The sequence below is a fragment of the Abrus precatorius genome, unplaced genomic scaffold, assembly GCF_003935025.1.
Source record: "Abrus precatorius isolate BTA unplaced genomic scaffold, Abrus_2018 Scaffold2, whole genome shotgun sequence".
Classification (NCBI taxonomy): Eukaryota; Viridiplantae; Streptophyta; class Magnoliopsida; order Fabales; family Fabaceae; genus Abrus; species Abrus precatorius.
In genome coordinates this window covers 14,994,430-15,066,518 of record NW_020874362.1, presented here as the reverse complement: position 1 = coordinate 15,066,518, position 72,089 = coordinate 14,994,430, and the positions used below count along the sequence as shown (strand labels likewise).

Here is a 72,089-nt window from a genome sequence, read left to right as displayed (position 1 = left end):
AAAGTTTCCACTCTCAAGACCAATAGTGGCAACTCCCGAGAATTGACAAATTTACGAGAATTGCGCGTGGACATTTTCAAGGCCCAAAGTGGACACTTTCAAAGGAAAAAGTGGACACTTTGCTGACATGTCATCCACTATAAATAGAATTTAGGAATTAGGCTATGGGACTTTTGACACTTTACACATTTTTCCTTTGCCAAATTGAGACATTTTCCCAAAACATTGGAGTCTTGGGTGATAGCCAAGAGTTCTCTATAGGTTTTAATTTCCAATTTCCCTTTGGATTTTTGTTGAATTTACATTAATGTTGCTTACGTTCTTGCATTCCTTTCTTTCATTTGTGAAGCCCATCCACATGGAGGGCTAAACTTCCTTGTAATTCCTAGTCAATGCACATGAATCTTGAATTCTTGGGATTAATTGCAATACAAATCTTTCTTTCCTTGAAATTGACCCCAATCTTTGAATGAAATGGAATTTGCATGAAGGGAACATTGCTTAATGAACCCTAAATTACCCAACGAAATTCTAATTCAAAATTGCTTAATTTTGATTAATCTTTGAGGTTGCTTAATCTTAGGGATAGAGATTGGAGCCCATTAAGATGCTTAATTTTAATTGGGATGTTAAAGTTAATTTTCGCTTGTTAGATTAACTTAATTCAAGGGAAAGAAAGGGGATTATTGAATCATTTGAAAGAATAATGATGGAACTCATTGATTGACTAGGAATTACTCGTTTTAATTGATTGAATTTCACTAGTTTACACTTTGCTCTTGATTAAAATCTGGAAATTGACAAACCTCCCCCCAATTTACTTGCTTTAAAATATATGTTCACACTTGTTCGATGTATGTTCCCAACCAAAAATTCCTTGGAGACGACCTAGGACAACACCTTAGTACTGCATTAATTTCTTTGCGTATTTGATGAGGATCAACGACAATCTTCTGCATGACAAGTAGCTAAATTCATTTCATCAAATTGGCGCCGTTGCCGGGGAGACTTTTTGGTGCTGAACTTATGTTGAACATGCTTGGTACTCTGTTTTTGTGTCTTGCATGTTAGTGTGTTTGTTTCATTTTGAGTTTTTGTGTTGTGTTGAAAGTCATACGAATTTAGTAGTCTGTTTCTGCATTGTTATTGCAAGATTTTCTGCATCATTTCCTTCATTCAAGTGCTGAAATTTTTCAATCACTCACTTTCAATTTTCTGCACTCATTTTGCTGCATATTTCTCTGTTTTTCTACACTTTTGCTGCATAATTCTGCAGAGAGATTTTAAACTGTTCTTGTTATTTCATTTACTCAATTTGCTTTCAATTTAGTTAGTTGATATCTAGTGCATGACCCGATCAAACCCTAGAGATTTGTATCCATTAGACCAGGAGATTGATAGGACTTTTTATAGGAACATTAGGACACATAGGGATCACTCTGAACACTCTGAATCAGCATCATCACCTATTGCATCTTTGCAACCTGTGACACCAAATTCTGTTTACTCTTCTCCATTTTTACTTAACTCTAGTTTTGGAGCAATGGCAGGTGACGAGAGGACTCTTAAGGAGCTAGCTGCACCGGATGTCACATACCAAACATTGTGCATCCAATATCCAGATGTGGACGCCCCTTTTGTTTTGAAAACTGGACTAATTCACCTTCTACCTAAATTCCATGGTTTTTCAGGTGAAGACCCTCACAAACACTTGAAGGAGTTTCACATTGTATGTTCCACCATGAGACCTCAAGGTGTTCCAGAGGAGCATGTCAAATTGAAGGCTTTTCCTTTCTCGTTAATGGACACCGCGAAGGATTGGTTCTACTACCTTCCTCCCGGATCTATTACAAGTTAGGACAACCTCAAAAGACTCTTTTTAGAGAAGTTCTTTCCAGCCTCCCGAGCTGCATCGATAAGAAAGGAAATTTGTGGAATTAGACAGCTAGAAAGAGAAACTCTCTATGAATACTGGGAGAGGTTTAAAAGACTATGTGCCAGCTGCCTCCACCACCAAATTAGCGATCAATTGCTGATCCAGTACTTCTATGAGGGATTACACCCAATGGATAGGAGTATGATCGATGCAGCGAGTGGAGAAGCCTTGGTAGATAAGACCCTTGTGGCAGCCAGGAACTTGATAGAAAACATGGCTGCCAACTCCCAGCAATTTGCAACTAGACAGAATTCTTGTGTTACTAGAGGTGTGCATGAAGTTCAAGCTACAGAACCAAACAAATTGGAGCACAAGATTGATGAGCTAGCCTCCATGGTAAAGCAATTAGCTGCAATGCAAAAGAATGCTGTCTCTGCAACACCTCCACCACCAGTTCCAGCTACACATTGTGGAATATGCTCAGCGGCAGATCATTATACAGACAGCTGCCCCATATTGCAGGAGTCAGATACTCCTGAAGGTAACCCCCAAGCCTATGCTGCAAATATTTACACTAACAAATTTCCTTTTCAGCAGCCGCAGCAACAACCAAACTATGACCTTTCTTCAAACCGGTAAAACCCAGGCTGGAGAAATCATCCAAACTTGAGGTGGGGAGGAAATTCCAACCAGCAAAATCAGCAAAGCAACAATTACCAAGCTGGTCAAGGTAGGCCACACCAGCCACGCCAATGGAATGATCAACAACATGGGCAACAACCTCACCAACAGCAGCAAGCGTCCTCATCCCAAGCCTCTTCTTGTCAGAAGAATAAGCCATCATTGGAGGAACTTGTGAAGCAGATGGCCATGAGCAACATTAATTTTCAACAGCGAACAGAGGCCAGTATCAGAACAATTGTGAACCAGATGGGACAGTTGGCTTCCTCTATAAATCAAATTCAGTCCCAAGGTTTAGGCAATCTCCCAGCATAAACAGTCACAAACCCAAAGAATGTCAGTGCAATTACTCTGCGGTCTGGGAAGGTAATGCAAGAGCCTGAAATGCCTAGGGAGAAGGAGATCCCTCGCCCCCTGGTTGATGAGAGAGAGGAAGAAAATGCACCCACCACTCAAGAAGTGGTAGAAGAAGTTGAAAGGGCAATTCCACCACCTTTTCCTCAAAGGGTTATGATCGCCAAACCAAGTAAGAAAGCTGAGGAGAGTGACAAAGAAATCTTGGACACCTTCAGAAAGGTTGAGGTAAACATACCTTTGTTAGAGGCAATTAAACAAATACCCAAGTACGCCAAGTTCTTGAAAGATTTGTGTACACATAGAAGGTGTCTGAAGGGTAATGAGAGAGTCAACATGGGTAGGAATGTTTCTGCACTTTTTGAGAAACAGAAAACCATAATGCCTGAGAAGTGTAAAGACCCAGGAACATTTACTATTCCATGCATCATTGGTAATAATAGGATAGACAATGCCATGTTAGATCTAGGAGCATCCATTAATGTTATGCCATTGTCTATTTTTTCTTCTCTATCTCTTGGTCCCTTGCAGCCCACAGGTGTAGTAATTCAGTTGGCCAATAGAAGCACAACACATCCAGCCGGACTTGTCGAAGATGTGTTAGTGAAGGTAAATGACCTCATATTCCCAGTTGACTTCTACATCCTCGACATGCAAGAAGAAGAGTCACTCAAAAATTCTGCACCGATCATTTTGGGAAGACCGTTCTTGAAGACTGCAAGAACAAAGATTGATGTACATGCCGGTTCACTCACCATGGAATTTGGGGATAACATTGTGCGCTTCAACATATTGGATGCCATGAAACATCCGATTGAAGAACATTCTGTCTTCCATATTGAGGTATTTGATGCATTAGTGGATGAGAGCTGAACCGAAATTTTGAGAAACTCTTTTCTTAATTTTTCCCATTGTGTAGATGCTTTTGTTTGTGAATCATATGAAAACTCTTTGTGTGATACTTGTGCTGAAAATTCTGATTATTTGAATGAAAGTTCTGAAAATTTTGGTGTTGATGAAGTTGATAATTCCATAGGGGTGGAATGTGAAGTATTGGATTTAGCAAATACAGTTGAATCTAATCCCTTTGATTTGAATGTTGCAGAAATTTTGTCAAATGAAAATGCTAAATCACTTCCCTCTATAGAGCAACCTCCCACATTGGAGTTAAAGCCTCTACTGGAGCATTTGAAATATGTCTATTTGGAACCAAATGAAAAGCTCCCAGTTATCATCTCCACCAAGCTTGATAGTGATCAAAAGGAGAAGTTGCTAGAAGTGATCAAGAAGCACAAAAAAGCCATTGGGTGAACACTTGCTGATATACCAGGAATTAGCCCCTCCATGTGCATGCATACAATTTTGTTGGAAGAGGATGCTAAACCGGTGAGACAACCTTAAAGAAGGGTGAATCCCATCATCCTAGATGTGGTGAAGAAGGAGGTCACCAAGTTGCTTCAAGCCGGGATCATATACCCAATCTCTGATAGCACCTGGGTTAGCCCTGTGCAAGTGGTGCCAAAGAAATCTGGACTTACAGTGGTCAGGAATGAGAAGAATGAAATGATACCTACCAGAGTCCAGAATAGCTGGAGAGTCTGCATAGACTACAGGCAGCTGAACCAGGAAACAAGGAAGGACCACTTTCCACTACCCTTTATTAATCAAATGCTTGAAAGATTGGCAGGTAAGTCCCACTATTGCTTTCTACATGGCTACTCTGGTTATTTCCAAATATGTATTGCCCCTCAAGATCAAGAGAAAACCACATTTACATGTCCCTTTGGCACCTTCGCTTATCGAAGAATGCCTTTTGGCCTATGTAATGCTCCTAGCACATTCCAGAGATGCATGTTGAGTATTTTTTTTTCTAATTTAGTGGAGCATTGCATAGAGGTCTTCATGGATGATTTCACAGTTTATGGCACATCCTTTCATGCATGTTTAGTCAATTTAGAAAAAGTCTTGAAGAGGTGTATTGAAACTAACCTTTTACTTAACTTTGAGAAATGTCATTTCATGGTAGAGCAGGGTGTAGTTCTAGGACACATAATCTCTGAAAAAGGAATTGAGGTTGATTCTACAAAATTGGATGTTATTTCACAACTTCCTTACCCCTCATGGGTGAGGGAGGTTCGTTCTTTTTTGGGCCATGCAGGATTTTACAGGAGGTTCATTCAGAATTTCTCCAAGATTGCAATTCCTCTTTCGAAGCTGCTGCAAAAAGATGTTGAATTTGACTTTGATGAGGACTGCAAGGAGGCTTTCAACTTCCTTAAAAAAGCCTTAACCACCACACCAATTATCCAACCTCCAGATTGGTCAATACCCTTTGAGCTGATGTGTGATGCCTCAAATTATGCAGTGGGAGCTGTCCTTGCACAGCGGGTTGGTAAGGTCCCTCATGTCATTTATTATGCTTCTAGGACCTTAGACACTGCACAATCCAATTACACCACAACTGAAAAGGAATTGTTGGCCATAGTGTTTGCATTAGATAAATTCAGATCATATCTGTTAGGATCAAAAGATGTGGTGTTCACTGATCATTCTGCTTTGAAGTTTTTGCTAAAAAAGACAGATTCTAAACCTAGGCTAATAAGGTGGATGCTCTTACTTCAAGAATTTGACTTGGAGATTAAAGATAAAAGTGGAGCACAAAACTTGGTAGCAGACCATTTAAGCAGAATAGAGGGAGTCCCTGAACTCATTCCCCTCAAGGATGATTTCCCTGATGAACAACTCTTAGAGTTGTGCACATCACATGTACCTTGGTATGCTGATTTGGTTAATTTTTTGGTTTTAGGAATTTTCCCTATAAATGCATCAAAAATTCAAAGGGACAAAATCAAGAGCGATGCCAAACATTATGTGTGGGACGACCCTTACTTATGGAAGTTCTGTAATGATCAAGTGATCAGAAGATGCGTCCCTGATGAAGAGATCCCATCCATATTGCAGTTTTGCCACAATTCGATTGTGGGAGGACACCTTGGACCTCAAAGAATAGCAAGAAAGGTGTTGGACTCAGGATTGTACTGGCTCTCCATTTTCAAAGACTCTTGGCGAACATATTCTATCTGTGAGAGCTGCCAGAAGTCAGGAGGAATGATCACCAAGAGACAAGAAATGTCTCAGCAACCTATCCTATATTGTGACATCTTTGATGTCTGGGGTATTGACTTCATGGGCCCTTTTCCCTCTTCTTTTGGTTTCTTGTACATTTTACTTGCTGTTGACTATGTTTCAAAATGGGTAGAAGCTAAATCTACCAAGACTAATGATGCTAGAGTTGTTGCAGAATTTGTTCGCTCCAACCTATTTTGCAGGTTTGGCATCCCACGTGCCATCATTAGTGACCAAGGAAGTCATTTTTGCAACAAGACAATGGAAGTCCTACTGAGAAAATATGGAGTTCTGCACAAAGTTTCCACAGCCTACCACCCGCAAACGAATGGCCAAGCAAAACTTTCTAACAGAGAAATAAAGAAAATACTTGAAAGAGTTGTACAGCCCCACAGAAAAGATTGGAGCCGCAGGCTAGATGATGCCTTGTGGGCACACAGGACTGCATTCAAAGCACCTTTGGGCATGTCTCCTTACAGAATAATCTTTGGCAAAGCTTGCCATTTACCAGTGGAGATAGAGCACAAGGCATATTAGGCAGTAAAAGCTTGTAATATGCACTATGACTCAGCAGGAGAGCAAAGAAAGCTTCAATTGCAAGAGTTGGAAGAGTTAAGTCTAGAGGCATATGAAAATTCCAGAATTTATAAGGAGAAAACCAAGAGGTACCATGACAAGTTAATTGCCAGGAAAGAATTTTGTGTTGGTCAAAAGGTGCTCTTGTTCAACTCCCGCCTCAAATTCATGCCTGGAAAGCTTCCCTCAAGGTGGATTGGTTCATTTATAGTCACACAAGTGTTTCCTAATGGTGCAGTGGAAATCAAGAGTGAATCCACTACCAAATATTTCACAGTGAATGGACATCGCCTGAAGCATTTTTTAGAGAACTCAGTTCCTGTGGAGGAGATTGAAGAGGTGGATGTGTATTCCCCCATCATTTCTTCCAACCAAGACCCTTGCCATGAGTAAATCACTTCGCACGTCAAGCTAATGACGTCAAGCTAATCACTTCAATTAATGTTATGCCTGCATCTGTTTTTAGATCATTGGAGATTGGAGATTTGATTCCTACAGGAATTGTAGTCCAGCTAGCCAACAAAAGCACTGTGCAGCCACTTGGTGTCATGGAAGATGTTCTTGTCAAGGTTGAGGACCTTCTTTTTCCTGCTGATTTTTACATTCTATAGATGGAGGACGACCTACCCAGCAATGCTACATTAATCCTTGGGAGACCATTTTTGAGGACCGCGCGAACAAAGATAGACATGCATGCAGGGACCCTTTCTATGGAGTTTGGTGACAATTTGGTGCATTTCAACATTTTTGAAGCAATGAGACACCCAGCAAAGAACCATTTTGTTTTCAGTTTAGATGTTATTGATTTAACTGTTGATGATTGCAAAAATTTAGATGATTTATTTGCTGATTTTACAGATTTCATTAACCCATCTTGTACTTGTGATGATTCATCTATGTGTGCTGTTTGTAGTGTTGATGTTACAGGTGCAGCAGATATAGTTACACCAGTAGATGTTTCAACACTAGCAGTTGACTTATCTCCACCTCCATCAGTAGAGCTTAAGCCTTTGCCTTCACATTTGAAGTATGCTTACTTAGAGGACAACCAACGACTTCCTGTCATTATTGCTCGTGATCTCAACTCTGATCAAGAGGAGAGATTATTGCAGGTTTTGAGAGAGCATAAGAAGGCCATTGGTTGGACTCTTACTGACCTTCCTAGAATTAGTCCTGCTATTTGTATGCACCGAATTTTATTAGAGGATGAGTTTCGACCTGTGAGACAGCCACAGAGACGACTCAATCATACTATTCTAAATGTGTTGAAGAAGGAGGTCACAAAGCTACTGGCAACAGGTATTATTTATCCCATTTCTGACAGTAAGTGGGTTAGTCATGTGCAGGTGGTCCCAAAGAAGACTGGGATGACTGTGGTGAAGAATCAGAAAGATGAGTTGGTTCCAACCAGAGTTCAAAACAGTTGGTGAGTTTGTGTAGATTACAGAAGACTTAACCAGGCTACTCGCAAGGATCATTTCCCTCTTCCATTTATCGATCAGGTTTTGGAGACGCTGGCAGGTAAATCTCATTACTGCTTTTTAGATGGATTTTCTGGATACATGCAGGTTTATATTGCACCAGAGGACTAACACAAGACCACATTCACCTACCTATTTGGCACATTTGCTTACACCAGGATGCCATTTGGTTTGTGCAACGCTCCGGGCACCTTTTAGAGGTGTATGGTGAGTATATTTTCTAACCTTTTGGAGAGTTGCATGGAGGTGTTTATGGATGATTTTACTGTCTATGGTTCTTCATTTGATGCATGCCTAGAGAATTTATCTAAGGTGTTACATAGGTGCATCCAAACTAACCTTGTGTTAAATTTTGAGAAGTGTCATTTTTTGGTCACAGAAGGTATAGTCTTGGGTCACTTAGTCTCCAGTTAGGGTATTCAGGTTGATAAGGCTAAAATTGATATCATTGCTTCTCTACCTTACCCCACTTCTGTGCAAGAAGTGCATTCCTTCCTTGGACATGCAGGTTTTTACAGGAGATTTATACAGGACTTCAGCAAGATTGCACTGCCATTGTCCAAGCTTCTGCAGAAAGAGGTAGAGTTTGTTTTCGATCAGCCTTGTCAGCTAGCTTTTCAGGAACTGAAGCGGCGGCTTACCACCACACCTATTGCTCAGCCACCTGATTAGGAGCTTTCTTTCGAGCTTATGTGCGACGCATCCAACTATGCACTTGGAGCTATTCTAGCTCAGCAGGTTGGGAGGCTTCCTCATGTAATAGCTTATGCTTCTCGCACATTGGATGCAGCTCAAGTTAATTACACCACTACTGAAAAAGAGCTTCTAGCTATTGTATTTGCTTTAGATAAATTTTGTTCATATTTGCTAGGCTTTAGGACTATTGTATATTCTGACCATGCAGCTTTGAAATTCCTGTTAAAGAAGCCTGATGCTAAACCCAGATTGATCAGATGGATGCTTCTCCTTCAGGAGTTTGATATTGAGATCAGAGATAGGAGTGGTGCAGAGAATTTGGTAGCAAATCACTTAAGTAAGATTGAAGGAGGGAATGTTGATCCCTTTCCGATTAAAGATGATTTTCCTGAGGAGCAGTTGATGCAGTTACATGATATTACTCCTTGGTTTGCTGATATTGTGAATTACCTGGTTGCAGGTGTCTTTCCTACAAATGCGTCTAAAGCACAGATAGCCAAACTAAAAAGTGAGGCTAAATATTATGTTTGGGATGACCCTTATCTTTGGAGATTTTGCAGTGACCAAATGATTCGAAGGTGCATTCCATATCAGGAGATCCATTCTGTGCTTCAATTTTGTCATGGTTCACCTGTTGGAGGACATTATGGATCATATAGGACAGCTAGGAAGGTGTTGGAGAGTGGGTTTTACTGGCCTACCATTTTTAGAGATGCACATCAATTCTCCAGCACCTGTGAGCAGTGTGAGAGAGCAAGGATGGCCATTACACAAAGACATGAGATGCCCCAGCAGCCGATCATTTTCTGTGAGATTTTTTATGTTTGGGGTATTGATTTTATGGGTCCATTTCCTGTATCTTTTGGCTACACATTTATTTTACTAGCTATAGATTATGTTTCCAAATGGGTGGAGGCTAGGGCCACCAAAACTAATGATTCTAAAGTTGTTGTGGATTTTGTTAGATCTAATATTTTTTGCAGGTTTGGTGTGCCTAAAGTCATTATCAGTGATAGGGGAAGCCATTTCTGCAATAGAAGCATGCAGGCTTTGCTTCATAAGTATGGGGTTGTGCATCGAGTGTCTACAGCTTATCATCCCCAAACTAATGGGCAGGCCGAGGTTTTTAACAGGGAAATCAAGCAGATTTTGCAGAAGATAGTACACCCCAATAGAAAAGATTGGAGCAAATTTTTGGAGGATGCTCTTTGGGCTCATAGGATAGCTTACCAGACACCGATTGGGATGTCTCCTTACAGGATTGTGTTTGGTAAAGCATGTCATCTGCCTGTTGAGATTAAGCATAGAGCATATTGGGCGGTAAGACATTGTAACTTGGAGTTTGAACAAGCAGGTATGGAAAGGAAGCTTCAATTACAACAGCTTGAGGAGCTTCATTTGGAAGCCTATGAGAACTCAAAAATATACAAGGAAAAAGTCAAAGACTTTCATGATAGACATATTTTGAGAAAGGAGTTCAAAGTGGGCCAACAAGTGCTTTTGTTCAATTTCCGCCTAAAACTTATAGCCGGTAAACTTAGATCTAGATGGGATGGTCCTTTTGTTGTTACTAATGTGTTTTTCCATGGTGCAGTTGAAATTAAGAATGAAGTCACTGGTAGCATTTTCAAGGTCAATGGACATCAACTCAAGGAATTTCATCAAAGTCCAAAGTTGGAGGAGGAAATTGAAGAAAGCATGTCCTTGGAAGCACCAACTCTTGAACCTTTAGGGAGTTCTTTCCCCACTCTATATTCTTTCAAATTGTCTTTGTTGTTTGGCTGCATTGAGGACAATGTAACTTTTAAGTGTGGGGGGAGTTGCATGAAAACTTGTGTTGCAGTTTTTGTTTTCTACTTTTTTTGTTTTCTGCAGTTTTCATTTTCTGTTTTTCATTTTCTGCAGTTTTCATTTTCTGTTTTTCATTTTCTGCAATTTTCTGTTTTCCTTTTTTTTCATTTTCTGCTATTTTTCAAATTCTGCAATTTGTGCTTCTATTTTTTTTGTTTTGATGATGTTTTGTTGGAGTTTTCATCCTTTCTTTTTAATTTCTAGATGCAGGAATTGTGAAAGTTGTTACACCATTTTTAGTTGATAAGTTGCAATACTTGATATGAGTCATTTTTACATTTTTAGTTGAGCAAGTTGCTTGAAAATTTTGAGTTTGATTCATTAATGATAGAATATAAACCTTGTGAGAATTTTGAGCATATTTTACTTGTTTCTTGTGTGATTTCACTCATGTTGTTAGATTATCTTTGGTTTTGCCTTGTATCTTTTTGAAGCTTCTTGTCACATGCATTATTGATATGATTTAGGCCTTTCTTCAAATTGTAGCTACTTTGCCAAATTGACTTACCTTACATTGATTCCTCTTGTTTACCCCCTTTGAGCCTTTATAACCCTTCCTTGATTTTAGCTCATTATAAGCCATATAGTGAAAAACCATGATGTTCCATAACCTTAGGGATTATAGAAGCTTTGGAATTGTTTTAGAAATGAGTCTTTAATATGTGTGGGGGTTCCTCTAGGAAATACTTCTATATTATGGATATTGAGTTGTTTGGTATTTAAAAAAAAAAAGAAGAAGAAAGAAAGAAAGAAAAGCAAGCAAATGAAAAAAAAAAAGTATATATATAAAAAAAAATATGTGGAAAACCATTGGGGTTAGGAGATTTTTCTAGGGGTAATCTTTTTGCTTATTTAAACTTATTCCCCATTGCTCCTCTTTTATCTTTGGTTGTTTTAGCCTAAATGTCTTTTCCATCTAACCTTTACCTTGGCCACATTACAAGCTAAATAAAAGTCCTTTTGATCTTTAATAGCATGTGTTTCAAGTTGTAGAAATTAGAAGCTTGTCAAAGCTTGATTGTGCTAGTTTTCATGTTGTGTTGAGCGTAAATACTAGCCGAAAATATTTGAGAGTTGAGAGCTATACACTATCTGTGAGGTTCTATCATTTTTTAATCTTTCTTTATTTTAACTTGCCTTCATGCTTACTTTTAATGTCATTTGTGTCTCATTGATTGTTTGTTTCCTTGATTCTAGAAATGTTTGTTCTCTTTCTTTATTCTTTGCATTGGAAATTCATTAGAAAGTTTTGCCCCGGAGTGCAAAGGATTAAGTGTGGGGGTATTTGATAGTCATATTTTAATACATCTTTCTCTCCATGTTTTTGGTTTTACTGTGCTTCATTAGTGCATTATTTTGATGTGTTAGTGAGTAATTTAGGATTTAAATATAAATCTTTCTTAATTCCTGCCATAATTTCTTATTTTGATACAGTTTCTTGCAAAGACCATATCTGTAGGTACACTATTCATAATTCGACAAAATTGGTGTCTCTGGAAAGATAAGACAGAGATCTACAACTTCTCTGTTGGGAGAAAAGCCCAGTTCGAGCATCTTCAAGTCTAAAATTGCGTCACCATGTTGCGGCCCTGCACTAAAATTTTCAGAATTTGATTGTATTGTTGATTTTACTTAGTTAGGGAGTTGGGTCTTAATTAAGCCCAATTATTATGTCTTTTACTTAGTTAGGTGTTTAGGAAACTCATTAGGGAGTTGGGCCTTAATTAAGCCCAATTATTTTATCTTTAAATAGAGGTTATGACTCTATGTACGGATCCTTGTTTTTCTTTTCCCGCAATTTTTTTAGAATTACAAGTCTTTATTTTAAATTCTTTCCTTTATTTTTGTCTCTCTACCTTCCATCTTTTCATATTTTTTGGTTTCGGCTGAAGCAAACATGATCATGAAGCAAGGCTAATCCATCAATCAGTTCAAGGTTTCAAGAACAACATTATGTTTGAGTTTCGGGTTAGGTTCTATAGAATTCGCGCTTTTCCTCCTCTTTTTTGATTAGGATAATTACGTTTTTCATGATATTGATTTTTTGTTTGCATTCTAAACAGAGAATGAAAATTTCAGATTTGAAATAAATGAATTCACCTAATTCAATAAATCAATTGTTTTGAATTTTGTTAGAGCATTGGATTTGCGATTGCAGTTCTTGTTTTGATGAAATTCATAATCTAGATTTAGATTTTGGGTTATTAATGTCGTATTGAATTAGTGTTGATTGGAAATTCGTTGGAATTATATTCGTGTAACAATGAGAATTGCGTTGTAGTGATTGAGATCTTGATTTGGTTGAATTTCATATTTCGTTTTGCTATAATTATTCCTTGTTCTTTTCTTTTCTGTTGTTCACAATTTAATTCAAAACAATCCTTCTCTAAGCTAATCTGAAATCACATGATGGAACCAAAAACATAATGTATCTTATGTCCTTGTGAGATGACCTAGGTTTACTCCTTGTATTGCAAAATTTTTAAGAAAATCTAGTTTGTTTGATACCATTGTGACGTGGTTATCAGCGTGCTTGTATAAGCACGGTCGTGCTTCAGTTTCAGCAAGGGCGTGCTTATCAGTAAGCACGGGCATGCGTGTAGAATCAGCATGGGCGTGCTTCTCAACAAGCATGGGTGTGCATGTGCCTCTGTTCTGCAATTCTTGTAGTTTCTTCCCACTTCTAAGGGTGATGGCATTGCATTGCTCCCTTGGATTAGGTTCAGGCTGAGATTTCAATGTTCCCATCACTCTCTCACTTAGAAGGTTGGTAATGTGCTCCAATTGTGCACTCATCTTAGAAGAGCTGGCTTGTATTTCAGATTTAACCTCTGCAAACCTCTTTTCAGTTCTCTCAATATGTTGGTCCAACTTGGATTCAAGCTCTGTCATTCTCTTATTAGAGTAATGCACATATTGCATCATCTGATCTTGAAAGTTGGACTGAGATCTGGGGGCTTCTTTCCCTTCTGGTCTTGTTCCCTGACTTTGCATATAAGGAGGGCGATAAACACTTGAATTTTGACTTCCAAAGCCATTCCCCCAAGAGTTAGGATGATTACTCCTCCACCCTGAACTGTGAATGCCCATGAAATTTGCCTCCTCTTGCTTAGATTCTGAGCTTGCAGGAGCTTTTACAGGTTGGTTTTGAGCCTTTATTAAAGATTCTAATTGCTTTGTAAGGGCTGCCATTTGGTTCATTAGTGGGCTGTTGCTCTCTGCTTGGTAAACTGGGACAGTCTCATTCCTCTTGATGTCATAAGAGTCAACAGTGTGCCACTCAAAGCTAGAAGATGTCATATCATCTATCTGCTTGTATGCATCATCTGGATCTTTTCTTATGAGGGATTGTCCTGTTGCGGCATCAATTGTAGCCCTAGTAGTGATTGATAGGCCACTGTAAAAAATTTGTACCTGTCTCCACATCAGAAAATCATGATGAGGACATCTCCACAAAAGCTCTCCAAATCGCTCCCATGCTTCGAATAAGGATTCTGCTTCATATTATTGGAAGCAACATATCTCTATCATAAGCTTAGAGGACCTTGATGGGGGAAAGTACTTTCCCAAGAATTGTTGAGTGAGATCCTCCTAAGTTCTAATGGAGTTGGCTGGGAGTGAGGAAAACCATGCATTCACCTTTTCAGATACCGAGAATGGGAAAAGATGGAGTCGAATAGCATCGTTGGAGACTCCATTGTATTTTATGGTATTTGTCAATCGGAGGAAATTTGTCAGATGAAGATTGGGGTCTTCGTTAGGCATGCCTCCAAATTGTATCGAGTTCTGGACCATGGTTATAAGTGCTGGTTTCAATTCAAAATTGTTGGCCTCCACATTTGGTGCCGCAATGCTTCCAGGAGTGCCTCTAGTGGTGGGTGTCATGTAATCTTGAATTGATCTCCTTCCCTCTGCCATTCTTTGCTCTCTCACTTCTTTTCTTTGTCTACGCGCTATTCTTTCAATCTCTGAATCAAATAAACAAGCTGTAGAGCACTTACAACGAGTGAGCATACATTAAAAGTAATTGTGAAATTAAAAAAAAATGAAATAAAATAAATACAAAAATTATATATATAAAAAATTAACAATAAACAAAACAAAATAAAATAAAATACAAATTGCTTCAATCAATTAAATTTGAGATTTTCTTAATATTGAAAAAGCAATCCCCGGCAACGGTGCCAAAAACTTGCTCGGAGGGCAAGTGTACCCACCAAGAAGTAATAAAGGGTTCTTAAATTAAGTTCCCGAAATATCGTCCCACAAGGATTAATTCTCAATTATTAAGAGTTTCTTAATTCAATTGTTTAAGCTTCAAGGATACGAAATTAATTAAAACCAAGAATTTGTAAAATCAATTATAAAACTAAGAGCAATGAATACAATGCACGTCTTGGTTAAACTTATCGAAGAGGAACCTAGGGCGTATGGGTGTTCTCATTCAATCATTTATGTTATTTTTCTATTTAGATCTAAATCTGATTTCCTTGTGATTACCAATCATTCATACAAATACTATTAATACCAATGGTCATGCAATATTAATATTCTTTTCTCTAAATTAACATCCCCAATGGTCATACAAGATATCAATTTAAGCAAGCTTAAGGAGCCTATGAACTTGTTAATTTAATAATGATTAGAAGAGAAAGATAGGTTTGGTCCACCTAATCCTTTGTCTCGTTTTACCCTATAGATCTATTAATTAATCGAGGTACAGTTGCCTAACGATATAATTAATTTAGGATTAAGAGAGAAGCGTAGTAGGCTAAAATCTAATCACAGAACGGAAATCAAATTCTGATTCAAACATTAAAATCCCATAAATTCATAAACAATAGTTCCCATAACCCTAGCTATGGACTTAGTTACTCATGCTAAAGAAAAGAACTAAAATAATCATAAACAAAGCCATAATCAAAAGAAATATCAAACTAGAGTATGAGATGTGTTCCAGGTCTTCAAGTACGATCGCTTGAAGCTCCAAGTCTCGCCAAGCATGTGCCAAGGATCCCGTGCAAGAGAGAGATGAGATGAAATGTATCCCAGAGCAAAAGCCAATATGTAAAAATGGTCCCCTTACGATGCCTGAGATCCTCCCTTTTATAGGATTTGGAAACCCTACAAACTTTTCATAATTGGGCTTCCCGCAGATGAGCAGCCTTAAGCACGACCGTGCATGGGCTCGAAGTACCCCCGTGCTTATTGATGGGTCTGGATGTGCTGACTGCTATCAATTTGGGCCCAAAATGCACCCAAAATCTACTTGCAGCCTCTTTATACCAAACTGTACAATTAATATATAAATTAGTGTAAAACCCAAATAAAATAAAGGTTAAATATGAATATATGGGCTGTAAAAGAGGGCCTAATTATAGACTTATCAATCGGCCTTCTGAAAGAGCTAGTACCAGAACCACTCCCACTGCTACTCTTTTCTTGGGATGAACTTCCACTAGAGTGAGACTTGCTTGAGCCTGAATATGGTCCCTTCGAAAATCTAGGGGGTCTTCTATCATGCCTCATTGGACCACTCCCTCTAGTGTCCATTGTCTTGCCTTTTGAGCTGGCCTCAAAAATTCTACTTTTACTCACCAGGGTCGGTAAGTCCGTCAGCTAAAATACACTGACTGCAGCTCTAATGTCTGGCCTCAGCCCGTGCTCAAATAGAGAACACAGGTCTTCCTCTCCATCTCCATGCTAGTAGTAGGGCCAGTACTTCATCAACTCTTGAAATTTTGTAGCATACTCCCCTACAGTCATACTCCCTTATCTCAGTTTGAGGAACTCCCTGGCTTTCTGCTTCTTCAAGTCTCAAGGAAAGTAGTTCCCCAAAAAGATGGTCTTGAAAGCTTCCCACTGTATATAGCCCTTTCCTTGTGGTAAGGTCTGACCAGCAAACCTCCACCAATCTTCAGTCTCCCCACACAGCAAGTAGGTGGCATAGGGGACTGTGTGCTCCTCACGACACCCCATAGCATTGAAAACCTTCTCTACATTAGCTACCCACCTCTGGGCTCCTTCAGGGTTAAACCCTCCCTCAAATTTTGGAGGATCATGTCTAGTGAAGGCAGATAACCCTCTGTACTCCGCTGGTTCTCCACCTTGGTTATGCACCAAGGCCTCCAGCATTTGAGCTATGCACTCCATAGGATCCTCAGTGTTCCTAGCTCCTCTACCTCTACCTCTACTAGCCATGCTTTATCTAAGCTAATCATAGTCAGCAAACAGTATTCCAGCATATCAGATCAATTATAACATTTATAAATCAAGTAATCAAAACAATCAACACTTATCTAGGACGCTTCAACCTGTTCCCCCAGTCTGGCTGGATGAACTGCTCTGATACCAAATTGAAACACCCTAAATTTTAAATTTTTGAATAAATATGTTTTTACAAAGTTCAGAGTAGTAAAAATTTTTCGTTCGGATAATTGTTCAAGCACAATTTCATAAAATGTTTTGAATAAGAAATTAGAGTACAATTTGCATCATTACTTGCTACAGGACTAAAATATACATCAGATTTTTAGAATAAATTTCTAAGTCCTATAGCAGTTTCATCCTTCCTTCCTTCAGGGGTCTCGGTGCTGATCGTCTTGGTTACCTGAAAAATAAACATAAGGGTGAGTCCTTTACACTAGTAGAAACACACAGACAAGCATTAGACTCACCTGACTCAGTATGCATAAATTCTAATCATATTAGGAGCATACGTCAACGAACATCATACATACAAATTCTCAATCACAATAGGTTCGCTCACTGCACCAATTACAAATCCACACATTTACACAAACACACGTGCGCTCACTGCACATAGCCACGCTCACTGTGGCACTGTGATCACAGATTCCTGATGCCCTTGACCTCAGGGACTTACTCAGTTATACTATGGATGGTCACCTGAATAGCTCCCGCTCCACGGATACAACATGTGCGGTATTGAGCCCCCCAGGCAAAGGTGTTAGTCAGAGGCCGAGTCAAGAGGAGAGTGTGTGACTGTGATGCACCCACGCTCACTATTGGTGTCACCACTACCCTCTCTTCCCCAAGGTATTTCTACTGCCCATATCTTCTACACCCCCAGTGTATCTCTGAACCATTCATAGTTCCAACATCCAAACACATCATCATTCATTCAACATACCATCCACACTTATTTCCAGCCATTCACATTATTCAATTAGAAATCAAGGGCATGTCAACACAATTTCATCCATGTTGTAACCAACCATTTCATCACAATCGTCACACATCATGCTCAATGTATTCACAATCACATTTCTATCATACACACATCATTTCCTAGCATCCAATGACAACCAACACAAATCATATCACTCATTTTCACACAATTTGTAGAATTCATCAATACACATATTTTTGCCTCTTATTTCTTTCTCATTGCCATAAACAACCAAATAGACCTATTTCTAACAAAGATAACTAGAGTGAAGTCCTCCCCTTACTTCAAAATGAAGATCCAATCCAAAGTAATGGTAGAAACGGCCCCCCACACGATTTTTAACCCTAAATCACAAAGAAATTTCATGGGAACTCAGAGAGAACCTCGGAAATAAGAGAGAGGGACCAAAAACCAAAACCCTAGCCATGGAAGCTTACCTCCAAGAGCTCTAAATGTGTCCCTCACCTTCAATCTAGCTTCCAAATGTCCTTGGAAAGGTTCTAATTGGTAGGAATGGGTTTGGTAGAGAGAATAGTGAAGGAGAGAGAGGGAAATCGTGAAAAATAACCCTCTCCTCGAACCCTAACCCTTCAAATACCTCTCTAGTCGCGACACTCTGCCCTCTGTCGCTACAGCGAAAAACTCAGACAAATCTGCACTCTGGTTTCTGCAAAATATTGCTACAGCGAGACCCTCTCGCTACAGCGAGATTGCACTCAGAAATGCACCTAAATTGTCGCTACAGCGAGACATCTCTCGCTACAACGAGACGTCTCTCGCTACAGCGAGAAGGCGACAGTCACGTGCCTTCCTTCTACGGACCTCTCGCTGCAGCAAGAATTATCTCGCTACAGCGAGAATGCCCTGCACCAGAACTTAACCTATTTCTTTCAATCCAAATTCCAATCACACACATGTATACATACATTTACATATATGTATTCACACACACATTCCCATCAAACTAAGGCACATTCGTACATCCATATCACCATTAAGTCAATCATCATACCACAAAATAGTGTATATATATATATATATACTCAAACAATATTACATTTTTGGGGCGTTACACTCACCCTTTCTGTTCTTGTTCTGGAATTGCGTCTTAGTATGTATTGCATGACTGTATGATAGAAAGACCCTCAGCGAGCAAGAATTTAGTGAGAGGATTCCAAAGGGAAGGAGGCATGGACATTCGACCCGACAATGAGCCGCCTCGTGTACCAAGGGATGATCTCCATGGCTATGGGACCCCTCACTGAAGACGGCTGGAAGCTGATGAAATGAATTTTAGCTACTCGTCATGCAAAAGATTGTCGTTAATCCTCATCAAATATGCAAAGAAATAAATGTAGTACTAGGGTGTTGTCCTAGGTCGTCTCCAAGGAATTTTTGGTTGGGAACATACATCGAACAAGTGTGACCATATATTTTAAAGCAAGTAAATTGGGGGGAGGTTTGTCAATTTCCAGATTTTAATCAAGAGCAAAATGTAAACTAGTGAAATTCAATCAATTAAAATGAGTAATTCCTAGTCAAGCAACAAGTTCCATCATTATTCTTTCAAATGATTCAATAATCCCCTTTCTTTCCCTTGAATTAAGTTAATCTAACAAGCGAAGACTAACTTTAACATCCCAATTAAAATTAAGCATCTTAATGGGCTCCAATCTCTATCCCTAAGATTAAGCAACCTCAAGGATTAATCAAAATTAAGCAATTTTGAATTAGAATTTCATTAGCTAAATTAGGGTTCATTAAGCAATGTTCCCTTCATGAAATTCCATTTCATTCAGAGATTGGGGTTAATAAATTCAAGAAAAGAAAGATTTGTATAGCAATTAATCCCAAGAATTCAAGATTCATGTGCATTGACTAGGAATTACAAGAAAATTTAGCTCTCCATATGGATGGGCTTCACAAATGAGAGAAAGAAATGCAAGAACGTAAACAACATTAATGTAAATTCAACAAAAATCAAAAGGGAAATTGGAAATTAAAACCTATAGAGGACCCTTGGCTGTCACCCAAGACTCCAATGTCGTAAGAAATTATCCCAATTTGGCAAAGGAAAATTGTGTAAAATGTCAAAAGTCCCGTACCCTAATTCCTAAAATCTATTTATAGTGGATGACATGTCACCAAAGTGTCCACTTTTGCCTTTGAAAGTGTCCACTTTGGGCCTTGAAAGTGTCCACGCGCAGGATGGAAGGGTTGCCACTTCTCTGGAGTTGCCACTATTTGTGCTGAAAGTGGCTACTTTGGTGCGCGTGGCTACTATGAGAGCCAATAGTGGCCATGCATAGGAATGCTTCCAAATTAGCGTCCTGGAGCTTCTGGAGTTGCCACTATTTGTGCTGAAAGTGGCTACTTTGGTGCGCGTGGCTACTATGAGAGCTGATAGTGTCCACGCGCAGAAATGCTTCAAAATTGGCATCCCTGGAACTTCTGGAGTTGCCACTTTTGGGCTTGATAGTAGCTACTTTGGAACCTTTAATGCCCAGACTTGCTGTAGTTGTCACTTTTGCTCCTAAAAGTGGCTACTTTGGGGGCAACTTTCATCCAAGGGCCAAGATTTCTCAAAATTAACTTGGGGACTCTGCAAAATTATTAAGATAATTAAAATTGCAATCTATATCTATGTAATTAAATGCAAATTAACCAAAAATTAATAAACCTATGATATTTACTCAAAATGTGATTTCTATATTATTTGCACTATCTAAGTCCATTTTTTCTATTAAGGAGCACCAAAAAGGCAAGTAAAAATATAATAAAAAGTGAATTCATCACAACCCCAACTGGCGTGACCACCTTTTTGCTGATATATCCGTACCCCTACCACCCAAACGAAGTATCATTATTCACTCACCGCCTTCTTCTCCACCACCACAAGAACCCCCAGCCAAACGACTCAAAACTTTTGTCGACAAAGGTAAGACCATCATCGATCTTGACCCCGAGCATACCCCCTGTCCCAGCCCATCTCCTGCACCTACATGGAAGGACATCAAAGTTGTCGAGACTTCTATTAGGCCAGTACCTCGCCACTCACTACAAATTCAAGCACCTTCTTCCGATGAAGATGGACCTTCCACCCGCCCTTCACCACCATCTACCTCTCGTTCACCCCCACCCACCATCAGTTGGATCGATAGTGACCCGGATGACTTGCCGCCCTCTCCTCACCCTCAGCCAGTGGATGATTTGCCTGACTCTGATGGAATGGAATCCGACCCTAGTGAGGATTCCCTTCTGTTAGAGTTTTATTTGTAGTTGATTATTTTGTTTGTGTCATGGATGAATACTGCTCGTAGGTTTCAGGTTATTTTTACTACTTTTGAAATACTAACTTTGGGGTTTTACTTTATCGTCGTTCTACCTTGGACATTTTGGCTGGATGGTTTATATATACATTTTCTTTTATCTACGTGCTCCTCGTTCTATTTTTCAGAATTTTATTTCGAACGATATAAAATGCCAAGCGCTTACCTCCATTGTTGTTATAAAATTATCCTTCAAATATTTAAAGTGATTAGCGAAAATGATTTGCATGTTGCTAAGATGCTGGACTAGTTAAAATATATGATTTTGTGATGGATAAACCTGATGCAAGTGCTTTGTTGTGTTTATTATCTCTTTAAATTAACTTGAGTCGTTATGATAAACTGAATTATGGTTTAACTGAGGACCCGGTAGAATGACGTGGTTGGTGTTGAGTAGAAGGAGAAGGGATTTCATTATGACTAGCTGTGGAGGTGTGATAGTCATATTTTAATACATCTTTCTCTCTATGTTTTCGATTTAATTGAGTCTTTTTAGTATATTATTTTGATGTGTTAGTTTAGATTTGTGTTGGTAAGTCATTTAGGATTTAAATTTAAATCTTTCTTAATTCTCGCCATAAATTCTTGTTTTGACACAGTTTCTTGAAAAGACCATATCTGGAGCTACACTACTCGGAATTGGACAAAATTGGTGTCCCTAGAAAGATAAGAGAGAGATATACAACTTCTATGTTACGATAAAAGCCCAGTTCGAACATATTCGGGCCCAAAACTGCGTCACAATGTTGCGGTCCTGCAATGAATTTTTCAGAATTTGGTTTTATTGTTGACATTACTTAATTAGGGTTTTAGGAACCTCGTTAGGAAGCTGGGCCTTAATTAAGCCCAATTATTTTGTCTTTAAATAGGGTTAATGATTTCGCGTGGGGATATTCTTCCCTCTTTTTTGCCTTAATTTTCAGAATTTTAAATAAAAGCTTTCATAAGGATTCCTCTCGTCTCCCTCTCTTTTATTTTCGGAAACTTCATCCCCTTCTCTAATTGGTCGAGCAACATGATTATGAAGCAAGGCTAATTCATCAACCGGTTCAAGGTTTCAAAAACTACATTGTATTCGAGTTTCAAAATAGGTTTTATCGAATTCCTCCTTTCCTTCCTCTTTTCTAATTAGGTTAATTACGTTTTTCATGATATGGAATTTTCGTTGCATCCTAAATAGAAAGAATAGGTTAATTTCAGATTTGAATTAATTGGATTCACCTAATTTAATCAATCAATTGTTCTAAATTTTGTTAAAGCATTGGGTTTGCGATTGCGGTTCTTGTTTTGATGGAATTCATAATCTAGATTTAGATTTTAGGGTTGTTGATGCGCATTGAATTAGTGTGATTGGAAATTCGTTGGGATCATATTTGTGTGAACGACGAGAATTGCATTGTAGGGATTGAGATCTTGAATTGGTTGAATTTTATAATCCTTAATTTTCGTTTTTGTTATTTTATCGTTTAAATTCAAAACAAATCCTCCCCCAATCTAATTTGAAATTGCATGATGGAACTAAAAATAAAATGCATTTTATGTCCTTGAGAGATGACCTAGGTTTGCTTCTTGTATTGCACAAATTTTTGAGAAAATCTAGCTTGTTTGATACCATTGCGACGTGGTTATCAAGGTGCCTTTGAATGAACCATGGGAATGGAAAGTTGAAGCTATTCTCTTGTGAAATTGATGGTAAATAGTAAGTAGATTGGCCTTAGTGCAAGATTTGCATGAGTTCTTGTACACGTTTATCTTAGGTACACCGTTCTATAGAAGCCTTAAATTTCAGTATTATAAGATGGGATCTCAGTAGGAATTAGGTGTTACAAACTAAACCACCCTAATCCCTTAGGTGAAGTTCAATTTCAAGTTGCATTAAGAATCAGAACCATAGGACTGCAGAATTAAGTTCACTTATCCCTAACAATTCCCTAATTCTGGTAGTTAATTCAAATCTGGGCTTTCTCTGGTATTTATAGAATTATCGCCTCTGCGTGTTATCACTATGCTCCACAAGAGTGGCCACGCAAAGGCTTATATAGTTTCTGGAAGACTGGAAAGATCACTTTTGTTGATAAAAGTGATAACGCATGAGGTCGAGTAGTGTGCATTTTCACTTTCTTGAGTTAAAGTGGCCATGCGCTAGTTGCCTTGGTACACTTCTCTCTAGAACATCTACTTTCGCCAGCAAGAGTAACCACGTGCTACTCGCTATGTGTGAAGCTCTTCTGGAACGCTCACTTTCGCCAGCGAGAGTGTCACACATAACTTTGCTAAAATTGAAGTCCTCTGGAATGCTCACTTTCGCCAGTGAAAGTGGTAATACACAGTGTGTTCTTCTGAGAAACTCTCTAGAATACTCAATTTCACTGATAAGAGTGACCACGCCCAGACTATATTCCATAATTCTTGTTCTTTGAGTCCAAAATTGCTACTTTTCCTCTATCTTTTCATTGATCTTCCATCTTCATGAACTTTACTCAGATTATTCCTACAAAAACATGATTAAATTCTTAATTTCTAAACAGAAAATTCACAAATGCTAAAATAACTATATATTTAAAGAAAACCTTCAATCATTCTATTTTATGAGTTTTTCTGCTTTTTCTAGCATTTTTTTCCTTATCAAATGGGTTAAAACTACATTAAAATACTAGTAAAATTATGGATTTATCACTACCCCAAACTTGAATTTTTGCTTGTCCTCAAACAAATCAAACCAAACAAAGGGTAATTTCCTCCTTTTTTTCAAAATCAACTAACAAACTGCTTTTCTCATGTTTTCTAATTTCTAATTCTGATTTTTCTGATTTTAATTCAATGAAGTTATTTATCCAATTACTCATCATGATAATCATATAATCACACTGCATTAATCATACTCTGAGTAAGAATTGCTATCTAAGTTCATATATTTTAGTAAAGTTCATGTGAGCAACAATTAAGAAACATGATCACAGCTCACTAGAAGTGTTTCCCTCATCACTCAACAGTGTTTAGGCTACTGTTTTCTCTCCAAATCATCAATTTTACTACACTCTACCATAGACTTGCATATATTCTCAATCTCCTCTATAAATAGGTAACAAATCACATATCAATAGGACTTTTTAGGTGAAATTGAGGTTGAGAGACAGGTAGGTGTTCAATTAAATTGGGAAACAATGTTAGGTTATGCCAAATAGAAAAGATGCACTTCAAGTAGATGATATTCAGAATTTAGAATGGGATTGCATTCTCTTTTCTTCCATTCAATTCTGCACAACATTTTCTGAATTTTTGTAATATTTCAAGTGCTTTTCATATATCAGTCTATGCATTTATGCACGAATTTCTTTTCTATTTTTCACATTTCCTATTTCTTCTTTTCAATACTTGCTTTTCATTATCTTTTCTCAAATGACTCAGATTTTTGCTGTTACTTTTCACTTCAAATAATTCATACTTTGTTATTACCCACCTCAAACTTAAAATTTTGCTTGTCCTCAAGCAAATCATACAATACAACATGCCACCCAAAACTTAGTTCTGAAATTCATCTTTGGTTAGACTCAAATTGCCTTTTTCTGATTTGGATAGGTTTCTTGGTTTTTTATTAAGGCTTGTATTAAAGTTTACCAAAAGAAAGGTTAAATGCTCAACAGGGTGAACTAGGATTTTCAGCACAAGGGAGGTTTATTTAGACTCTAAGCATGAACAAAGAAGGCCTCCATCATATATGTGAAGTGTACACTTTACAAATTCAATCAAGAAACAATGCAAGTTCTAGAGGTGCAGTAAAATATGCAATCAATCAATACACAACATGAATTGCATGAGGTTCAAGTCTCACCAAGGATTTTTAAGTGAACATGTTAATCAATGAAGCTCACTATGGCAAGACTGCCTCATTTTGAAAATTACAAGTGAGATTTCATTTTGAGAATGGGAAAAATAACTTTAAAAAAATTAAATCAGAATTCACAGAATTATCAATTGAAATGCAATTGTTTCACATAAAGCAGTTCAATATCTATTCTAATATTTTTGTGTTTTTCTAAAAATTTTCAGTGTAGTGTGAAGCTAACACATGAACAAGAGGTAAAGAATAACCCCCTTTTTCATGGCAGCTTGTGAAAGTGTCAACACCCATCTGTTTGAGTGTTGTGTGATTGTGACAGCTTCTGTACAAAACATAAAAAATTTCATCAATTATCAGAAAAGTAAGGTAATTAAAATTGCAGAATTCTAAAACTAAAAGAAATTGAACTTCATTACAACTGAAAAGTATTAAAATTGTTCTGAACAACTAGCTGAATTTACAGAAATAAAAACTCCTAATTATTAAAATTTACATAAACTGAAATTAAAAACAAACAGAATTTAAAGTCCTAATCTAATCTTCTGCTTCATCCTTATCATCTGAGGTTTCTTCTTCCTTTGATTCTTCCTCTTCTTCTTCTTCCACCACCTCTTCATCAGCTGGCTGTGGGAAATGAGTTATACAGATTGGCAGGTCTTTAAAAATAGAAGACTGCAGACACTGAGCATTCTCTTCTAAGTCTAGTGTATGATACATTTCATCTTTGGTCATTCCCATTTTTTTACCAACATTCAGCAGGACGCACTTCAGCAGCATAATTCCAGCCTTGACACTGCTATGGAGTTCAGTTTGTCCCTCAGCTAGCTGGTTCTAGTTTTTAGCCATCAGCTTCAAGGTGTCCTTCATCATCATGGGCTTTTCTTTTCTGAATTGAGAGGGAATGAGTGTTGCTGAGGTGCAAGAGGTGGTAGCATATATCTCTTTCACCATAGAGACAAAAATATGAGGAACAGATCTGATCTTCTCCTGGTAGTCAACAAACTCCACCCCTACATCTTCACAAAGTAAGGTTATTACAGATGGAAAAGCAAGCGAATCTCTCTTTGTTTTTAAAATATTTAGGATACAATCATTAATGACTTCTCCCACATCAATGTATATATCAGTGACTATGGCAAACAGCAGCTCCGCTCTTTTCATTGCCAGTGTTGAGCTATGCTTGACCGGCATGAAGGAATTTAGAATGAAAGTGCTCCACACTTTGGCAAAAGGCAGCAATTTTTTAGTGGCTATACACTTGGGCTTCTTAGCCTGGTTCAGCTTCTAAGTTGTTCTTGGCCTTCCAATCTTTTTCAGGATCTGCACATAGTCTATGTCAGGACTGTTCTTGAATGAACTGAACTCCAGCTGCCTTGGTTACTTTGCAGAGTTGATATTCAGCACTCTGTTGATATTTGCAGGAGTAAAATCCACCCTCATCCCTTTCACCATTGTGTGGAATTTAGGGATTTGATCTCCCTTGAATCTCACAGCATTGGCATAAAATTTCTGAGTTATTTCCCTCCAACCCATGCCAGCTAATGAGCTGAAGGAGTCCCACTCCCTCTTCTGGATCTCCTCTTTGTATTCAGGATAGTTGTCTCTAGCTATTTCAAATGCCCTGTTTGGGACAATTTTTCTCCTTAGAATATTGGTTCTCAAGAAGTTCTCATGAGCTAGACTCCTAAACCTGAGGTTACAAACTTCAATTGGCCTAGAGGCTGAAGCTCCATCCATTCTGCCCCTCTTTGATCTTGTAATGCCCCTGGAAGGTCTAAGTGGAGTGTTGTTGGAAGTTCTCACCATTTTCAGAGTACTACAAATGAGAATTCAATTAAACAAGTTTAATTTCTCTATGCACAGAGGTAAAAAGTACAGATTGCTGCTATATTTCTAACAGGTTAACATGCAATATGCTGTCAGGGTATGCCAATATGCAAGTGTATAAACATAGATGCACAGTATTGAGTAATCAACTTCAAAGAAATTTTGAAATTGATATTCCTAATTTGTAAATTCAGAGTGCACACTCTCACAGAATAATAGGGTAACACAGTGAGATATTTATAGGTTTTAACCAATTTTCAAAGTCTTCTTTAATCTACTCATTCTCAGCAAAAATTATTTCAGAAGAAATGACCAAAACTATTTGTCATGCAATTGTTTTCACACAATCAATCTTAGTACAGAGTATCAATAATGTACAAACAATCACATTCACAGATTTTTTTTTCAATGAAGTCTCGTCGGTCAACTTATTTTCTGCAGAATTTTGTTCATATAGTGTGCAATGCATGTTCGAATCTCCCTAAAAAAAAATCATAAATGACAGGGAAAACCTATTCAGAGTATTGTCCATTCTATTATTGAATCAAATAAAATTAGAACAGTGCCCCATTACCCCATTACCCCATTCGACATTTTCCCTAAAATATTTAAACACAGAAAACCCTAACCACAGTTTCAGAGAAATGAGGGTAAGCGTACCTTGCAAAAAGATGTAGAAATGTGTGGGAAATGCGTGCTGCTGCTAGGTCGACATACACAGAGATTGAAATTGCAGAGAATACTTAGAGAGAAAGAGAATTTTTAGGTTGAAGAGTGTGTGCGTGTTCACTTTAGGCAGTATTTATAGCTACACTTGGCATGTGACCACTTTTAAAATTAAAAGTGAACGTTGCATCATTAAAAGCATTCAGCATGGTTACTATTTTAAGCAGAGTGAGCATTCCAGAGAGGTTTATTTTTGTGGTTGAAGAGCGCATTGTCACTATTGCTGGGAAAAGTAATAACGTGCTAGCAATGTGACAACTTTTTTCAATGAAAGGAAGAACGCACAGAGGGACAACTTATACTTACCTGTGCGTAGCCACTTTTTTCAGGGAAAGGGAGCGTTCCAGAGAAGTTGATTTCCTGTCAGCCTCTACGTAGTCACTCTCATCAGTGAGAGTGAGTGTTCCAAAGGAGTGTGTGAACTTTCCTGCCTCTGCATGATCACTTTTATCAGCAAAAGTGATCGTTCCAGAGGGGAACATCAAAATGCTTTCTCTGCCATATCTATTCATGCAAAATAGTGACTCCTCCCATCAATCAAATTTCTCTAAAACCTCACGTAGCTCACTTATCACACTCTAATCCTTCCAATACACACTCTCAACATTAAATCTCAATTCACGTATCAAATTCACCTCAGAAAACATATACAGCAGAATCAAATTGCAGAAAGTAATTAGCATGCATAAGGAAAATTCAAATGCAATGCAGAAGCTTAAATTGGGTTAATATGTGAGTTGCCTCTCACAAAGCGCTCTTTTAACGTCACTAGCTTGACGTTAAATGTTCCTCACTCAAGAGGAACTAACTTCATGCACACTTTGGCCTTCTCCACTTGACCTCCAAGGTATATTTTCAGTCTTTGCCCATTCACCTTAAATTCTCTCCCATCCTTGGGATCTGCTATCAGTACAGCACCATAGAGTGATACCCTTTCACCACCAAAGGTCTAGACCACTTAGATTTTAATTTCCCTGGAAACAACCTCAATCTTGAATTGAAAAGTAAAACAAATTGTCCAGGTTTAATTTCTCTTTTCAAAATAAATCTTTCATGCAACTTCTTGGTCCTTTCCTTGTATAAATTGGCATTTTCATAAGCATTAAGTCTGAACTCCTCTAACTCATGCAGCTGTAACAGTCTTTTTTCTCCTGTACTAGCTTGGTCAAAATTCAACCATTTCACAGCCCAACAAGCTTTATGTTTAAGTTCCACTGGTAAGCGGCAAGCCTTTCCACACACCAGCTGATAAGGAGACATTCCAATTGGTGTCTTGAAAGCAGTCCTATATGCCCACAAAGCATCATCCACTTTCTTAGACCAATCCTTCCTTGAAGTACTTACCACTTTCTCTAAAATCTGCTTTATTTCCCTGTTGGAAATCTCAACTTGGCCACTTGTTTGAGGGTGGTAGGGTGTAACTATTCTATGCTTGACTCCATACTTTTCTAGGACTGATTCCATGTACTTGTTACAGAAATGGCTTCCTCCATCACTTATCAAAATTCTGGGCACTCCAAACCTTGAAAAGATGTTCTTTTTGATAAATGAAACAACAGTTCTTGCATCATTTGACTGGACACATAGTCCACTGCTACAAACATATATTCATTTAAAAATGAGCTAGGGAAAGGACCCATGAAGTCTATTCCCCACATGTCAAATAGCTCTACCTCAAGTATGTTTTGCAGTGGCATCTCATGTTTCTTAGAAATATTTCCCATTCTCTAGCATCTATCACATTTTTCCACATAGTTCTTGGCATCTTTGAACAATGTTGGCCAAAATAGGCTAGATTACAGAACCTTGGCTATTGTCCTTGAGCTTCCATGGTGTCCTCCATATTTTGAACTATGACAATGCCACAAAACATTTTCTTATTCTTCCTCTGGTATGCATCTTCTCAATAACCTACCTACTCCAATTTTAAACAGCAATGGATCTTTCCGCACATAATATTTGTTGTCATGAAAAAATAATTTCCTTTGCTGCCAACTCATCCAATTTGGAACATGATATGTAGTCTTAAAGTTAACCATGTCAGCAAACCATGGCTGTGATTCAATCCTGAATAAGTTCTCATCTAGGAACTTTTCTTTTATTTGCTCTACCTCAAATGGTATGATCTCAAGTGGTAGTCATGACAAGTGATCAGCAACTCCATTCTCCTTCCCTTTCTTGTCATTGATCTCTAACTTGAATTCTTGAAGGAGTAAAATCCACCTTAATAATCTTGGTTTAGCATCCTATTTTGACAAAAGATACTTAAGAGCAGTATGGTCAGTGTACACTATACCTTGGATCCAATTAAATAAGACTGAAACTTATCAAATGCAAATACTATAGCTATGAGTTCTTTTTTAGTAGTAGTGTAGTTAATTTGTGCAGTGTTAAGAACTCTACTAGCATAATGAATAACATGCAGTTTCTTGTCTTTTCTTTGGCCTAAAACTGCTCCTATAGCTACATCATTAGAATCGCACATCAACTCAAAAGGAAATTCCCAATCAGGTTTGACAAGTACATGTGCAGAAATTAATTTCTCTTTCAAAGTGTTAAAAGATACTAAACACTTATCATCAAAAACAAAATCTACATCCTTACTCAACAACTCACTCAATGGCTTTGCAATTTGGGAAAAATCTTTAATGAACCTACGATAAAAACTAGCGTGTCCCAGGAATTTCTTACTCCTCTTACATTCATACATGGTGGCAGCTTCTCTATCACTTCTACCTTTGCAGGGTCCACTTCCATCCCTCTTCCTGAAATCTTATGTCCTAAGACAATTCCTTCTTGTACCATAAAATGACATTTTTCCCAGTTAAGAATAAGGTTTGAGTCTTGGCAACGCTGCAAAATAAGAGATAACTTAGCGAGACACTAATCAAAAGAATTACCAAATATAGAAAAATCATCCATAAACACTTCTATATTTCTTTCAATCATATTAGAAAAAATGGACAACATACACCTTTGAAATGTAGCTAGAGCATTGCACAGTCCGAATGGCATCCTCTGGTATGCAAAAATTCTACAGGGACAAGTGAATGTTGTCTTTTCTTAGTCCTTTGGGTCAACTACAATCTGGTTGTAACCAGAGTATCCATCTAAGAAACAGTAATAGTCGTACCCAGCTAATCTCTCCAACATTTGGTCAGCAAATGGAAGAGGAAAATGATCCTTTCTTGATGCATCATTCCATTTTCTATAATCGATGCACATCTGTCATCCAGTTACTGTCCTAGTAGGTATTAACTCGTTTCTCTCATTCGGCACCACAATTATACCTCCTTTCTTAGGCACTACATGAACCGAACTGACCCATTGCCTATCCGAAATAGGATAAATAACCCCTGCATCTAGTAATTTCATCACTTCTTAACTCACTACTTCTTTGAGGTTAAACAACCAGTTTGTAATTCTCTTCAAACAAAATTCTATGTATGCAAAAGGATGGATCTATACCTTTCAAATCAGAAATATGCCATCCCAATACAGATTTGTGCTCTCTCAACACTCTCAAGAGCTTTTCTTCTTGGTCTTTCTTCAAATTGCCATTTATTATTATTGGTTTGTTATGCCCTTCATCAAGAAATGCATACCTCAAGTTAGAGGATAGTTGCTTGAGTTCCACCTTGGGCTCTTCCTTCTTCTCCTCTTCTTGATGTAATTCTTCCTTGAGTTGGTTCACTGCATTATTAACACATGGCAGAGAATCTAGTTGCAATATGCATTCTTCCACTACTTCATCTTGCTCCTCATTAATACAGCATTTTGCTACAGCTATTGTGTGTAACGCCTCAAATTTTATAATATTACTTATTGTTATTTATATATAAATCTAAATGCATATATATATATATATGTGTGTGTGTATTTTTGGATATATGTTGTGGATATGTGTATATATATGTGTATGCATGATTGGTTAGGCTGAAAATGGGCCAAGTGTCTAAGTGCAGGGTGTAATTCTGGGCTGTCCTCGCTGTAGGGAAAAAGCCCTAGGAGGAAGGACCGAAACTGTCACCTTCTCGCTGTAGCGAGAGACATCTCGCTGTAGCGAGAGACATCTCGCTGTAGCGACAGAGCGACAGTTTGGGGCGCATTTCTGGGTGTAGTCTCACTGTAGCAAGAGGGTCCTGCTGTAGCAAGATTCTGCTGAAACCAGGGTGCAGTTTCGTCAGAGATTTTCACTGCAGCATGAGGGTGTGTCGCTACAGCAAGAGAATATCTCACTGTAGCGAAAGTGTCACGACCAGAAAAGGATTTATAGGGGCTTTAGGGATTTGACATTCATTTCTCAAATTCCCTCCCAAATCTCTTCAATCCTCTTGACCCAAAGCCCTATTCCACCGATTAAATTGCCTCCAAAGCCGTTCGGGAGCTTGATTGAAGGTTGAATTCGTGTGGGGAATGTTTGGAGGTGAGTTTTAATGATTAGGGTTTCTGTTTTTCATCTCCTTTCTCTATTTTCGCGGTTTCCCTGAGTTCTCATGGAGTTTCTCCATGTATTTAGGACGAAATCCGTGAGGGGGGAACACTTGGTGGATTTAGCGTATGGGTCTTCAATCCAAGGTAAGGAGGATCTACCCTACTCTTTTTATGTGTAATTGATTGAATATGAAGTTGTGGTTGATTTAGAAGGTAGAAAACGTGCAGAGAATGAGTTGATTGAGAAATGTAATGTGGCCCATGTGCTTTGATATGTGAACATTGTATGTGTTACCCGAAATGGATGAATGTGAATTGTATGCTAGATGTTGCATGATAGAATAAATATTGTGAATAAATGTGGGCCCAAGGGCTGTGTAATATAGATGAGTGTTGGCCATGTGTCGTATCATGTGAAATGAATGTGGGCCTAGTGTCATGTATCTGAATGCAATGTGGGCTATGTGCTGTGTGTAAGCATAATTATTGCATGCGTGAATGGAATATGTGTAAGTGGGCGTGTTAGCGCCGACGTAATGTGTTGTGAATGGTTCAGCGATACACTGGGGTATGGAAGATGAGGACGGTAGAAATACCTTGGGGAAGAGGGAGTGGTGGTGACACCGACTGTGGAACAGGTGCACCACGGGCCACACACTCTCTTCCTGACTAGACCTCTGACCATTATCTTTGTTGAGCAACCCGTGACTGTCCACGTGCTATCCGTGAGGCGGGATAACCGGCGATTATTCATGGTGTAAATCTGTGATCACAGTGCAACAGTGAGTGTGGCTAGTGTGCGTGTGGACGGGATTGTTATTAATTGTAATTTTGAATGTGAACTGTTGTTGGTGCCATGAGTACATGAACTTTAAATTAAAATGTACTGGATAATGATGTTGTTTGTGTTGTATCTGTATCAATGTATTGGAAATGACTCAGAGGTGAGACTCTGTATTTGATTGTGTTTTGGTAGTATAGAGTACTCACCCTTACATTCATTTTTCAGGTAATCAAGACGATTAGCATCGAACTCAGTGAATGGGTGGATGAAACTACTATAGGACTTAGAATATTATTTTGAAAACTGTTGTATTTGAATAAGTCCTGTAGCAACTGTTTGATGTAATTTGTAACCCTCTTTCTTTATTTGAAATGTTTGATGAAACTTGGATTAAAAATGGAAATTTAGCATCTCAAAAATTTATGAAATTTCTTATTTATTGAAATTAAATTTAAGGTGTTACATTGTGCCTTCCAAGACTGCACTTTCATCATGTTTCTCCAAGAATGGTGGTATCGCAACATCTAACACATCAATCTTCATGCAGCTCATATCATCAATTGGATGTTTAATGGCTTCAAATACATTGAAATGACTTTTTCCTCTTGGACTCTTAGCATCAATTCACCTTTCTGCACATAAATCAAGGCTCTCCCTGTGGCTAAAATTGGCCTCCCTAAAATGAGAGGGATGTCCGCATCTACCTTCATATCAAGTATAACAAAATTTGCAAGGAATATAAATTTGTCTACCTTGACTAACAAGTCTTCCATTACTCCATAGGGATATCTATATGATCTGTCCACTAATTGTAATGTTATCCCTGTTGGCTTTACCTGTTCAATTGCCAGCTTCTTCATAATGGCAAATTGTAATTTATGCTGGCCCCCAAATCACACAGTGCTCTTCCTACTGTGCAACTCCCAATATAGTAGGTATGCTGAAGGACCCTGGATCTTGCAACTTTTGAGGCAGTTTTCTCTGCAAAAATGCACTACATTCCTTAGTGAGCGGTACTAACTTCTCCATATCCAGCTTCTTCTTCTTAGATAAGAGCTTTTTCATAAATTTTGAGTAAGAGGCATTTGTTCTAATGCCTCTGCAAATGGGTTATTAAGTTGGAGCTTCTTGAACACATCTATGAATCTTTCAAACTGCCTTTCTTGTCTAGGATCCTCTACTCTCTTTGGAAATGGTAACCTCTTGAATTGCTCTTCATTAATAGGCTTGCAGGTCTGTTCAAATTTCTGCTTCTTGCCCCTCTTTTCTTGTTTGTTAGTGCAATTTTCTTCCTCTTCTCCCTTCTTCAACATGGTATATTTTTCACTTTTAAAGTCTTCTTATTTCAGCTTACTCTCTTCTTTAGAATGGGTGACTTAATCTTTCTTTCTTGGGCTAGAAACCACTGCTCCACTTCTTGTGGTTATTATAACGCCCCAATTTTCATAAATTAGCTAGTAGTTATTAGATTTTAATTATTAGCTGGTTTCGGCTTGCTAGCGTCAGAATAATTAGATAAATGCTGAATTTTAATTTTTAGAATATTGATTTATTTATGAGTTCGGCATTTTAGGGTGACTGCATGCAAAATACTTGGTTCCAATATCGTCCAATAATCCCCTGATATTGTTCAGCAGTATTGTCTAAAATATCCCCGAGAGATTTATCCGAAAAGTTAAATTTCATCTTATTTAAATAATTGTCAAATCATAAGTATCCATCTCAAAAAACGTGAGATTTCCTAATCATTACAAAGATTTAGTAATGATTTCTTAGCCGTCAAAATCATTGCATAAAATTCCGTGAGATCTAGCAATCATTACCCAAAGATTTCCAAATCTAGTATCGGCCACTAGATTTTCATGCAAACAAACCTTGTCCCCTATTTTACAAACATCGTGATTGCCCGAATATTCTAAAATCTAGTATTAACCACTAGAATTCCATGCACAGGATTTTGTCTCCCGATTTGCCGGCAAAAGTCATTTTGGAACTTTCTTTTCATGTCTTCCAAATTGCCAACATCATAATTATTCTAACCAATCACATTCTCTCAAACTTAGCACCACATCAAAAGTCTCGTCCAAGTGACAACCTAGTCATGTCGCATTTTCTCGGCCAACCAAATTTCATGCATTGCTGCCCCAAAATCTTAGCTTTGGTATTTTGTGCCAATTTTGGGATTTGTGATATCCAAACCGTGTGCATGTAGCCTAAGGTGTTCTATGGATTTTGCTTGCTGAATTTTACTAACTTTGCCTACAAGCTTTCCCAAAATTCACTATTCATGCACTAAAAACCGTGACACCTCTTTCCTTGCACCAATTTACCAAATTCACTTCAGGTTTTACTCAATTAAAACCGTGTGCAGTTTTTCAGTTTGGAAGTCTTGCCAAGCAAGCCAAAATACAAATGTTAAGTGGCAATTGGTCACTTAAAGCTTAAACCCTCCATATAAATAGATTTGCTAAATGAGATTAAGCCTTTTGGAAGCCAAAAACTGAGAATCTCTCTCTCTTTTCTCTCTACCTTTCTCTCACACTTCTCATCCTCTCAAAGTCTTAAACTCTCTCAATTTCTCTCAAGAAAACCGAGAGCTTGCAACCCCTCAAACACCACCACTCCTTCATCCAAATCACTCAAACACTTTTCGTGTGGAAGGAGCCAACTTTGGAGGAGAACTTTGAAGAACTTGGCTGCTGTTTTCTCAATCCAGCGAAGCTTTCCTTGGAGATCCATCTATTCCAGCCCCTTCTCCATTTCATTTCACGCCTAAAACTCAAGGCAAAGGGGAGTTCTCATCCTTTGTTCCTTTGTTTGCCTTCCTTGGTTGAAAACTATGTAAAATCTTGTAAAGGTTCCATCTTTATTTCCAATAACTTTGATCAAGCTCATTGTACCATTTGCATGTTAAATTATACTTGATTTCTTCACCTTATTTACTTCTAAGTTTGCGGTTTATGTGAAAAGGAGGTAATCTCTCTAAAAGCTTGCATTTTGAACATTTGCATGTTGTTTACTCCTTGTGAATGTCTCGGTTTTTCACTTCTTTGAATGAGTTTGTTGTTCCAATGATGATCCACCCTTGATATTAAGTAACCATGAACTTGGATGGCAATATCTTTCATTTGCATGTTGAGTATTTGTCTTGTACTCCACTTTATCTCTTTGAAATTTTTGGTTTCATGCTTAGATGTGTTAATTTCTCTCAAAGCTTGAAACTTTATTTAGTGCTTGCAATTTCTTCCTTGAAAGTATTTCAGTTTTGCCTTTGCATGTTTGAAATCCTTGATTTCTATGATGATCCACCTTCAAAGTCATGATCCATGAATTTGCATGTTGAATTCCTTCACTTGCTTGTTGGATTTTCGCTTGAAAATTACTTGATTCACTTTCAAAGTTTTGGTTTTGGTTTTGTGTGAAGAGATTCTTTAGAAAGTTTGAATTTTTAACCCTTACATGTGACATCCAACCTTTGTATGAAATGTTGGACTTGAAAATATGTTGGAAACCTTTTATCCAAGTTTCAGTTTAGAGGTTTTCTTGCCAAATCTCTTGAATAAATGGAAATCTACCCTTGAGACCTTCGAACCGTGAATTTGCATCTCATGAACACTTAGTTACCAAACCTAATTTCATAAAAAGAACTCCTTTAGTAATTTTGAGAGTTTGAACACTAAATTGCCCTTGTGTTGTCTCGGTGTACCCTTTTTAAACATAGTCCTTTGTTGAAAATTAAAATATTGCACTTAAATAATGGAACCTTGTGTTTGCATGTTGATTTTCCCTAATTTGCTTGTTAGTGACTTGTCAAATGATGAGATTTTAGATGCTGGACAATTCTGAAAATTTTGAGGAAAAAGGTTGAAATTAATTGATTTGGAACCTTGAAATTATTTTAAAAAGTTTATTAAGAGTAATGAGAAAAAGAGTTATGAAAGTAAAAGAGTTATGAAGGAAAAAGTGGAAATGGACTTGGATTGTCTCGGTTTTGACATCCAAAAGTGTTGCAAAATTTCAGAAAAATATCTTGTATGTACCTTGCATTTTAAGGAAACTAAAACTGAATTTGAAAGTGTGTTGTCTTGATTGGAATGCCTTGAACCGTGTGGGACTTGGTTGAGTGTGTGATTGAATGATTGATTGTAAAATTGGTTGTGAGTGACCTTGATGTTGCTTGGTATTGGTACTTGAAATTAGTGATGTTTGCTTGAATGAGTTGCTGGAAAAATGTAAGTGATGTGAAGTAAGGTACTATTCATGAATTATATTATTCCTTGAAAAACCGTGAAGAGGTTGAATTGACACTTGGCTAGAAAATTTGAATGACTTACTATTTGTTATGGTTATGCCAAGAAATGTCTATATTGATAGTGCTACATGCATCATTTGCATCTCACCACAAAAGACTTGATGAATTAAGAGATTGTGCAGCGAAAATAATTATACAATGATATATTGGTATTGATCTAGTGCCCTTGAGGGTTGAATTATCAAAAAGGACCTTGGACCTAAATGGAATTATTGGGAATATCATGAATTTGAAATATATTGAGTGGTTGAATAAAGAGAGTAAGGAACCACATTTATCTTATAAGAAAAAGTGTGAAAATCTGAGAGGATAGAACTTAGAAAGAATGGTGAATGAATTGGTCTAAGTTAGTAGCATGACAAGGACATAAGCTTGAATTGTTTTCCCTAAATAAAAGTAAGAAAACCGAGAGGTAATGCCTTTAAATCTAGTGTAAGTTAAATTGTTTGGTTGATGGTTAAGGCAGGAGATAAGTTTAATAATTATCCATTTAGGGAGAGAAAAACCGTGAGGAAGAGATGGAGAAAATAAGAATTTGAATTAAGAGAATTATGGGCAACCAGGGGATAGAGGTTAATAAGCATAATGAAATGAATAGGATGAATTTGAATGGTGAAATTACAAGGATTGAGAAATGGGATGGTGCTGATTTTTAAAAAAGAATGAATTGAGAAAAAAGAAATGAATTGTGAAGGCTTGAATGATTCGCTTAAGTTAAGGTCCAAAGATGTAACATGTTGCACTAAAGCTTTCCATGAGTATGAAATTGTAAAACCATGAGATTATGAATTTTGATAAGAAATTATATGTTGTGTCCTGAGTTCGTAAACTATATTATCTTGAGATTATTATTATGAACTCAGTGAGAATTATTATGAGACTCATGGTATCTATTTATCCATGCTGAGGCATGTGACTCATGGAGATTATCTATCCATGTTGCTAAGTCTATGATGACTTTTAGCTTGATGCTATATGCTATGATTTTAAGTCCGATGTGACTTCTATTATATCTGTGCAACAGCCCAAGTGACTGGATGATATGAGTTGAGAAAACAATCACAAGAAAATTGAAAATGTTATTCATGCATCATATATAATCTTGTGAAACGACTTGATGGCATTACAGAGGCACAGCTGTAGGTATTGGAAGTTCGGTACAAAGTAGATCTTCTGGGGATGGCCAAAGGGGGAAAATCTGACCTAAGTGGCACATGGCAGCTGAGCTCCCTGTAGCCGGGTCGTGACCCACTTGCAAGACCTTAGCCAAACCTAACGTGAACTCCATAATACTAGGGTTATAGAGGTCCATTCCTGAACATGTCGTATGGCCTTTCATATCAATGATATGCTATTATTATTTTTCTATCTATTATATCTGTGCAGAGTAGGGAATGGAGTCCTCCGATCGCCACACGACTTGAATTTATCTATCTATCTCTATTGTAAATGCTGGGCAAGTCGCCAGTCATAGAGAAATAGGATCCCCATGCATCATTACATGCTAATAACACATGAGTGACTATATGAGAAAGGTGGAAACTTGCATTCATGCATCATATGCATTATTATTAGGGATGGTTGAATGCTTGTGTAATTGATTATGATTGTGATTACATTTATCTCCCTATTGTATGCTTGAACTTTGTATGATGCTGAGTGAGAATGGTTGAATGTATTTGTGACTGTGATGTCGCCTTCCTTGGGGTTTGGCTATGATTGTTGTTTGTGTTTGGAGAACTCACCCCTGTATTTGTGTTGTTCGTATCGCTTTTCTTTTATTTATATAGATGAACAGGAACAAGGTGAAGGTGTTCATCCTTCCTTCTGAGGATGACATATGGGTGTTTGACTCCGCGGCCCAGCAGAGTGTTTTTCGCGTATTTGCCCGAGTGATTCATGGAGTCGATAGTGGAGGCTCATGGATTACCCAGTATACTACCGACACACCCATTGAGATTGTCTTCTCTGTACCTCCTGGTGACACTCAGTTACCTTACCCTGCCTTGTTTACTTCTCCCACACCCATGTCCATAGACCCCGTACACCTACTGCGAGATCTACTCCTGCACCTGTACCATTCTCTTTTATATCCCCCACTTCTCCACCCGTGCCAATGGAGAGGGTTATCCATGTGGTGGAATCCTCCATTAGGTATACCACCATGCCCTCTTACATGCATCTTGCACACCCGTCTACTTTGGTTCCACCTGCTGCTACCCGTTCATCCCCTCACTCTGTTGGATGGATAGAGGAGGATAGTGGAGATTCTGTGGCTACAACTCCTAGTTCCGCTTCCGCTTCCCCAACATCATCTGAGGAGTCTAACCCTATTGCGTCTATTTCTATCTTACTTATGTTGTATTCGAACCATGTTGACCGTACTATTGAACTATGAACCTATCGTTTCCGCACATTATATTTAATATATTTGAGGTATCTTCTGACGATGAGTTGTGATGATTTGATATGAGTATATTATTGATAGTGAGTTATAGATTGATGAGATGAGAAGATATATGCATGTTAACTCTCTTATTGAAAGAGAACTATTATTGCAAGATGTGTATGTGTTTGAAAAAAAAAATTCCAGATTTTGGTGTTTTCTGAATTATCATGTTATAAAGTAGTATCAATAAATGTAGTGAATTCGGGTTGCTACATAAAGTGGTATCAGAGCAGTTCGATCTTATTGGCCTAGGGCATGGCCTTACCGCCCAACTTCTGTGTTAATCTCTGAATTGTTTGGAACCCTTATGGTTTTTGTGGTAGTATGATGTTACTTTGTTACAATTGTTAGTGATTTTCAAAATTGATGCTCTTACTTTTGTTTCAGAAAGTTATGGCTAGACGAACTAGGGAAGAGGCAGTGGATGCCTTACTAGGAAGGGTAGTGGACATTCTGGAGAGACAAAATGAGTCAGCTCCTAATCGTGGTTTGTCTGAGTTCCGCAAGAACAAACCTTCCCAATTTCGTGGCGTTGATCCTGATGGTGCTCAATTGTGGATAGAAGAGTTGGAAAAGATCTTTGATGCTATGATTTGTACTAAAGAGGAGAAGGTAACTTATGCTACCTTCATGCTCATAGGAGAGGCTGAGTATTGGTGGCGGATGACTCGCCAGCAATTAGATGATGAAGATGCTATTGTGGATTGGTCGACTTTTCATCGCCGATTCCTTGAGAAGTATTTTCTGAAAGATCTCAGGCGAAGGAGAGAACAAGAGTTCTTGACTCTGACTCAAGGACAAATGAGTATTGGAGAATGTGCGACAAAGTTTGACGAGCTGTCTAAATATTGCCCATATTTTGCACAAGCTGATGATAGATCTCGATGTTCTAAGTTTGAAAGTGGACTACGGCCTGACATCAAACAAGCAATCAGTTGCCAAAAGGTGTGTCATTTTCCAACCTTGGTGGGTAGATGTCGTATCTATGAGGACGATACTAAGAGTCGTCAGGCCTTGTGGAGAAATTCTGGTCCTCAACGTCCTGCAAGCAGTTTAGGTTCTAAAGACAAAGGAATCCAAGAGAGGTATCTTCTGACGATGAGTTGTGATGATTTGATATAAGTATATTATTGATAGTGAGTTATAGATTGATGAGATGAGAAGATATATGCATGTTAACTCTCTTCTTGAAAGAGAACTATTATTGCAAGCTGTGTATGTGTCTGCAAAAAAAATTCCAGATTTTGGTGTTTTCTGAATTATCATGTTATAAAGTAGTATAAATAAATGTAGTGAATTCGGGTCGCTACAGTTATATCTTGGTATTGCTCCTTTGGATTCAGTATTGTATTGCTAGGAAACCTCCCTTTATCTCTATTAGCAAGTTGTTCAGCCAACTGCCCAATTTGCGTTTCTAACTTCTTCATGGAGCTTTCTTGATTTTTGAAATTCTTTTGTGTCGCCTTCATAAACTGTAGTAATGTGTCTTCCATTTCATTCATTTTCTCACTCAAGGGGTCTTAAATACCCTTGATTTTTCTGGAATTGTGCAGAAGAACTCCCTTGGAAATATTGTTGCTATGCTTGAGGAACTGCATTTGGAAAAGGTGCAATACCTGCATTCCCTCTTGCACTTGAATTTTGTGGATTCCAGTTGTAGAACTGTTGTCCTCTATTATTACTAGGCTGAAAACCAGGTGGAAACTGTTGTTGTAGCCTTTGGTAATTTCCCATATAATTGACTTGATCAGATTGTTCTACAACTGAAGGATCACAGGCTCCATTCACATGGTTGCCACCACAGAAATCACAACTCAGTTGTGTGTTTGGAGCAACACCAGTCTGCAAGTTGCTTATTTGTTGAGTCAGACAACAATTTGTTCTGAGAAATGTTGATTCTGCAGTTGGTTTTGAGCAAACAAGGCTTCTATGGATTTGATATCATAACCTCCTCTCTTTGAGGGTTTTCTTTCATTCAAATTTTGATACATTGAAGAAGCCATCATCTCTATAATTTGTTGGGCTTCTTCCAAGGTTTTTGAACTCAATGAACCTCCCGCTCTATCATGGTTTTAGTTGCTGCAGTCATTCCATTATAGAACATTTCAAGTTGCATCCACTCCGGTACGCAATGATGGGGACACTTCCTCAATAATTCCTTGTATCTTTCCCATGCTTCATATAATGGCTCTCCATCCTGCTGAACGAAAGATGTAATTTCCCTTCTTATTTTCGCAACTTTTGAAGGGGAAAAATATTTTGTTAGGAACTTGTTCACCAAATCAGCCCATGTTGAAATACTACCTTGTGGTTGAGCTTAGAGCCAACACTTGGCTTTATCTCTCAATGAAAATGGGAATAATCTGAGTCTGATTGCATCCTCACTCACCCCATTAATTCTGATTATGTCACAAAGTTGCAAGAAATTTGCAATGTGCAAATTTGGATCTTCTGAATGGCCTTCTACAAATTGGTCTTACCGTACCAAATTTAAGAGTGCAGGTTTTATCTCAAAATGATTAGCCTGGATTATAGGTCTCAAATTAGAAGAGCTGAACCCTTGTAAATTAGGAACTGCATAGTCTTCTAGTATTCTCAGTCTTGGTTGCTTTGCCATCTTTGTTTGTCTGGGAATTTGACTGGTTTGAGGTGAAGGTATAAAACTCTCTTGTTCCTCTCTATGAATCTATTTAATTCTTGCTTCACTTATCAACCTCCTTAGAGTTTGGTCAATGTCAAGATCAAATACCAAAGTGGATTTGTTTTTGTTTTTTCCTCGTATATACAAATCAAATTTAACGAAGTTAAACTAAAACTCAATATTAAGGGATACAAAAAAAAAAGATTATGCAGAAAAATATCAGTAAAAACATGTGAACTTCAAGTCTAAACAATTGCAGAATTATGCAAAAATTTTCTCCACTATTATTCTAAACTTATCTATTTAAAAGCAAAATAGAGTAACTTGAATGTAATACTAAATTACAAAGAAAAATTCAAAAAACAAGAACTAAATTTAGCAATTTTCCTACTACTAATATATTGAAACACAAATTCCCCGGCAACGGCGCCAAAAACTTGTTGTACGATTTCTAAACACTAGCAAGTGCACTAGGAATTGCAGCAAGTAATGAGTAAATTTAAGATCCAAGTATAGTCTACATAGGGAATTAGGAATTCAATTATCACTTCACATGTAACATCCCCGATTTCGGTTAGCATGGCATGGATTGTTAGTTATTAATTAGTAACTCTTTGCTTCATTTCCTTTGCTCTAGCTTAGTTCTTGCTATGAATTAAGATGTTTCCTAAGATTGATTAATTTTTTTAGCTTATAAATTTTTGTGATTGACTGTCCAATAGTATTGTGTCCCTTGCTTGCATAATTATTTTTCCTAGAGTATGTTTATTTATTTTCTTATATACATACCTATAAAATCGTGTGATGAATTACCTTGAGCAACCCTAGGATAGTATGACAAATTTTGGGATAAAGTTGACCCTTGATTTGGATGGATGGGCCTCGCCTTACTGATCACTTGATTAATATTATTACGAGTTGTTATTGCTAAATGTTATCCCTTGATTTATTTTAATTGGTTATGTGGCATTGTTATTCTATTTATGGATTCAAAGGGAATTAGGAGATACACCTTAATGACATTCGAAATACCCTCTCTCTTAATTAGGGCAACCAAATTTTGTTTAATGCATGAAGGGGAGAGAGAGAATCGGTTTTAATGATCAAAATCCTGACCCTAATGATTGCATTTAATGCAATATTTGAATTCCTAATTACCCTAAATAAATGCAGCTGCCACCCATGAACCGTTGCATTTTGATTGACCATTATTTGAGAGTTCCTCATTTATGGTGTAACCGAAAAATGGAGCCCTAATCCTTTCCTCTCCCTTATTGATACTTGCTTAAAATTAAACTAGATCTGCATGAGTCTCTTCGTGTTCCCCACTATCACATGCACCAAGTGGACCCTTAGGGTAAAACGCTCCTAATGAACTAGGGTTTATGTGAGGGACAACTAAAAAGGCACCCTAATTCTTTGAAAATTTCCCTTTTAAATGTAGTGTCGGGTTCAATAGGTAATTGAGGAAAGGAATCAGCTTTAAATGGCAAAAATTTAAAACCTTGTTAATGACACTTAATGAAATTCCATTTCCCTAGTTACCTAAGTTAACTATAGCCGCCACACATGATAATCATTTGAATTTTTCCCTCCTAATTGGTGCAATTGAAATTAAGGCCCTATTCTTCTTATTAAATGTAAAATTCATTTTCATATGTGCTTAATTAGGGAGCTGACTGATAACCACGTCGCAATGGTATCAAACAAGCTAGATTTCCTCAACAATATTGCAATACAAGGAGTAAACCTAGGTCATCTCACAAGGACATAAAATGCATTCTGCTTTCGGTTCCATCATACAGTTTACAGTTAGCTTGGGGGAGGATTTGTTTAACTTCAATTGTAAACAACAGAAGAAGAATAAAGAACAATTCCAACGAAATATGAACTTCAACCAATTCAAGATCCCAATCCCTACAATGCAATTCTCATCGTTCACACGAATACAATTCCAGCGAAATTCCAATCAACACTAATTTAATTCGACATTAATACTATGAAATCTAAATCTAGATTATGAATTCCATCAAAACAAGAATTGCAATCGCAAATTCAATACTCTAACGAAATTTAGAACACTTGATTGATTGAATTAGGTGAATTCATTTATTTCAAATCTGAAATTCTCATTCTCTATTTAGGATGCAAACAAAAATTCAATATCATGAAAAACGTAATTATCCTAATCAGAAAAGAGGAGGAAGGGAGAGAATTCAATTGAACCTAATATGAAAATCAAATGCAATGTAGTTCTTGGAACCTTAAACTGATTGATGGATTAGCCTTGCTTCATGATCATGCTTGCTTCGGCTAAAACCAGAAAATACGAGAAGACGGAAGGTAGAGAGACGAAAATAAAAGAGAGGAGAAGAAAGAATTTAGAATAGAGACATTTTGAATTCTAAAACAATGAGGGAAGAGATTCTGTATATGAAGTCATAACCTCTATTTAAAGACAAAATAATTGGGCTTAATTAAGGCCCAACTCCCTAATGAGGTTCCTAATCTCCTAACTAGGTAATATCAACAATACATTCAAATTCTGAAAATTTCAGTGCAGGGCCGCAACATTTTGACGCAATTTTGAGCCTGCGGATGCTCGAACTGGACTTTTCTCCCAACAGAGAAGTTGTAGATCTCTGGCTTATCTTTCTAGGGACACCAATTTTGTCCAATTCTGGGTAGTGTAACTTCAGATATGGTCTTTGCAAGAAACTGTGTCAAAATAAGAAATTATGGCGGGAATTAAGAAAGATTTACATTTAAATCCTAAATGACTTACTAACACAAATCTAAACTAACATATCAAAATAGTATAGTAATGAGACTCAATTAAACCAAAAACATGGATAGAAAGATGTTCTAAAATATGACTATCACTGACTCTTCACCTTAATTCAGCACATTCAAATTGCCTCCCACCTGCATTAATTACCATGAGGAAGTGAAGAGACGCTTGCCCTATTCCTTTCTCTAACAACTTAACCGCGGCCTACATTTAATGAGCGTGCCAATCAACATGAAATGCTACAGTACACCTGTGCCAATTACTTCCCCTAAAATCATGCCCAACATTAAATCGATATTCCCTTCCAATTAATTGTTGTAATCTTCATTTCTTGTGGAGACCTTTCACTTACATGATCATATTGGAGGCACCGCTCTTTCACTAGCCACTCAAAGGACGTGTCCCTTTCAAATACATGGAATATGACGAGTTTGAACCCATTTCCCTCCACAAATAAACCCTAGCCGCCAACCTACCTTAATTGCTCACTCTTGCGCCAACCCACCTCTCGATTATTCCACCATAATGATTAATTATGGAAAACGTGTGAGCACACTTAATGGTTGCTTCTTTTCCCACCTCGTGCATTTATTGCTCAATATGGACATACACCAAGAATCCAAGAGACGTGACTATTTGAGAAGAAAGCCAAGAGCCACGTCCTTTCAAGTGCCCTAAACCTAGCCCTCCATGAGCAGCCCTTAACTGTCACGCCCCTTTGAAAATGAAAAGACTTGGACACTACACTCATGCTATAAAAAGACTCTACCCATTTTCCACACGCCCTTTTCCTTCTCCTTCCTAAAAGGCTCTCTCAAACTCACTATGACCTAACACGTTTGGAATCATTCCCTCTCACCATTTCATCTCCATTCCTTCCTCTCTCAGACATCTTCATAACCTCCCCTCTCAAGAGAACCAAAATGAACACGAAGAAATCGCTTGCATTTCCACCTCCCTTAACGTTCTTACCACCATCAAGGAGCCATTGTATGGACGAGTGCTTACAAAACGTCAAGGCCAAGCCTTCCACTCCTCCTCATTCTCAATCCGAACAAGGTTAGGGGAGTTCTTGTTTGCGTTTAAATGTGTGTGGTTGTTCGTTGGTTTGCAAACCTTGCATGCACTCTTCTCTTCTTATTTTTGTCTCTGACCTTCATCAAAAATTTGCATGCAAACACTTTTCCTTCATCTCGTGATGATTCTGTTTGGATGGTGTTGTAAAAATCCATGTTTTGTGGCTTGCATGTACGGGATTGAGGTTGAGATAGCTTTGTATGTCGTTGATATCAAAATCCATACATGATTCTCAGTTGACTGTACTTACTATTGAATAAAAATGATGGCTTTGAATGGATATCTTATTGCATGTTAAATTTTTTTTTCTTTTGTTGTTCGCAATCTAACACTAGCAAGTGCACTAGGATTGCAGCAAGTAATGAGTAAATTTAAGATCCAAATATCGTCTCCACAGGGAATTTAGGTTTCAATTACCACTGCATAGAATTATAACTATTTGAGCTTTTTCAAAATTGGAAGGACAGTAGTAACATGTAATAACAGCAAACCAGAACAATTAAAAGTAAAAGCAACTTGCAGAAACAGAACAATGAACAAACAGTTATGTGATAACAAAAGGAGAGACCATAGCTAAGGAACTGCTTCACCAAAACTCCAATGTTTAATCAATAAAGTTCTGAATTAACAAGCAATTGGAAAGAATGACAATCAGTTTCATGTCATATTATTCAGAGATTAATTCCTTAACTTAGTGAACCTAACATTCAATTAAACCATTCTAATTCCTTAGATCTGATTCAATTCAATATTGCTTTAAGTGTAAGAAACCAGAAGATTGCAAGATCAAAGCCTCTTATCCCTAAGAAAACTATAATCTCGGTGATTGGTTCAGATCTGAAGAACAAATTCAATTTCCATTGACAAGTGTTCCTCTGAATTTAGTTAATCAAATTTCCATTCAATTTCCACGCGAAGTGCAGAATCAATCACTCAATCTATTCCAAAGCTTGAAATTCAGATCCAAAATCAATTCAACATATTCGTTTCAGATCTACAATCCTTAACTATGAAGAAATTTTACAGCCATGACAGTAGAGAAAGAAAAAGAAAGAGAAGAAGAGAAGAAGAAACTCAGAAACGCCATGGAAGCTTGCTCCACTCCAATTCCTCTTCGTGAAGCTCCAAGATTCGAATCCCCACTCCTCTCTCTCACTTCTTCTAACAACAATCTAACTAACAAAATTGAAAAATGAACAGAATCCCTTAATTCTGGAACGTTTTCTGGTATTTATAAAATTTCCCAAATTTGCGCGTCATCACTTTTACGAAAAATAGTAGCTACGCAAAAAGTTTATTGTTGCGCGTTAACACTTTTATGAGAAAAAGTGGCCACGCGTAACTTTCCTGCTATTGACTGCTCTCTGGAACTATCACTCTTGCTGATAAAAGTGACAACGCAGAACTTAAGTGATTGCGTATGATCACTCTTATGAGAAAAAGTGATTACGCGCAACTCGCCAAGTTAAAGGCTCTCTGGAACGTTCACTTACGATGATAATAGTGGTTACGCGGAGTTTTCCTGATATTTTGCCTCTATGGAACGCTCACTTTTAATGATAAAAGTGGTAACGCCCAGGCTTCACTTCTTCTTTGAGCTCTAGAGTGATCACTTTTGATGAATTCACTTTTTATTATATTTTTACTTGCCTTTTTGGTGCTCCTTAATAGAAGAAATGGACTTAGATAGTGCAAATAATATAGAAATCACATTTTGAGTAAATATCATAGGTTTATTAATTTTTGGTTAATTTGCATTTAATTACATAGATATAGATTGCAATTTTAATTATCTTGATGATTTTACAGAATGCCTAAGTTAAATTTGAGAAATCTTGGTCCTTGGATGAAAGTTGCCCCCAAAGTAGCCACTTTTGGGAGCAAAAGTGGCCACTACAGCAAGTCTGGGCATTAAAAGTTCCAAAGTAGCCACTTTCAAGACCAAAAGTGGCAACTCCAGAAGCTCCAGGGACGCTAAATTGGAAGCATGATGCGCGTGGCTACTATTGGCTCTCAAAGTAACCACGCGCACCAAAGTAGCTACTATCAAGCCCAAAAGTGACAACTCCAGAAGCTCCAGGGACGCTAATTTTCAAACCTTCCTGCTCGTGGCTACTATTGGCTCTCAAAGTAACCACGCGCACCAAAGTAGCTACTTTCAGCACAAATAGTGGCAACTCTAGAGAAGCAGCAATCCTTCCATCCTGCGCGTGGATACTTTCAAGGCCCAAAGTGGACACTTTCAAAGGCAAAAGTGGACACTTTGGTGACATGTCATCCACTATAAATAGATTTTAGGAATTAGGGTACGGGACTTTTGACACTTTACATAATTTTTCTTTGCCAAATTGGGATAATTTCTTACGACATTGGAGTCTTGGGTGACAGCCAAGGGGATTATTGAATCATTTGGAAGAATAATGATGGAACTCATTGCTTGACTAGAGATTACTCATTTTAATTGATTGAATTTCATTAATTTACATTTCGTTCTTGGTTAAAATCCAGAAATTGACAAACCTTCCCCCAATTTACTTGCTTTAAAATACATGTTTACACTTGTTCGATATATGTTCCCAACCAAAAATTCCTTGGAGACGACCTAGGATAACACCCTAGTACTGCATTCATTTCTTTGCATATTTGATGAAGATTAACGACAATCTTTTGCATGACGAGTAGCTAAATATCGTTTCATCAAATTGGCGCCGTTGCCGGGGAATTATTGGTGCTGAACTTATGTTGAACATGCTTGGTACTCTGTTTTTGTGTCTTGCATGTTAGTGTGTTTGTTTCATTTTGAGTTTTTGTGTTGTGTTGAAAGTCATACGAATTTAGTAGTCTATTTCTGTGTTGTTATTGCAAGATTTTCTGCATCATTCCCTTCATTCTAGTGCCACAATTTTTCAATTACTCACTTTCAATTTTCTGCACTTATTTTGCTGCATAATTCTGCAGAATTCTGCAGAGAGATTTTTAAATTGTTCTTGTTATTTCATTTACTCAATTTGCTTTCAATTTAGTTAGTTGATATCTAGTGCATGACCCGATCAAACCCTGGAGATTTGTATCCATTAGACCAGGAGATTGATAGGACTTTTTATAGGAACTTTAGGACACATAGGGATCACTCTGAACACTCTGAATCATTATCATCACCTACTGCATCTTTGCAATCTGTGACACCAAATTCTGCTTACTCTTCTCCATTTTCACTTAACTCTAGTTTTGGAGCAATGGCAGGTGACGAGAGGACTCTTACGGAGCTAGCTGCACCGGATGTCACATACCAAACATTATGCATCCAATATCCAGATGTGGACGCTCCTTTTGTTTTGAAAACTGGATTAATTCACCTTCTACCTAAATTCCACGGTTTTGCAGGTGAAGACCCTCACAAACACTTGAAGGAGTTTCATATTGTGTGCTCCACCATGCGACCTCAAGGTGTCCTAGAGGAGCATGTCAAATTGAAGGCCTTCCCTTTCTCATTAATGGACACTGCAAAGGACTGGTTGTACTACCTTCCACTGGGATCAATAACAAGTTGGGACAACCTCAAAAGACTCTTTCTAGAGAAGTTCTTTCCGGCCTCCCGAGCTGCATCCATAAGAAAGGAGATCTGTGGAATTAGGCAGCTAGAAAGAGAAACTCTCTATGAATATTGGGAGAGGTTTAAAAGACTATGTGCAAGCTGCCCCCACCACCAAATTAACGATCAATTGCTGATCCAGTACTTCTATGAGGGATTACACCCAATGGATAGGAGTATGATCGATGCAGCGAGTGGAGGAGCTTTGGTAGATAAGACCCCTGTGGCAGCCAGGAACTTGATAGAAAACATGGTTGCCAACTCCCAGCAATTTGCAACTAGACAGAATTCTTGTGTTACTAGAAGTGTGCATGAAGTTCAAGCTACAGAACCAAACAAATTGGAGCACAAGATTGATGAGCTAGCCTCCATGGTAAAGCAATTAGCTGCAATGCAAAAGAGTGCTGTCTCTGCAACACCTCCACCACCAGTTCCAACTACACTTTGTGGAATATGCTCAGCTGCAGATCATTATACAGACAGCTGCCCCACATTGCAGGAGTCAGATACTCCTGAAGGTAACCCCCAGGCCTATGCTGCAAATATTTACACTAACAAATTTCCTTTTCAGCAGCAGCAGCAACAACCAAACTGGGATCTTTCTTCAAACCGGTACAACCCGGGCTGGAGAAATCATCCAAACTTGAGGTGGGGAGGAAATTCCAACCAGCAAAATCAGCAAAGCAACAATTACCAAGCTGGTCAAGGTAGGCCGCATCAGCCACGCCAATGGAATGATCAACAACATAGGCAACAGCAGCAAGCATCCTTATCCCAAGCCTCTTCTTGTCAGAAGAGTGAGCCATCATTGGAGGAGCTTGTCAAGGAAATGGCCATGAGCAACATTAATTTTCAACAGCGAACAGAGGCCAGCATCAGAACAATTGAGAACCAGATGGGACAGTTGGCTTCCTCTATAAATCAAATTCAGTCCCAAGGTTCAGGCAACCTCCCAGCACAGACAGTCACAAACCCAAAGAATGTCAATGCAATTACTCTGCGGTCTAAGAAGGTAATGCAAGAGCCTGAAATGCCTAGGGAGAAGGAGATCCCAAGCCCCTTGATTGATGAAAGGGAGGAAGAAAATGCACCCACCACTCAAGAAGTGGTAGAAGAAGCTGAAAGGGCAATTCCACCACCTTTCCCTCAAAGGGTTATGATTGCCAAACCAAGTAAGAAAGTTAAGGAGAGTAACAAAGAAATCTTGGACACTTTCAGAAAAGTTGAGGTAAACATACCCTTGCTGGAGGCAATTAAACAAATACCCAAGTACGCCAAGTTGTTGAAAGATTTGTGTACACATAGAAGGCGTCTGAAGGGTAATGAAAGAATCAACATGGGTAGGAATGTTTCTGCACTTTTTGAGAAACAAAGAACCACAATGCCTGAGAAGTGTAAAGACCCAGGAACATTTACTATTCCATGCATCATTGGTAATAATAGGATAGACAATGCAATGCTAGATCTAGGAGCATCCATTAATGTTATGCCATTGTCTATTTTTTCTTCTCTATCTCTTGTTCCCTTGCAGCCCACAGGTGTAGTGATTCAATTGGCCAATAGAAGCACAACACACCCAGCTGGACTTGTTGAAGATGTGTTGGTGAAGGTGAATGACCTCATATTTCCAGTTGACTACTACATCCTTGACATGCAAGAAGAAGAGTCAGTCAAAAAATTCTGCACCTATCATTTTGGGAAGACCGTTCTTAAAGACTGCAAGAACGAAGATTGATGTACATGCCGGTTCACTCACCATGGAATTTGGGGATAACATTGTGCGCTTCAACATATTGGATGCCATGAAACATCCGATTGAAGAACATTCTGTCTTCCATATTGACGTATTTGATGCATTAGTGGATGAGAGCTGGACCAAAATTTTGAGAAACTCTTTTCTTAATTTTTCCCATTATGTAGATGCTTTTGTTTGTGAATCTTATGAAAATTCTTTGTATGATACTTGTGCTGAAAATTCTGATTATTTGAATGAAAGTTCTAAAAGTTTTAGTGTTGATGAAGTTGATAATTCCATAGGGGTGGAATGTGAAGTATTGGATTTAGCAAATACAGTTGAATCTAACCCCTTTGATTTGAATGTTGCAGAAATCTTGTCAAATGAAAATGCTAAATCACTTCCCTCTATAGAGCAACCTCCCACATTGGAGTTAAAGCCTCTACCGGAGCATTTGAAATATGTCTATTTGGAACCAAATGAAAAGCTCCCAGTTATCATCTCCACCAAGCTTGATAGTGATCAAGAGGAGAAGTTGCTAGAATTGATCAAAAAGCACAAAAGAGCCATTGGGTGGACACTTGCTGATATACCAGGAATTAGTCCCTCCATGTGCATGCATAGAATTTTGTTGGAAGAAGATGCTAAATCGGTGAGACAACCTCAAAGGAGGGTGAATTCCATCATCCTAGATGTGGTGAAGAAGGAGGTCACCAAGTTGCTTCAAGCTGGGATCATATACCCAATCTCTGATAGCACTTGGGTTAGCCCTGTGCAAGTGGTCCCAAAGAAATCTGGACTTACAGTGGTCAGGAATGAGAAGAATGAAATGATACCTACCAGAGTCCAGAACAGCTGGAGAGTCTGCATAGACTACAGGCGACTGAACCAGGCCACAAGGAAGGACCACTTTCCACTACCTTTCATTGATCAAATGCTTGAAAGATTGGCAGGTAAATCCCACTATTGCTTTCTAGATGGTTACTCTGGTTATTTTCAAATTTGTATTGCCCCTCAAGACCAGGAGAAAACCACATTTACATGTTCCTTTGGCACCTTTGCTTATCGAAGAATGCCTTTTGGCCTATGTAATGCTCCTGGCACATTCCAGAGATGCATGTTGAGTATTTTTCTGATTTAGTGGAGCATTGCATAGAGGTCTTCATGGATGATTTCACAGTTTATGGCACATCCTTTCATGCATGTTTAGTCAATTTAGAAAAAATCTTGAAGAGATGTATTGAAACTAACCTTGTACTTAACTTTGAGAAATGCCATTTCATGGTAGAGCAGGGTGTAGTTCTAGGACACATAATCTTTGAAAAGGTTATTGAGGTTGATCCTGCAAAATTGGATGTTATTTCACACCTTCCTTACCCCTCATGTGTGAGGGAGGTTCGTTCTTTTTTGGGCCATGCAGGATTTTACAGGAGGTTCATCCAGAGTTTCTCCAAGATTGCAATTCCTCTTTCAAAGCTGCTGCAAAAAGATGTTGAATTCGACTTTGATGAGGACTGTAAGGAGGCTTTCAACTTCCTTAAAAAACCTTAACCACCACACCAATTATCCAACCTCCAGATTGGTCAATACCCTTTGAGCTGATGTGTGATGCCTCAAATTATGCAGTGGGAGCTGTCCTTGCACAGTGGGTTGGTAAGGTCCCTCATGTCATTTATTATGCTTCTAGGACCTTAGACACTGCACAATCCAATTACACCACAACAGAAAAGGAATTGTTGGCCATAGTGTTTGCATTAGATAAATTCAGATCATATCTGTTAGGATCAAAAGTTGTGGTGTTCACTGATCATTCTGCTTTGAAGTTTTTGCTAAAAAAGACAGATTCTAAACCCAGGCTGATAAGGTGGATGCTCTTACTTCAAGAATTTGACTTGAAGATTAAAGACAGAAGTGGAGCACAAAACTTGGTGGCAGACCATTTAAGCAGAATAGAGGGAGTCCCTAAACTCATTCCCGTCAAGGATGATTTTCCTGATGAACAACTCTTAGAGTTGTGCACATCCCATGTACCTTGGTATGCTGATTTGGTTAATTTTTTGGTTTCAGGAATTTTCCCTATAAATGCATCAAAAATTCAAAGGGACAAAATTAAGAGCGATGCCAAACATTATGTGTGGGACGACCCTTACTTATGGAAGTTCTGTAATGATCAAGTGATCAGAAGATGCGTACCTGATGAAGAGATCCCATCCATATTGCAGTTCTGCCACAATTCGGTTGTGGGAGGACACCTTGGACCTCAAAGAACAGCAAGAAAGGTGTTGGACTCAGGATTATACTGGCCCTCCATTTTCAAGGACTCTTGGCAAACATATTCTGTTTGTGAGAGCTGTCAGAGGTCAGGAGGAATGATCACCAAGAGACAGGAAATGCCTCAGCAACCTATCCTATATTGTGACATCTTTGATGTCTGGGGTATTGACTTCATGGGTCCCTTTCCCTCTTCTTTTGGTTTCTTGTACATTTTACTTGCTGTTGACTATGTTTCAAAGTGGGTAGAAGCTAAAGCTACCAAGACTAATGATGCTAGAGTTGTTGCAGAATTTGTTCGCTCCAACCTATTTTGCAGGTTTCGCATCCCACGTGCCATCATTAGTGACCAAGGGAGTCATTTTTGCAACAAGACAATGGAAGTCCTGCTGAGAAAATATGGAGTTCTGCACAAAGTTTCCACAGCCTACCACCCGCAAACAAATGGCCAAGCAGAACTTTCCAACAGAGAAATAAAGAAAATACTTGAAAGAGTTGTACAGCCCCACAGAAAAGATTGGAGCCGCAGACTAGATGATGCCTTGTGGCCACACAGGACTGCATTCAAAGTACCCTTGGGCATGTCTCCTTACAGAATAATCTTTGGCAAGGCTTGCCATTTACCAGTGGAGATAGAGCACAAGGCATACTGGGCAGTGAAGGCTTGTAATATGCACTATGACTCAGCTGGAGAGCAAAGAAAGCTTCAATTGCAAGAGTTGGAAGAGTTACGTCTAGAGGCATATGAAAATTTCAGAATTTATAAGGAGAGAACCAAGAGATACCATGACAAATTGATAGCCAGGAAAGAATTTTGTGTTGGTCAAAAGGTGCTCTTGTTCAACTCCCGCCTCAAATTCATGCCTAGAAAGCTTCGCTCAAGGTGGATTGGTCCATTTATAGTCACACAAGTGTTTCCTAATGGTGTAGTGGAAATCAAGAGTGAATCCACTACCAAATGTTTCACAGTGAATGGACATCGCCTAAAGCATTTTTTAGAGAACTCAGTTCCTGTGGAGAAGATTGAAGAGATGGATGTGTATTGCCCCATCATTCCCTCCAACCAAGACCCTTGCCATGAGTAAACCACTTCGAACGTCAAGCTAATGACGTTAAAGAAGCGCTCTGTGAGAGGCAACTCACAAGTGGATAAGCAATTTTGTCTTTTCATTATTTCTCCTTTGCATTCTTTCAATTACATTTTTGTCTTCATTTGAGGTGTAATGAGCTAAGCAATTTCTGATATGCTTCAATTTTGTGTAAATAATTCTTTGTGGATGCACAATTTTGTAGGAATTCTAGCAGCAGCACCACTTTGGGCACTCATTCTTGCTAGATGCAATTCATCCTTCATGAAAGTGGCCACTCTCGTAGGCTATAGTGACTACTTTGGCTCAAGGTAAGCAACTCCTTCTCTGTAGTTCCCACTTTTAAGAGTGGGAGTGACCACTTTGGCGCCCAGGAGCTCAATCATTTGCGCGTGGACACTATGAAGCTCCAAAGTAGCCACGCGCAAATCTCCTTGCATTGTAGCCTCCTTGGAGTTCCCACTTTGAAGCTCTAAAGTAGCCACGCGCAAATGACATGCCACACACCTTCACTGTAGTTCCCACTTTAGGCCTCCAAAGTAGCCACGCACAAATGACATCCCACAAAATAGCTTCTCTGTAGTTCCCACTTTGAAGCTTCATAGTGGCTACGCGCAAATTGGAACCAAATTTTAGCCTTTTAGGTACCCCACGTTACTTGTTTAGAGTAGGCACGTACACCATTTGCACTATTCCCCTTGGGCCCAACCCATAGTAGGCACTAATTCCCTTCAAAGTGAACACGCTCACTATTTCACACACACTCTTCCCACTTCACGACGCATTCAAACTGCCCCACGTCCAGCACGCACCATTTTCACGTCACCCACTCACACCCACTCACTCCTAGGGCCAAAACGCACCTTCCCTCACCACACCCAAGGCTTCAAACAAGGTAATTCTCTCAATTTCTCTCCATTTATGGTTAGGGTTCACAGATTCCCCAATTTGGGGCTTTTCAATTTTACTTGTTTTTTCTTAAAATTGAGGTGTAATTGTTGTGTAATTGAGCATTCTTACTTGAATTAAAGAGGGAAAGGTCACTAAATTACACCCAAAGGGGCGTATTAATCCCATTCAAGTGAGCGTTCCCACTTTTGGCCCCAATAGTGGCCACGCCCACTTCCTCTTTGCCATGACTCTCATTTGTTATTTTTGTTATGCTCCCCTCCTTCATTTTTATGCTCTAAACATGCCAATAATGCTATTAAACTTCTTGTTCATGTGTGTTAATGCCTAAATTTGGTTTGTGCCTATTTCCATTTAGTTTTGACCTCTCCATTTTGTTGTTTTGCTTTTCAATTCCATGCCATTTAACTTTTGTTGCACTTGATTCTCATGCATATTACAAAATTAACCATAATTGTTGCTCTTTCTGGGTGTTGAACATGCTTTTCGTGACTTTAATTTCACTAATTGCTGCATTATGATCCTTGAGTTTCAAAGCCTTTAAGGTCATATTCTACTATCCATTGGATTGCTATACATAGTGAACGTATGTCACACCATTCATTGTGCTTAATTGCTCTTGTCTATACCATTTGAGCTCTATGTTTGTAGGCTATGATTGAAATTGATTGCCCTCTGGATCATATGTAGCACTATACACTCTTTTGCACACCAATCACTTAAGATGATATCAAATGATTTTGCAGCCCCTGCACTATTCATTCACATATTCTCTCTTCTCTGCAGATAATGTCGGGCAATCCTAGAAGGAACACACCTAGTGTAACATCCTATATTTTGATTTAAATAAAATGAGGTTTGTTAAAGTATAATTGGAATAGATTTGGATAGAATTTATTATTAAAAAAAAAAAAAAAAAAAAGTGAACAGTAAAACCGCCTATGAACAGTGTCGATGAACAGTGAACCGTGTATGAACAGTGAAACCGCCTTTGTACAGTGACGATGACGTCATCAATGACATCAGCATGACGTCATGGCTGACGTCACATCCGCGTACAGTACGCGTACAATCCGTGTACAGTACGTGTGCACAGTGTTTCCGGCATGAACAGTTACCGCGAACAGTGTTTCTGGCATGAACAGTAAGGCGGTGAACAGTGTTCCGGCGGTGAACAGTAACTTCAAAAATTTTCTATAAAAAGCGGGTTGCAGACGAAATTTTCATTTCTTCACTCCTATCCAAGGTTCTCAAAGGTTCTAAAGTCATATCTCGCCATTTTCTCCCATACTAAACCTCCTAAACTTAGATTTTTCTTCAGATCTGTGATTCTACGTTCGATCTAAAGGATTACAAGTAAGTTTTTCTAAGTTTGAAGTTAGATTTACCGTTCATTTCTCTTCTTCTTCTTCTTCTTATAGATGTTCATGATGTTCTTAGGAAAACCTCCGTTCTAGAGTTAAACCTTCGGTTAAATCCTTGTAAAAGCTCTGTTTTGAGGTAAGGGGGGCTCTACTTTATCATTTTGTTATGTTTATTACTTGTATTCTCATAGATCTTGTCATGTATGTGATTATATGTGGAATAATCCTTGCTTTATGAAAAATAATCGGTGAATAGTGAGAATAATTGGCTGTTTATGTGATTTATGATGAATAATGGTGAAAATGTGATATTATGTCCAAATAAGGCATGATAAGGTATATTGAAGATGGTTGATATGATTATATGATTTTGTGATATGAAATATACAAAGAGATGGAAGTTTTATGTTTGAATATATTGTGTTTCATGTAAAAATGATGTGTATTGTTAATATGCCATGGTTTGATGTATATGATGAAAAGTATGTGGAAATATGATGAAAAATATGTGTGAACATGAGAAATGGCATATGTGAACATATGAATATACTCGAAAGAGTATGAGATGGAAAAAGATATGATGTAAATAGTTACAGAGATACACTGGGGAGTGGAAGATGGAGACGATATGGGATATCTTGGGGAAATGCAGGGTGGTGAGTGACATTCGGGATTGTGCACGGAATATTGTGTTCGAATGCACCACATGGCCACACACTCATTTCTCGACTTGACTCCTGACCATTACCTTTGCTAAGGGGCTGTCTATTGCATGCGTTGTATCCGTATTGCATTGGGCCATCCGGTGACTATTTACATGGATGTGTAAGACCTCGGGATAGAGGCATCGGATAACTGTGGCCACAGGGCGCGGTAAGCACGGATAAAAGTAAAAGAAATTATGAATCTGTGTAATGTAATGCGCGTTGAGATGAGAATATGCTTTATATAACCTTGTGATATGTAATGCCATGATGTTTTTCTTTAATCGTGATAAGATGTGTTTTGTGAAGAATGTATATGTTATGTATGAGTGGTAGGGTAGAGACTCACCCTTACACAACATTTTTCAGGAAATCAGGTCGAATAGTACCAGGCTCACAGTGCATGGATGGATGAGAACTGCTATAGGACTTAGTTATTTTGAGTTATGTAATGAATATTTTCAGTTCTATAGCGTTCTTTTGAAACAGTTGTAATACTACTATTTCTTTTTATTGCTGATGAAAATTCTAGAATCTTTGTTTTTCTAAAGTACTTATGAATTAATGAAATTTTACTCTATGAACCTTATGTCATTTCCATGTCTGTTTCTATTTAGAGAGTTTTTGAAAGAAAAATTTACTCTACTATTTAACTTTTTATGAAAATTTATTATATATTGAGAAAAGAAATATAAGGCGTTACACCTAGAACCAAGAGGAGTAGGACATCTGAAGCCTCTTCATCTCAGCCCCCTCCTACTCATGACCCAAGGTTTAGGTCCCCAGAGCATGAACAATATTTCAAAGAGAACATCTTGCAGCGCCAGATCGTCCAGGACAGGAATTTTGAAATCCAGCAGGGGACATTTCCACAGTTTCAGGAGGAGATGGACAGACGTGGCTGGGGACTTTTCACTTCTGGTGTAGGCAATGGGTGGAAGGACATCACCCAGGAGTTCTATGCTAATGCCCTGCGCCTGGAAGATGACATTTACCCCCCCAGGCACACCATGGTCAGCGGTAAGCAAGTTAGTTTCACTCCAGCCAACATCCAGAGGGTTTTAAACATCCCTCCTCTGCAGAAGTAACCTGGCCAATTGGATTTCACTGCATTCTGCAAACAAAAGGAAAAGGATTACCAGCCTATACTTCAAGCAATCTGCATTGAAGGAGAAAATTGGGAATTTGATTGTAAAATGCAGCCCAAGAATCTGACCACTAAACACCTTCTCCCTCCTGCCAAGGTGTGGAGTATCTTTGTTGTCAGCTCATTCATGCCAGTCATCCACACCTCCACCATTGCAGTAAAGAGGGCAGAACTCATCTATGCTATTCTCACTGGCATGCCCATCCATGTTGGGGAGGTCATCAGCAGCGCCATGCTGGAAGTCCTTAAAAGGAGCAGAGATTCTTTAGCCTTTCCCTCTCTAATCACTATGTTGTGCCAGGATGCAGGTGTTGATTTTGGAGACTACCAGCAGAGAATTAGAGCACTTCCTCCCATTTCCACTGCCTTGGTAAAGGACCTATTTAAGCCAAAGAAGTCTTCAGACCCCGGTCTCACCTTGCCACCCGAATACAAGAAGGAGACCCCTACAACAATCAAGGAGCAGCTGCAGCAAATAGCATAGAGGCAGTCTGCCATCCACTCTAGTCAAACCAGCATGCTCCTCCTCATGGAGACCATGATGCTGAACATTGGCAAGAAGATAGGGATGACTTCAGACCAGATATATCAGGCCCACAATTTCCCTGCCCCTTTCCTCCGAGCTGCTGTTCAGAATGACTTGCCCCCATTCAATCCCAATGCTCCCAGAGATGTCCGCAACTCCAGTTCCTCAGAGGAAGCAGAAGAAGATGAAGGTGCCACCTCATCCACCTCTGATGAAGATGCCATTTAGTCCACTGTTCGTGTTTTCTTTTATTTCTCTGCTTGTACTTATTTTCTTTTATTTTCCCAAGTAATTAGGAACCACTTGTCCTTTTATTGTCTTTCTGTTCTTGCTTTTATGTTACTTTCCTTCAAACAGTTATGTTACCTCCTTTTTCGTTCTTTTTCTAAACTCTTGTTATCATTGTGCAGAGATGCCCTCAATTCCATCAAGAGGAGCATCATTTTACCCTGAACTTTGAATACACCATCTATAAAAGGGGGGTGAACTCTTAGTTTCTATTTTTCATTTATTTGTAGCTTACTTTTCCTGCACAGTACTAATAATAATAATAAATAAATATATATATATATATATATATATATATATTTTCCTTATTTCATTTCTTCTCTTTTCATTTTAATCTAATTCTCTTTCGTATTTTGATTTTATGCTCTGATTGAATTTCCCATCTAACTCCTACTCATTCTCATTTTTGTACATATTTATTGTCCCTACCATTTTGAACATATTTTCTTGTCTGGTGAATTGTGCTCTCATTTTGCAAGTTATTATCACTTTTACCATGGTAGTGAATTGGGCCTCTTACTTCTTTTTATGTGTGCATATTACATGTATTGTTGCATTCATCCTCTAGAACTTGCCTTGTTTCTTAATTCAATATGCATTGTGCAATTTTCCATCTAGATGATTGAGGCCTTCTTTGCACATACCCTTCCTCCCACCCTTGCACTTCACTTCCCTGTTCCCTACTTCTTGCTTTTGCCAAACTTAGTCAACAAATATATTTCCCTTTCCTTAATAGAGGTATTTCTTTTGAGTTGCCTCATGATTGAGTGCAAGAAACTAAGTTTGGGGTATTGATTATGCTTGTAGTTGCTTGAGGACAAGCAATGTCTTAAGTTTGGGGTGGTGGACAGCATGCATGTTCATAATACATGTAAAAAAAAAAATGATTGTCAAAGTCCTTGATATCACAAAAATATGAATGATTGAAAAAGGAGAAAAGAAAGAAAGAAAAATATAGCAAGGAATTTGAGTTGAAAAAGGATCTCCACATAAGGCAAATAAAAAAAAAAAGAAAAAAAAATTAATGTGGTGATAGAATGCTTTAACCTCTTAAGCTACATCATTTAAGGCATTCCACTCTAGTTGTTGCACTAAATCACTCAAAAGAACTCCCTCCTCTTGAGTACCCACTTGATCTTGTCACTCTCCTTGGTTAAAATTTGAGCCTATCCTAACCCCATTTGTGACCAACAAAGCCCTTATGATAGGTGGTTCATTGTATCTAGGCAAAGGAGATTGAGAATATGGGCAAGCCTATGGTAGGGTGAGGCTAAATGCATGGATTGAGGGAAAACACTTAGCCTGAAATGTTGTTGAGTGATGAGTGAAACACTACCTTGTGAGATGGATAGTTTCTTTGCATTATGTGAGTCACTAACCTTGCTTGATTCTTTTGTTTCAATTTAGTGGGACTTTGCATGAAATATTTGACATGAATATGATTCCTCTGTTGAATGAGTCTTTGGTTGTGAAGATGTTGGAAATGCTAATTAAAGCATGAAGTTGGAATGAAAATCTCTTAAAAGAAATTTTTATTTATTTATTTATTTATTTATTTATTTATTTTTGGATAAATCCAACCCTCTTCATTTGTTTTGCTTGAATTTTGATTTGCTTGAAGACAAGCAAAAATTTAAGTTTGGGGTTGTGATGAATTCACTTTTTATTATATTTTTACTTGCATTTTTGGTGCTCCTTAATAGAAGAAATGGACTTAGATAGTGCAAATAATATAGAAATCACATTTTGAGTAAATATCATAGGTTTATTAATTTTTGGTTAATTTGCATTTAATTACTTAGATATAGATTGCAATTTTAAGTATCTTGATGATTTTGCAGAATGCCCAAGTTAAATTTGAGAAATCTTGGTCCTTGGATGAAAGTTGCCCCCAAAGTAGCCACTTTTGGGAGCAAAAGTGGCAACTACAGCAAGTCTGGGCATTAAAAGTTCCAAAGTAGCCACTTTCAAGACCAAAAGTGGCAACTCCAGAAGCTCCAGGGACGCTAAATTGGAAGCATGATGCGCGTGGCTACTATTGGCTCTCAAAGTAACCACACGCACCAAAGTAGCTACTATCAAGCCCAAAAGTGACAACTCCAGAAGCTCCAGGGACGCTAATTTTCAAGCCTTCTTGTGCGTGGCTACTATTGGCTCTCAAAGTAACCACGCGCACCAAAGTAGCTACTTTCAGCACAAATAGTGGCAACTCCAAAGAAGCGGCAATCCTTCCATCCTGCGCGTGGATACTTTCAAGGCCCAAAGTGGACACTTTCAAAGGCAAAAGTGGGCACTTTGGTGACATGTCATCCACTATAAATAGATTTTAGGAATTAGGGTATGGGACTTTTGACACTTTACACAATTTTTCTTTTCCAAATTGGGATAATTTCTTACGACATTGGAGTCTTGGGTGATAGCCAAGGGTCCTCTATAGGTTTTAATTTCCAATTTCTCTTTTGATTGTTTTTGAATTTACATTAATGATGTTTACGTTCTTGCATTTCTTTCTCTCATTCGTGAAGCCCATCCATATGGAGGGCTAAACTTTCTTGTAATTCCTAGTCAATGCACATGAATCTTGAATTCTTGGGATTAATTGCAATACAAATCTTTCTTTCCTTGAATTTATTAACCCCAATCTCTGAATGAAATGGAATTTGCATGAAGGAAACATTGCTTAATGAACCCTAACTTACCTAACGAAATTCTAATTCAAAATTGCTTAATTTTGATTAATCCTTGAGGTTACTTAATCTTAGGGATAGAGATTGGAGCCCATTAAGATGCTTAATTTTAATTGGGATGTTAAAGTTAGTCTTTGCTTGTTAGATTAACTTAATTTAAGGGAAAGAAAGGGGATTATTGAATCATTAAGAATAATGATGGAACTCATTGCTTGACTAGAGATTACTCATTTTAATTGATTGAATTTCATTAATTTACATTTCGTTCTTGATTAAAATCCAGAAATTGACAAACCTCCCCCCAATTTACTTGCTTTAAAATACATGTTTACACTTGTTCGATGTATGTTCCTAACCAAAAATTCCTTGGAGACGACCTAGGATAACACCCTAGTACTGCATTCATTTCTTTGCATATTTGATGAAGATTAACGACAATCTTTTGCATGACGAGTAGCTAAATATCGTTTCATCAACTTTCACTAACAATAGTGATTACGCCCAGTCTGCACTTCCTTGGTCTTGTGTTTTTGCAGCTCAGGCTTGCTTCTTTCTTCTTCCTTGTCATCAAGCCTCCATTTTCATGATATTTGCTTAAATTATTCCTTCAAAAACAAGATTAAAAACTTAATTCCTAAGCAAAATTTTCACAATTGCTAAGATAGCTACAAATTTAAACAAAACTTCAATTTCTTCTCTTTTTCTGAGTTTTTCTACTTTCTTCATATATTTTTCTTATCAAATGTGTTAGAATTATGCTAGAATATCAGTAAAAATATGGATTCATCACTACCCCAAACTTGAATTTTTGCTTGTCCTCAAGCAAATCAAACTAAACCAAGGGTAATTCATCCATTCTTCAAGAATTATCTCACAAACTGTTTTTATAAGATTTTCAATTTACAGTTCTGTGTTTTCTGCATAATTTTTCAATTAAGATGTTCATCCAATTACTCATCATTGCAATCACAATGCATTCATCAAATTTTAAGCAAGAATTGCTATCTAAGTTCATATATATCAGCCAAGTTCATTTGAGAAACATTAAAAAGCATGATCACTTCTCACTAGACAGTGTTACTCTCATCACTCAACAGTGTTTAGTTGCTGTTTCCTCTCTAAATCATTAATTCAACTACACTCTACCATATGCTTGCCCAATTTCTCCATCTCCTCTGCTTAGTACAGTTAATCACACATCTAGAGGGCTTTTTGCGGGTTATAACAGGGCTTAGGTTAGGGTAGATACTAAACAAAATAGGAAGCAAATGCAATTTCAAAAAAATCAGAGGCATTTTGAGTGAATGACTTAAAAACTAATCTGGTTTTGCCTCATTTCTCCTTAACTTCCTCAATATTGCAGCAAACAATTTGTTTTTGTGCAGCATAATTTTCATATTGATTTTTCTTTTCTTGCTTTCATGGAATTTCTTTTTCTTTTGCTGCAGCATTTTGCTGTAATTCTTTTCTCTTGAACTCATATTTTTCATATTGATAAATTTTCTACCAATTTTTGCTGCATAATTTCTTTAATTTTCTATAGCCTGCTATTCCCCTACCCCAAACTTATAAATTTGCTTGTCCTCAAGCAACACAAAATGGATGCTACCCCAAACTTAGTTTTAAAGCTCATTCTTGATTAAACTCACTATGCCTCTGATTAATTGAATGGTAAAATTGGTTTTTCAGCAGGGCTTGTAATGAAGTTAATTTAAGGAAAAGGAATATTAAGCTCAAAGGGGTGGACTAGGGCATTCAAGCATAAGGGAAGGCATTTAGGCTAACTAAGTATATCAAACATGGCCTCCATCATGTGTGTGAAAACTGTAAACATGCATATTCAATTAAGAACAAGGGCAAGTTCTAGAGAATGCAGCTAAATATGATGAATCACACAAGAAAAAGAAATAAGCAGCTCAAATCTCACTAGGCATTTATAAGTGATCATGTTAATTAATAAAAACACAATGCACTTTTCAGAAATATATGCACCTAGTGGCAACTGCCTTATTTTTGAAAATACAAGTGTGATCTCATTTTGAGAATGGGAAAAACAACTTAAAAAGAATTTCAAACAGAATTCACAAAATTTTCAATCTTCTTGCATTTAATTCGCAGAAAACAGCTCATAATTAGTATTCTTATCAGTAAATGTCTAGTGTATTGTGTAGCTAACACATGAATTAAGAGGTAAGGAATAACCCCCCTTTCATGGCTGCTTGTGCAGGTGTCATCATCTGATATGTGTGAGTGTTGTGTGTGTAACATTCTCTGCACAAAACACTAGAATTCCATCAATGATCAGTAAGAGAAAGGCAATTAGTTAGAAAGCTAATATAAATGTAGAACAGGTATGTGAAAATTAAACCAAATTGTACCAAATAGTGATTACAACCCCAAAAAGTTTGAAACTACAGAAATTTACAAAACTCCTAATAATAGAAAATAAATTCTTAAACTAGTCTTCTGCTGCATCTTCCTCCTCTGAGCTTTCTTCTTCAGAACCTTCTTCTTCTTCTTCTTCTTCTTCTTCTTCCACTACCTCTTCAAATGTTGGCTGAGGAAAGTGGGTTCTGTATATTGGCATATTCTTGAATACAGAAGAACGAAGGCACTGAGTATTCTCTGCCAAATCTGGAGTATGATACATTTCATCTTTGGTCATTCCCAATTTTTGACCAATATTCAGCATGATACATTCCATTAACATAACTCTAGCTTTTAGGCTATTGTGCAGCTCATTCTGCCTTTCAGCCAATTGATTATGCCCTTCAGCTAGTTGCTTCAGAGTGTCCTTCATCATTATAGGCTTCTCTTTCTTATATTGTGAAGGAATTGGAGTTGCAAAAGTGCAGGAGATAGTAGCATAAATCTTTTTTATCAGAGCTGCAAAAATGGATGGTGCAGCTCTGATCTTCTCTTGGTAATCTCCAAATTCTACTCCTGCGTCTTCAGAAAGTAATGTGATTACTGAAGTAAAGGCCAATGAATCCCTTTTTGTCTTTAAGATTCCCAAAATGCAGTCACTTATGACTTCTCCCACATCTATGTAGATGTCGGAGACTATGGCAAACAGCAGAGCAGCCCTCTTGACAGCCAGTGTGGAGCTATGCTTAACAGGCATGAAGGAGTTCAAGATGAATATGCTCCATACTTTGGAAAAGGGTAGCAGATTCTTGGTGATGATGTCCTTTGGGTTCTTAGATTGGTTCAGCTCCCATGTGGTGCCTGGTTTACCAATCCTTTCCAGAATCTGCACAAAATCAATATATAGACTTTCCTTAAATGATTTGAAGTCCAGATGTGCAGCATGTTGTACAGAATTAATTTCCAGCACCCTGTTGATGTTTACTGGTGAGAAGTCAATCCTCATGCCTTTGACCATGGAGCTGAACTCAGGGATTCGATTTCCCTTAAAACTCATGGCATTGGCGTAGAATTCCTGAGTTATTTCCCTCTAACCCAGGCCAGCTGTTGCACAGAAGAATTCCCAGCCTCTTCTTTGGATTTCCTCTTTGAATTCTGGATAATTGTTCCCAGCTATTTGGAATGCTCTGTCGGGAACAATTTTTCTTCTTAGAATGTTGGCTTTGAAAAAGTTTTCATGAGACAAACTTCTGAATCTGGGATCATGTGTGGCAGGTGGTGAAGATCCTGAAGGTGTAGTTGTTCTTGGTGGAGGTGATGGTGAAGGTGAAGGTGCAGGGGATCTTGTCTGAGGTGGTGAAGAAGGTGAAGGTTCAGGTGATCTTGGTTGAGGTGGGTCAGAGATTTGAATAGGTGAAGAACTTGAGACACCATCAGTTCTGGCCCTCTTTGATGCTGCAGCTTGAAGATTTCTGCTAGATCTTCTTCTAGGAGTTGTGGAAGGTGCAGCTTGCTTCTTCTTAGGAGTGGTAGAAGATGCAGCTTGCTTCTTCTTAGGAGGGCCCACTGGTGTATTGAATGAAGTTCTGACCATTTTTCAATTTCTGCAAAAGAAAATATAAAATTTTAACACATATGATATTTCTATGCTTGCAGAAAATTCCAGCAAATAGTTTACAGACAATCATTGTTTAACACTATGCTCATTCAACTACCCACACCCAGCTGCACAAAAGCATTCACAGTGAAAGCAAATAAAATCCTGTTGTAGGCGTTCGAGTGCACATTCTTAGAACATATCAGATTAATGCAGACAGACTATTACAAATCTTGACCAATTTTCAAAATAATTTTGTACTGTCAGAAAAAGTTTATAGGTTTTTATTCATTTTTCAATCAAGTATGCACTTCAATTAATCCCAGTTTAATGTCTAACTCAATTTCACCACAGTCATGCATTCTAATTTCCAATCCCACAGTTTCAGAAAATTCTGTTACTATCAATTCAGACTTTGCAGAGATTTGGTTCATATAGTGCAATGTGATTTCAACTATCCCATCAAATTAGCATACATGATAGAGAACACCTATTTAGAGTATTATCCATTCTATTTTCAACCAAATAGCCTCAAAATGTGAATTCAAGTCTGCTATCAGAACATGTGTTATATAGATGCAACAGTATAGATGCACAACATTAATCAATCAAGTTCAGAGGGATTTTAATATTCCTAATTTGGAAGTGCAGGGTGCATTCACTATTCCAAAGAACTAGGGTAGCGCAGAGTAATATTTTCAGGTTTTAACCAATTTTCAAAAATATTACTGCAACTCACTTATTGTAATTTTTAGACTAATGTAGAAGTGATTCCGTCACAGCAGGTAATTTTAAATAGTCATATTCAAAGATTTCCCATCAACCAATTCACACAGTTCAATTTAAGTCAACTAAAATGCTGCAGAATGTGATACATATAGTGTGCAATGCAATGTCAATTATCCAGTAGAAATGTCATAGTTGACAGAGAAAGACCAATTCAGAGTATTGTCTATTCTATTCTTAAAGCAAATAATATCATAATAGTTTCCCAACACTCATTGCGACATTTTCCCAAAACACTACATGCAGAACACAGCTCAGTAGATAATTTCAGACTTCAAATTCAATATCTCTCAATCAAAACTCAATTTGAATCTTTTTAGGTCAAGGTAATTTTCTGCAGAATTTTGTTAATGTGAAAGATGCAATGCAGAATTGAATCTTCTCAGAAAACTCAAATTACAGCAAAACTTAATCTCAGTATTTTCTATTTCCCAAATTGATTTAAATGCCTCGAACATTCCTAGTTACCTTTTTTCAACAGCTTCCCCAAAATATTTAAACACAACAAAAACCCCAATCACAGATTTCAGAAATAAAGGAAATGTACCTTGGTTGGAGATACAAAAATGATGTTCGAATATGGAACAGGGAAGAAGAATCTTCTGAGGCGCAATGCAGAGATTGATGGTTAGAGAGCTTGCAGAAAGGGAAGGGATTTTTGGTTTAAAAGAGTATGTGCGTATTCACCCTTAGCAGTATTTATAGACACGCCTAAGCACGTGACTAGGGATGGCAATAGGTAGGGTATGGGTAGGGTACTACAGTACCCATCCCCATACCCGCGTTTTAAAAAAATACCCGTACCCAGACCCATAAGAAGCTTGGATTCCTCTGAAAATAAGGCTATTGTGTTGCTGGACATGCATTAGAAAAAGGCAAATTGAAGTTAGAATTCTTTGCAGCAGAATATTGATTATTCCAATTAGAATACTGCTGAGTTCTATTATTCAAAAATTGAAATCCAGAGGGATATGATGGCTGTTGTCTCTGAAAATTATTCATATAATTCACTTGTTCTTGTGGTTCACTTGTAGATGCCTCGCCATGCACCATTTACATGGTTTCCTCCACAAAAATCACAGCTTAGCTGACTGGTAGGCATACTTCCTGTTTGAAGGTTGCTGATTTGTTGAGTTAAGGCAGCTAATTATTCTGAAAACATTTGATTTTGTAGCTGATTCTGTGCAAGAAAAGTCTCCAAAACCTTAGCTTCATGACCAGAGTTTCTTCCTTGATTCCTTGAATTTGAATTCTGATACATTGAAGATGCCATCATCTCAATAATTCTCTGAGCTTCTTCCAAGGACTTTGTATTTAATGAACCTCCAGCAGCAGCATCAACCATTGTTCTTGTTGCTGCATTCATCCCATTATAAAAAGTTTCCAATTGCATCCAATCTAGAATACAATGATGTGGACACCTTCTAAGCAATTCTTTATGCAGTAAGAAGGAGAATCATTGTATGAAGCCTGGGAAAGATACAAAGAATTGCTTAGAAGGTGTCCACATCATTGTATTCCAGATTGGATGCAATTGGAGACTTTTTATAGTGGGATGAATGCGGTAACAAGAACAATGATTGATGCTGCTGCTGGAGGTTCATTAAATACAAAGTCCTTGGAAGAAGCTCAGAGAATTATTGAGATGATGGCATCTTCAATGTATCAGAATTCAAACTCAAGAAATCAAGGAAGAAATTCTGGTCGTGAAGCTAAGGTTTTGGAAACTTTTCTTGCACAGTATCAGCTACAAAATCAAATGTTTTCAGAACAATTAGCTGCCTTAACACAACAAATCAGCAACCTGCAAACAGGGAGTATGCCTACCAGTCAGCTAAGTTGTGATTTTTGTGGAGGAAACCATGCAAATGGTGCATGTGAGGCATCTACAAGTGAAACACAAGAGCAAGGGAATTATATGAATAATTTTCAGAGACAACAGCCATCATATCCCCCTGGATTTCAATTTTCGAATAATAGAACTCAGCAGTATTCTAATTGGAATAATCAATATTCTGCTGCAAAGAATTCAAATTCAAATTTGCCTTTTTCTAATGCAGGTCCAGCAACACAAAAGCCTTATTTTCAGAGAAATTCATCCACTCAACCTCAAGGAAATCAGAAATTTTCCAAGCCTATGAATGAGAGGTTGACTGAGATGGAAGAGACTATGATGCAATTCATGAAGGTGACTCAAACAAGCTTCAAAAACCAAGAAGCCTCCATGAAGAAACTAGAGACACAGATTGGACAATTAGCTGAACAACTATCCAGCAGGGATGATGGAAGATTTCCAAGCAATACAGTAATCAATCCTAAAGAACAATGTCAAGCCATAACTACAAGGAGTGGAGCTGTAGTTGCAAGCCCTAAACCATAAGAAAAGAAAGTGAATGATGCAGCAGAGAGAAAAATTGAACAAGATCTGCAACAAGGAAATTTTTAGCTATTGAAGAAAGACCATTCAGAAGAAAAAGTAGATGTTCCTATGAATTCTGAAAGGAAAACCAAAAAGCAACTCTTTAAGGAAGCTTGTAAGTCAATAGATCCAAAAAAATACAAGAGGCTGCCCTATCCTCAAAGAGTCCAGAATCCTAAACAAGAGGAACAATTTGAAAGGTTTATGAATGTCTTTAAGAAATTACAAATTAATATTCCTTTTGCAGAAGCTTTGGAGCAAATGCCCTCATATGCAAAGTTTATGAAAGAACTACTTTCCAGAAAAAGAAAGCTAGAGCATGATAAAACAGTACATTTGACAGAGGAGTGCAGTGTCACTCTCAAGAGAAAGCTTCCTCAAAAGCTGAAAGATCCTGGATCATTTAGCATTCCTTGTGAAATAGGAAACTGCACTGTAGGAAGAGCATTATGTGACTTGGGAGCAAGCATAAATCTGATGCCATTGGCTGTTCTGCAGAAACTTGGCATAGAGGAAGTGAAGCCCACCAACATTACACTGCAGCTAGCTGATAGATCATACACTTATCCATATGGAGTTGTTGAAGATTTATTAGTTAAAGTTGACAAGTTCATTTTTCCTACAGATTTTGTAATTCTGGACATGGAGGTGGATTCTAACATTTCCTTGATCCTAGGGAGACCATTTCTTGCAACCGGGAGAGCTTTAATAGATGTGCAGAAAGGTGAACTTATGCTTAGAGTTCAAGATGAGAAGGTAGTGTTTAATGTGTTTGAAGCTTTAAAATATCCAATTGAAGATAGTACATGTATGAAGGTAGATATACTGGATGCTTTTATTACACAACGTCATATTAAGGAAATTGATGAACTTGCTGTGTTAGCAGAAATAATATCTGCAGGGAATAACAAATCTGAATTTCTGCATGAAGAATACATTATGGAAGTGCAGCAGCAACTAGAAGCTCTGCCAATTCAAAAATCTGCAGAAAATTCAGTGAAGGAGAAGCTAGAAAAGGATGATAAAGAAGAGGAAAAGCAAAGGCTAGAACTGAAACAACTCCCTTCCTACCTGCGGTATGCATTTCTGGATGAGAAACATGAAAATCCAGTCATCATCAATAATGAACTTAAGGAAGAACAAGAGGAAAAATTGCTCAGAATTTTGAGAGAACATAAATCTGCAATTGGATGGAGTATTGCAGATCTGAAAGGTATAAATCCTTCATTTTGTAAGCACAGAATTTTATTTGAAGAGAATTTTAAACCTGTTGTGCAGCCACAAAGGAGGTTAAACCCAGCCATGAAAGAGGTAGTTAAAAAGGAAGTTATGAAGCTATTAGATGCAGGAATAATATACCCTATTTCTGACAGCAATTGGGTAAGTCTAGTCCAAGTTGTTCCAAAGAAAGGTGGTATGACAGTTGTACCTAATGAAAAGAATGAACTTGTCCTTACTAAGACTGTGACTGGATGGAGAATGTGCATAGACTATAGGAAATTAAATGATACAACCAGAAAAGACCATTTCCCACTACCATTTGCAGATCAAATGCTAGAAAGACTTGCTGGACATTCATTTTATTGTTTTCTTGATGGGTATTCAGGATATAATCAAATAGCTGTGGATCCTTTAGATCAAGAGAAAACTGCATTTACATGTCCATTTAGAGTCTTTGCATATAGGAGAATGTCATTTGGTTTGTGTAATGACCCTGCCACTTTCCAAAGATGCATGCTTTCTATTTTTTCTGATTTGGTAGAAAACATCATAGAAGTGTTCATTGATGATTTCTCTGTTTTTGGTGATTCTTTTGATGATTGTTTAGCTAATCTATCCACTATTTTGCAGAGATGTCAAGACACTAACCTTGTGTTAAATTGGGAAAAGTGTCATTTCATGGTACAAGAAGGCATTGTCCTTGGTCACAAAATTTCAGAGAAAGGAATGGAGGTGGACCAAGCTAAAATAGAAGTCATTAGTAAATTGCCTCCACCTATCAATGTTAAGGGAGTTAGAAGTTTTTTAGGACATGCTGGTTTTTATAGAAGATTCATAAAAGATTTTTCCAAGATTGCTAAACCTTTGAGTAATTTACTTATAAAGGATGCAGATTTCATATTTGATGATAATTGTTTGCATGCATTTTCTGTTTTAAAAGAGAAACTGATTTCTGCACCTATTCTTGCAAAACCAGATTGTAAACTACCTTTTGAACTCATGTGTGATGCAAGTGATAGTGCAGTAGGTGCTGTGTTAGGACAGAGGAAAGATAGGAAATTACATGTTATCTATTATTCAAGCAAAGTGTTAAATCCTGCACAAGTGAATTACACAACAACAGAAAAAGAACTTTTAGCTGTTGTATATGCTTTTGATAAGTTCAAATCATATTTAATAGGTTCAAAAGTGATTGTATACACTGATCATGCTGCTCTTAAATATCTTTTGACAAAACAGGATGCAAAGCCTAGATTATTAAGATGGATTCTACTCCTCCAAGAATTTGAGCTAGAGATCAAAGACAAGAAAGGGAAAGAAAACAGTGTTGCTGACCACCTATCC

The 72,089-nt window shown here is 37.9% G+C and overlaps 2 protein-coding genes and 2 non-coding genes across 4 annotated transcripts; 3 read left to right on the top strand and 1 right to left on the bottom strand.

Moving 5' to 3' along the window:
* Nucleotides 1-14,071: 14,071 nt before the first annotated feature.
* LOC113860492 lies at nt 14,072-14,178 on the top strand. The gene has a single exon (XR_003503944.1). It is a non-coding gene; the product is annotated as a small nucleolar RNA R71 (small nucleolar RNA).
* A 2,280-nt stretch (nt 14,179-16,458) lies between these two features.
* Nucleotides 16,459-16,842, bottom strand: LOC113859510. Its single transcript, XM_027492264.1, has one exon. The coding sequence runs from the start codon at nt 16,840-16,842 to the stop codon at nt 16,459-16,461; it is 384 nt and encodes a 127-aa protein (XP_027348065.1).
* A 2,200-nt stretch (nt 16,843-19,042) lies between these two features.
* Nucleotides 19,043-21,112, top strand: LOC113859509 (vegetative cell wall protein gp1-like). The gene is made up of 2 exons (XM_027492263.1): nt 19,043-19,056; nt 20,692-21,112. The coding sequence occupies exons 1-2, from the start codon at nt 19,043-19,045 to the stop codon at nt 21,110-21,112; spliced, it is 435 nt and encodes a 144-aa protein (XP_027348064.1).
* Nucleotides 21,113-41,661: 20,549 nt separating this feature from the next.
* On the top strand, nt 41,662-41,768 carry LOC113860451. The gene has a single exon (XR_003503902.1). It is a non-coding gene; the product is annotated as a small nucleolar RNA R71 (small nucleolar RNA).
* Nucleotides 41,769-72,089: the final 30,321 nt, after the last annotated feature.

What these genes read in the sequence shown, in the direction of transcription:
- LOC113859510 (XM_027492264.1), bottom strand. Translation starts at nt 16,842, where the DNA reads ATGGCTAGTAGAGGTAGAGGTAGAGGAGCTAGGAACACTGAGGATCCT.